The 71,592-nt window shown below is 36.1% G+C and overlaps 5 protein-coding genes and 1 pseudogene across 6 annotated transcripts; 3 read left to right on the top strand and 3 right to left on the bottom strand.

The window, feature by feature from the left end:
- The first annotated feature begins 4,253 nt into the window (after nt 1–4,253).
- On the top strand, nt 4,254–4,910 carry LOC148210251 (uncharacterized). Its single transcript, XM_088126252.1, has 2 exons — nt 4,254–4,421; nt 4,500–4,910. Exons 1-2 carry the CDS (start codon nt 4,254–4,256, stop codon nt 4,908–4,910), a joined length of 579 nt encoding a protein of 192 aa, XP_087982378.1.
- Nucleotides 4,911–29,904: 24,994 nt separating this feature from the next.
- On the bottom strand, nt 29,905–37,015 carry LOC111023802 (Protein kinase superfamily protein). Of its 2 annotated transcripts, none has more exons than XM_022301284.2 (15): nt 36,319–37,015; nt 36,160–36,212; nt 34,700–35,641; nt 34,483–34,543; nt 34,329–34,391; nt 33,610–33,673; nt 33,422–33,515; nt 32,727–32,810; nt 32,536–32,625; nt 32,400–32,427; nt 31,665–32,177; nt 31,524–31,585; nt 31,291–31,400; nt 31,110–31,197; nt 29,905–30,360 (listed from the first exon to the last, which is right to left on the bottom strand). In XM_022301284.2, the coding sequence occupies exons 1-15, from the start codon at nt 36,758–36,760 to the stop codon at nt 30,061–30,063; spliced, it is 2,994 nt and encodes a 997-aa protein (XP_022156976.1). In that variant the 5' UTR covers nt 36,761–37,015; the 3' UTR covers nt 29,905–30,060. The 2 variants fall into 2 exon arrangements, with proteins under 2 accessions (XP_022156976.1, XP_022156975.1); XM_022301283.2 differs by having other exon boundaries at nt 31,659–32,177; nt 36,319–37,014.
- A 3,655-nt stretch (nt 37,016–40,670) lies between these two features.
- Nucleotides 40,671–43,228, bottom strand: LOC148210250 (uncharacterized; annotated as a pseudogene).
- A 6,891-nt stretch (nt 43,229–50,119) lies between these two features.
- LOC111020756 (uncharacterized) lies at nt 50,120–54,946 on the top strand. The gene is made up of 2 exons (XM_088126251.1): nt 50,120–50,222; nt 53,709–54,946. The coding sequence occupies exons 1-2, from the start codon at nt 50,120–50,122 to the stop codon at nt 54,944–54,946; spliced, it is 1,341 nt and encodes a 446-aa protein (XP_087982377.1).
- Nucleotides 54,947–55,150: 204 nt separating this feature from the next.
- On the top strand, nt 55,151–55,621 carry LOC111023804 (uncharacterized). The gene has a single exon (XM_022301285.2). The coding sequence runs from the start codon at nt 55,151–55,153 to the stop codon at nt 55,619–55,621; it is 471 nt and encodes a 156-aa protein (XP_022156977.2).
- A 221-nt stretch (nt 55,622–55,842) lies between these two features.
- Nucleotides 55,843–59,264, bottom strand: LOC148210249 (uncharacterized). The gene is made up of 9 exons (XM_088126680.1): nt 58,450–59,264; nt 58,225–58,371; nt 57,723–58,151; nt 57,348–57,647; nt 57,198–57,278; nt 57,014–57,121; nt 56,648–56,947; nt 56,470–56,565; nt 55,843–56,386 (listed from the first exon to the last, which is right to left on the bottom strand). Exons 1-9 carry the CDS (start codon nt 59,152–59,154, stop codon nt 56,012–56,014), a joined length of 2,541 nt encoding a protein of 846 aa, XP_087982806.1. The 5' UTR covers nt 59,155–59,264; the 3' UTR covers nt 55,843–56,011.
- Nucleotides 59,265–71,592: the final 12,328 nt, after the last annotated feature.

The raw sequence follows: 71,592 nt of genomic DNA, 5'->3' as shown, positions 1-71,592 counted from the left end.
GTTTATCTCACAAGGGTAAGTTCAAGTGCATGAGCACAAGATCTTTTCTTCTACCCCTCGACCCTGAGATTGAGCGGACCCTTCGAAGAACTCGAAAGGAGCAAAGACTTTGAAAACAACTAGAAAAGCAAAAAGAGAGAGAAGGTGAAATCAGTCCTGAAAGTGAGGTAGAGAGTACGAGCACATCAATGGCAGATATTCCACCTCGTGATCCGGTTGATCCACCTGCTGTTAATGGTAATATGAGGGATCACGCAAGAAATAATGAATTCAACCATATCCAGATGGCGGACAACAGAGACGTGGCAATGCGAGAATATGCCGCCACGGGTTTTCAGAACTTTGATTCAGGGATAGTCAACCCTATTCCAGCCCACGCAAACTTTGAGCGTAAACCAATGATGTTCCAAATGTTGCAGACAATTGGACATTTTAGAGGGCAGGAACATGAGGATCCACATGATCATCTGAAATCATTCATTCAAATTGCAAATGCATTTCGATTACCTGGTATAACAGACGATGCTCTTAGACTAACACTTTTTCCATTTTCTTTGAAGGACCAAGCTAGAGCACGGCTCAATGCATTTCCACCGGGATCCATCACCACATGGGGGTCGTTAGTGGAGAAGTTCTTAACAAAATTCTTCCCACCTACTCCCAACCTCTTATCAGAGAGGAGATCATCTTCTTTAGACAGTATGATCGTGAACCTGTTCACGAGGCGTGGAAAAGATTTAAAGAACTAATCAGGAAATGTCCGAACCATGGCTTGCCGGCATGCATCCAGATAGAACATTTCTTTAGAGGTTTAGATCATCCTACTAAGATGATGCTAAACAATGCTGCCAATGGAGCCTTTACAAAGAAGACATTCAACGAGATAGTCGACATCCTAAATGACTTAGCTTCACATAACGAACTATGGTGTTCGAAAAGATCTAGGGCAGCACCAAAGAAGCAAGATCCAGTTGGAGTTTTGGCTCTGGACATTGCGACCTCGATGCAAAAAGAGATGGTTACAATGAACCAGAGGCTGAAAGAGATGACGTTGGGAATAAAAAATCCATTAGCCACGCCGATACAACCTGTGCAGTCGGATTATTGCACTCCTGCCCCAGTTTTCCAAGTCAACGATCTCATTTGTTCATTTTGCAGTGAAAACCATATTTATGATAATTGTCCACATAACCCTGCTTCCGTTTTTTATGTAGGACATGGGAACAATAGGAACTTTAACCCATATTCGAACACCTATAACCCAGGTTCGAGGCACCACCCTAATTTCTCATGGGGAGGTCAAGGAGGTTCGAGCGGTTTTAATCAAGGGCAGAGCCAGCAAAACAAGCAGCCGTATGTTCCACCTACACAGCAATACATCCCGCCACCGCAACAACAGTACAATCAGAGAACATAGACTCCACCAGTTCAAAGTAACAACTCAAATCTTGAGAATATGATGAAGGAGTACATGGCCCGAACTGACGCAGTGATACAATCCCAAGCGGCATCAATGAGGAATTTCGAGACCCAATTGGGACAGCTCGCCAATGAATTGAAGAATACCACAAGATTCTTTTCCAGGCCATACTGAATTACCAAAATGAGAAGGGAAAGAACAGTGCAAAGTTGTCACCCTTAGGAGTGGACTGGCATATGATGGACCAAAAATGCCAACAACAGATGTACAGATTCCATCCACTGAACCAACTGTAAAGATACCAGAGAATCCAACAACACCAGAAAAATAAAATATTAGAAAAGGTAATGATGACACCCCGAGTGTTCCTCCACAGGTACAACCTTCTTTTACCCCTACTCCCCCGTTTCCACAAAGATTAGTTGAGAAAAATAATGATTCCGAGTTTAGAAAATTTTTAGATATTTTAAAACAATTGCATATAGATATACCATTAGTAGATGCTCTAGAACAAATGCCAAATTATGCTAAGTTTTTGAAAGATATAGTTTCTAGGAAGAAAAAGATAGGAGTGCATGAACTGGTAGCCATGACAAAATGTAGTAGTGAAGCTGTAGGCAGCCCGCTACCCATGAAATGTAACGATCCTGGCAGTTTTACCATTCCATGTTCCATAGGAGGGAAAAACTTAGGTAAGGCATTATGTGATCTAGGCGCTAGCAGTAATCTTATGTCATTATCAGTTTTCAAATCTTTAGGCATAGGAGAAGCTAGACCTACTACGATTACCCTCCAACTAGCAGATAGATCTATCATAAGACCTGAGGGAAAGATAGAAGATGTTTTAGTCCAGGTGGACAAATTCATTTTTCCTGCAGACTTTATCATTCTAGATTGCGAGGCAGACTTAGACGTTCCCATTATTTTAGGAAGACCATTTATAGCCACTGAGGATACAGTTTTTAATGTGAGGAAGGGAGAAATTACAATGAGGGTAAATAATGAAGAAGTTAAATTTAACGTTCTAGACGCCATGAAATTACCAGGAGACTTTGAAGAGTGCTCTGCTATAACTAGCTTGAATCCTGTTATGTTTGATGAGTTTTATGACTTGTTAGTTACAGAGATTGAAGAAGAGCTTGATAAGATGGCAGAAGGACCAAGATGTGACTAATCTTGTTGAAAAAATACAAAAAGAAGAATGCAAGTCATTACTCCGTCCATAGTGGAACCACCCACTTTGGAGCAAAAGCCATTGCCGTCGCATTTGAAATATGCGTATCTAGGGGATAACAACACTTAACCAGTTATTATAGCTTCCAATTTATCACCTACTAATGAATATTCTTTATTGCAGATTTTGGAGAAGCACAAAAAGGCCATTGGATGGACGATAGCAGATATCCGAGGGATAAGCCCGGACTTTTGCATGCACAAAATCTTATTGGAAGAAGATGCTAAGAACTCTATTGAGAGTCAAAGGCGGTTGAACCCGAAGATGAAAGAGGTTGTAAGGAAAGAAATTCTTAAATGGCTTGACGCCGGTGTTATATACCCAATATCCGACAGCAGCTGGGTAAGCCCAGTACAGTGTGTACCAAAGAAAGGGGGTATAACCGTGGTGGCCAACGAGGAGAATGAGCTCATCTCAACCCGAACTGTGAGTGGGTGGAGAGTTTGCATTGACTATCGCAAACTGAACAAGGTAACGAAGAAAGACCATTTTCCTCTACTGTTTTTTGACCAGATGCTCAACCGTCTGGCAGGTAAGGATTTCTATTGTTTCTTATTTGGATATTCGGGTTATAATCAAATTACTATTGCTCCAGAAGACCAGGAGAAGACAACATTTACGTGTCTGTATGGTACGTTCGCTTTCAGGCGAATGCCCTTTGGATTATGCAATGCACCCGCGACTTTTCAGAGGTGTATGATGGCCATCTTCTCTGACATGGTAGAAAATATTCTAGAAGTTTTAATGGATGACTTTTCTGTTTTTGGAAATTCTTTTGACGCATGTCTAGTTAATTTGGAGAGAGTATTGGAGAGATGTGAACCAACAAACCTAGTCCTAAATTGGGAGAAGTGTCATTTCGTCGTACAAGAGGGTATTGTTTTGGGTCGCAAAATTTCCAAGCAAGGAATAGAGGTAGACCACGCTAAGATAGACATCATTTCAAAGCTACCTCCTCCCACGAATGTTAAAGGGATTAGAAGTTTTTTAGGGCATGGGGGATTTTACCGCCGCTTTATAAAAGACTTTGCTAAAATTTATAAACCCTTGCGTCAATTGTTAGAACATGATAGACCATTTGTTTTTTATGATGACTGTTTAAAATCATTTGAAATGTTGAAAGTTGCTCTAAGTTCAGCCCCTATAATTATCGAACCTAATTGGGATTTACCTTTCGAGCTCCTGTGTGATGCTAGTGATTATGCAATAGGAGCGATGTTAGGACAACGTAGAAACAAGATCTTGCATCCTGTGTATTATGCTAGTAAGACTCTGACCGGTGTACAACTCAATTACACTACTACTGAAAAGGAACTGTTAGCAGTTGTGTTCGCATTTGATAAGTTTAGGTCTTACTTGATAGGCACAAAAGTCATTGTTTTTACTGACAATTCTGCTTTAAAATATTTATTTGCTAAAAAAGATGCGAAGCCACGTTTGATACGGTGGATTTTGTTACTCCAAGAGTTTGATATTGAAGTTAGGGACAGGAAGGGTACTGAAAACCAAGTTGCTGATCACCTGTCTAGATTGGAATCACCGCTCTGTAATGAGGAACTCAAAAGCTACCTTTGCTCAGCGCCATTGCTTACGAAGCCCATGCCAGGAGACATACTCAATTTATATCTGGCTGTATCAGACGATGCAGTCAGCTCAACCCTGATCAAGCAAGATGGAGTACGGCAGAGTCCTATCTACTACACGAGCAAAGCCATGACAGAGGCCGAAACATGGTATCCCAAGATGGAGAAGCTTGCCCTCACCTTGGTCACCTCGGCATGGAGACTAAGACCATACTTCCAAGCCTATACTGTGACCGTACTTACTAACTTGCCTTTAAAGTAGGTTTTTCACAAACCAGAAACGTCTGGACGATTGATGGAGTGGGCGGTGGAACTTAGCGAGTACGACATCCAATTCGAGCCCCGAACGGCTGTAAAGGGACAAGTCGTCGCGGACTTCATAGTCGAGCTCACTCCTCCACTAGCTCGAACCTTCCCGCCCGACCAGTCGTGGACGATGTACGTGGATGGATCTTCAAATGAGAAAGGGTGCGGAGTATGTGTGCTTCTCCTCACCCCGGATGACATGTGTTTTGAGTACGCCCTGCGCTTCAACTTTCGTACTTCAAACAATGAGGCCGAGTATGAAGCCCTGTTGGTCGGACTACGCATGGCGAGAGGGCTGGGGGCCATCCATCTTCTATTTTTCAGTGATTCACTACTGGTAGTGAATCAGATCAAGGAAGAATATTAGACAAAAGACCATCGGATGGAGAAATATCTGGAAAAGGTCAGGTCGCACCTCGCCTACTTCTAAACCTGTGAAATTAGTCAGATTATGAGATCACAAAACTCCAACGCGGACGCCTTGGCCAAATTAGCGTCAGCATACGAGACCGATCTGGCGAGGTCGGTCCCCGTGGAGATTTTGGACAATCCTTCTTTCTTGGAGCCAGACATGATGGAGGTCGACTCTCACCCCCCGTCGTGGATGGATCCGATAAAGGATTTCCTGGAGGGAAAGGTCTTGACAGACTCAAGAGAGCCAAGAGGATGACAAGGAAAGTAGCTCGGTACTTGCTCCGAGATGGATTTCCAAGTGTATTTCCAAGGAGAACGAAGAGTACGTTCTTAGGGAGGTTAATGAAGGTGTCTGCGGTAACCATTCTGGGGCTAAGTCCTTGTCAACAAAGGTCGTTCGTCAAGGTTACTACTTGCCCACGATGGATTGAGACGCAAAGGGGTTTGTGAAAGCATGTGACAACTATCAGCGCTTTGCAAACCTCGTCCACCAACCTGTCGAACTGCTGACTCCGATCTCGGCACCATGGCCCTTTGTGCAATGGGGAGTTGACCTTATCGAACCTTTTCCGTTGGGCAAGGAACAGACCAAGTACGCAGTCGTTGCAGTGCATTACTTCACCAAATGGGCTGAGGTCGAAGCACTCTCCACAATCACGGAGGCTAGGGTCACAAGCTTTATCTGGACAAACATTGTGTGCCGCTTCAGCATACCTAACGCCATTGTGACGGACAATGGCAAACAATTTGACAACACCAAGTCTAAAGACTTTTGCCGTAAGCTCGGAATTAGTCTCTACTCATCCCCAGCTCATCCCAAGGCCAACGGATAAGTAGAGGCGATCAACAAAATCATCAAGCGTGGTCTTAAGCTGCGATTAGACGCGAGGAAAGGACGGTGGGCGGAGGAGCTACCTGAAGTACTCTGGTCCTACCGAACTACACCTCGGGAGTTAACTGGCGAAACCTCATTCGCTATGGCCTTTGGCTCCGAGGTCGTAGTGCCCGTCGAGATCGGGATACCAACCAAAAGGGTCGAGTACTACGAACAAGTCAGGAATGAAGAGAAGCTACTCTTGAACCTTAACCTCATCGATGAGACAAGGGAAGCAGCCCAACTGCGCTTGGCCGAGTACCAAAATCGAATGGCAAGGCACTATAACTCGAGAGTCTGACCTCGGAGTTTCCAAATCGAACATCTAGTCCTTCGCAAGGTGCAGAAGCACGTCGAGGTGTTGGAGCCTAGCTGGGAGGGGCCATTCGAAGTCAAAGGCATTATCCGACCTGGAACGTACATACTTGCCGATCTCGAAGGAAAGTTGCTATCACATCCGTGGAATGCAGAGCATTTGAAGAGATATTACCCTTGAAATGTAAAATGGTCCAAAGATGAATTGGACTTGTACAAATTTTCAAGGAATAACCCGAGTAAATGGCTTCGCATTATTTAATTTCATGTCTCCTAAGGGTGCGAGTTCGATCTAAAATTAAATGGGGGCCAGAGGTGGGTTAAGACCTAAGAAAAATTCAAAACCTCGAAAGAGCTTACGAGTTCGAGGTAAGGGCCGAACTAGGATGATTCAATGAGACTTTGAACCTCCGTTATTAAGAATTTATCTGTACCTCAAAAGACTTGCAAGCACGGAATGAATAACACAGTCAAAAATTGATTCAAAATAGTGTTGTATTAGCAGAGTGAAGTGTTGGCCGAGGTGTATAGGCCTCGCGACCAAGTACAAAAAGGAAAAAAGTTAAAAATAACACAAGGAAGGCTGTGAAAAAGGCGGAGCTTTAGCTGCTTCCGAGGTGCAATCCGAGCTCTCCCTGGGACCCAAGGATGTCAACCTCCTGGGAGACTATCACCTTAGCTTCTTGGGAGGAGTTTACACTGGCAGCAGAAGGAATAGCCTCGTTAGCATCTTGGGAAGAAGGGTCCTCGTCCTCTTCCTCGTCGAACTCGGCATCGGAATCAAGCTCCTTCAAGCATTGTTCGATGCGGTGCTGGGGGCCAGGGGTCCCATTCGGACCCAAAGCCCACTTCTCTGCATATCACAGTTTGATGGGTGTAAGGTCGAGCTAGGGAGCCACTTTCTGGACTCCCTTCATCAGGAATTTGAAGCCAGAGTCGCTAAAATCCTTGGCGAACCCATCAAAATCAGGATGCTAGCGGAAAGCTTCCTCCAGTAGAACTCTATTGCTAAGCTTGGACTCTGATAGCTCAAGCTTGGCCTTCAGGTCTGCCATCTCAGCATCTTGAGCCTTCAGTTTGCCCTCCAGGTCATCTCGAAGGCGTTCGAGGTTGTCGTTCTGCTTCATCAGCGTGAATTTCTCCTTGTCCAGGCACTTGGCCACGACGTGCGCGCCTCTCAAGTTCTCCAGGTGTCGAGCAGCCTCTGCTTGGGCACTTTTGAGCTCGGCCTTATCGGTATCAGAAGTGGATTTCCACGCCTGAGCCTCAGCACGAGCCTTTTTGAGTTCCCCCTCTACAGCAGCAGCAGCCTCCAAAGCAGCAGAGGAGGCCTCTCGCTCCTTCACACTGAGCAGGTCTTGTCCTTCTAGTTCGGCTTTCACCATGAGCGCTGTCTGGTAAGCTGCAGCGTCAGCCTGCCGGAGTGGGCAAAAAAAAAAGAGAAAGTTAAAAGGATAGCTTCTAGGGTAAGGCCATAAAAGCTTAAAGAAAAGGAAGAGGCAAGTTCGTACCTCGGCAGTGTAATCCAACAATCGTTGGATGGCTGATCCCGGAGCACTTACAAACTTAGAAGCTCTCCTCCAGCAGCGGTCAAAGCACGAGTTAGACCACGAAAGAAAGAAACTGGAAGCAAGTAAAGACTCGACCCCTTACCTAAGTTCCCAGACCTACGAGGGACGTTGTGTAAGGGTAGGTCGAACTCGTTCTTGGCCAACCACGCTCCGGAGGCAAAGAACCATTTCCCGACCCACTTCTTTATTGAGGTCGGCCCTTTCAAAATGCTTCTCGTGCCCTTTCTAGCGCACAAGTAGTACCTCCCTAGCTTCTTAGAGATACGTTTGACCTCAAAACAAGCTAAAAGCTGCTCAACTCCGAGGAGGTCAAGGTCATCCACTTCTTTACACCTAAGCCAAAACAAAACGGCCAGGCTAAAAACAACTCCCCAACCGTTGGGGGCTACTTGAGCAGGAGCCAACCCTGTCGGGACGAGAAACTCTTGCACCAACGGATGAACGGGCAGGCGAAAGGCGTACTCGAACATCTTCAGGTAAAGAGTTACGCATCCTTCGGGTGGATTGTCAGCTCGTTCCCCCTCCCTGGGAAGCCCAAGGGTTATGTCATCCGGTATGCTATATGTCCTACGAAGAGGGTCGAGGTAGTTCTCGGGCATTTGGGAAGGATACTCTAACCCCTGGCTCGAGGTAGATGTGTCACTATCATCCCCATCGTCGTCAGAGAATCTAAAGTTTTCTATCTCTTCCTCCTCGAGTTCGGAATCTAACCTACTTGCGAACTCCTCTACGGAATTGGCTTTCTTAGGCGAAGAGTCTCGACTCCGAGCTATATCACTAGATGAACCACTAAGGGAGGAGGAACTAGAGGACATCGACATGACTCGAAAAGTAAAAGGAGAGAGTAAGAGAAACATAATCAAAAGAACGAGACTGACCTAAAACAATAATTTCGATCTGATCAGGTCGAACTCCAAGATTTCATACAGCGTAAAAAGCAGAAACGGAACCTTGGGGGTATTTATAGCAACCCGAAGTTTAATCTCAACCGCACACGTGTCAAGAAACGGACGTCTCAGATCGAAGAATTCCGAACGTCGTAAGTACTCGAGAAATCTTCAAGTTAAAATTAGGTTAGATTATTGTTAACCCTCTTTTTTGGTGATTGTTGTATCTTTGGGGTGATATCTTGGCATTTTGTTTTTGTAAAGACAAGACCTTTGGTGTTGGGTTAATCTGTCTTTTTGGATGTGCATATATCGGTGATATATGAATAGTAAATCAACTGGTAATTAATTATACATCAATAAGGCATATCAATAAGGTAAATCAATAGTAAATCAATGGTAAATCAATAAGCAGGTATATCATATGTATATCAAAGGTATATTGGATTCGGATAATCATATTGTAAGTATATATCATACATATTTAGTGGTATATTAGCACACAGATATCATCGTTATACCAATATTATAGATCAGAGATAAATCAATAAGGTAGATCAACACATAAATATTTTAGATACATTAGAAAGATATATTGGGCTTCAGGGTATATTTGACATTTTATTATTTAGACTTCATTTAAAAAAAATTGCTATATTTGCAAAACTTAAATGTTAATGTTGAATATGTTTTTTTTTTTTTTTGCCATAATTGTAAGTGCCCATAAATAAAATCCTAAGAACACAACAACTAATACGTCTGAAGGTTTTGTGATTTAACAAGATGTACATAAACATTTAAAAGTTAATTAGAAACCAAAGAAAAGAATAGAATAGCGTACCCGACTCTCAAAATCTGTTGATCCATTGGTAAAATCTCAAGATTCTGTTGCTATTTGTTTACAGATTCAAATCAAACTGACAAAAAAAAATTGATTTTATCTAGTAAGTTAAAAACTTGAACTCATCCGTAAATAAATACAAACTTTTTATTGAATAAGAAAGAAAAAGAAAAAGAAACTTCACAAATTAGTTATATAAAGAGAGAAACGAAATCAGACCTTGAATCTAGAAGATTTAGAATAACGTTAACTGAGTTTCATTTGGAAATTTTTGGGAAGAACCGAGACTTTATTTATAGAGAAAAAAGAATTCATTTCCTAAACAAAAAAGAGATAGGATTATTCTTTAGTTTAGGATTTGGAATTGCATTACGATAATATCTACCGACATTATATTATATTTGCTAAGCTTTTATTTTCCTTTTTTTGGGTGTTGGAATGTTTTTTGTTTCAATCATTCTATCACTTGTATGAGTTTGTGGCTATTGGAATTTTGATGTAGTTTTTTGTCACAAAGTTTTATATTTCTTTGGATTATTCAGGGTCTGTTTGATAACGCAATTCAGATTTTGTTTGTTGTTTTCATATTTAGTAAATCAAATGGATTAAATGAATATCTATTTTACAAATTTTGTTTTTGAAAACTGTTTTCGGATTCTATGATTATAGTTTTAAAAACAACATTTTTATGTTTTCAGTTGTTCACACGAGATTTCAAGAGAAATTTGATTTGTGGACTAAATATAATTCGTATTCATATTTGGGTTTGTACAATCTCTAATATTTATCGTTTGATTCTTTCTCTTAAATTCTTTGGATGATTGCCTTTGAGCTTGTTAATCTTGAACGACCTTCTAAACGTGTTAAGCTTGATCAGCCTTCTGGACTTGTCGATCTTCGGAGAGTCTTCAAACGGTCTTATGGTCCTCTAACCTTTGAGTTTTCGAAATCTTTAATCTTTGAAGTCCTCAATCTTTAGAGTCTTTTGATGAGAGTCTTTTGATGAGAGTCTTCAATTTCTTCTGAATTCTCAACGTCTCCACCTTTAAAATGACAGAGACTTCTCTATTTATATAATTCCCAGAAGCTTAAGTAGGCCTTATGCTTGAGTGATTTTGGACCCAACCTATGGATTTGGGCTCTATCTGGGTCATGGGTCCAATTTAGTTTTTGACGTTGGCTTCCGAGCTTCAATCATACATGATAACAAACTTACTATACTAATGATTTTGGTGTTTCAAATTGTCCATAGTGTAGAGCTTGAAAAGACGAATCCAACGCAATTTGAATTACTCAAGTCGAAGTTCAAATGAAGAAGAATGATCGAAACAAGCCAAAAGAAAAATACTCGAGAGGATGACGTGGGTGAATCATATGCTAACACATGACGAGCTAAATTATTCAAAAAAAAAAGAAAAGAAAAAAAGGGAGAAACAAAAATTGAAAATTAAAAAGAAAGAAAACAAAATAAATTTTAAAAAAAGGAAAGCAAAATTGAAAAAAAAAAAAAGGAAAGTTACTGTTTGAAACAAAAAAAAATGAAAGTAGCCGTTAGTTTTATATATATATATATATATATATATATATATATATTATTATTTTATAATATATTATTATTATATATTATATTATAATATAATATAATGTAATCATTATTTTTAGAATTCAATCTTCGCCCTTCATCTTCAATCATTAAGGTCCAATGGGCCAATTTGATTTTAGTTTCAAATCAATTTTCACCAATTCCCTTTCCTATTTAAACCCCTCTCATCTCCCATTTTAAAATAACAATTTTTTTTTTTATTTTCAAATCTTTCATAATCCATTGTTGCTCTCTCCAAGCTTTTAATTCTATTTCCATTTTTATTCTTATGAGAGATTTTGTTGTTATGTGGATTGAGTTATTTGTGAGCTCAAATTTTTAAATCTACTGTATTTCATAGTTTTAGTATGTGAAAAATTCGTATTTCCACATTTAGTTGGGTTTCGTCTTTTAGCCCGATAAAAAGAACGAAGCGGTGAGTTTTGATCTTTGTCCCGGGAAAAAGGTTGGGTTTAGTTATAGATCCCGTTAAAAGAGTGATTTGTAAGGTTTGGCCTTGATCCCACTAAAGGACTGGGTTTCCGATCTTGAACCCGTAAAAGGATCGTGCTTAGTGGAAAATCTCGAGAGGTGCTCGGGGAGTGAAGTAGGTCGGAGTTTGTCAAACCACTATAAATCTCTTGCATGACGTTTTCTCTATCCCTTACTTTTTATTTATTGCAATTTATCTTTTAAGTATATTTTCTTTTATTTCAAATATATATTGTGCTTATCATGATTATTTGCTTCATGATATTTTGAGTTAGTATAAATTGTTCATAAATTGTTTTTGTTTAAAAAGTTTACTAGGTTATTTGATTTATGCTTAAATTCGAAAAAGTTCAGTAAATTAATCTTCAACACTATTCACCCCCCTCTAGTGTTATCATACCGAGCCAACAATTGGTATCAAAACGGGTTGCTCTTGTTTGAATCAAAAACATATTTCAAAAATTATTTTGTTTAATATCTATTGTTTGAGTTTCTCTCCAACAAGTGATATTGTAGAAAAATTACTTTTCTTTCAAAATTTTATTTCATAAAATATTTTGAAAATTATTTGGGAAATTTTTTAAATTATCTTTGAAAATATTTTTTTGAAAATTTTGAAAAAGTTAATTGTTAGAGCATTATGGCGAACTTGTTGGTAAATTGAATGGTTGAAGGTCAATCCCCCTCTAGATCTCCTTTCTTTAATGGCTGAAATTATGCATATTGGAAAGCTAGAATGAAAATCTATTTACAATCTATTGATTTTAATTTATGGTTAAATGTTGCTAAAGGTTCTTTTATTCACATGAAGAAAATAGATGGTAAAGATGTGCCTAGATTAGAAGATGAATATGATGAAAATGAAATGAAAAAATGTTCTTTTAATTCTAAAGCTATGAATTGTTTATATTGTGCTTTATGTAAGGATTAATTTAATAGAATATCTATGTGTATTTCGGCTAAAGAAATTTGGAATTTTCTTGAAGCTACTTATGAGGGAACAAACTAAGTTAAAGAATCTAAAATTAGCATGCTTGTTCATAATTATGAATTATTTAAGATGGATGCTAATGAGTCAATTACCGATATGTTTACTCGATTTACTAACATTATAAATGCCTTGAAGGGTCTCGGTAAAGAGTATACAACATCGGAAAATGTTAGGAAAATTCTTAGGTCTCTTCCTAAGAATTGGGAAGCAAAAGTGACGGCAATCAAAGAAGCGAAGGATCTCACAAAACTTCCTTTGGAGGAACTTATTGGCTCACTTATAACTCATGAGATTACCATGAAGGAGCACTTGGAGGATTAGCCCAAAAAGAAGAAAATTATTGCTTTAAAGTCCACATCCACCCAAGAAGACTCCAAAGATGAGTTTGAGCTCAACGAAGAAGAACTTGTTTATCTCATGAGAAAATTAAAAATCACTTTAAGAAGAAGCATTTCTCAAGAAGAAATTCCCACCAAGAATCAAGAGGAGAAAAGAGCAATAAACATGAAGATATTATTTGCTATGAGTGTAATAAAGAGGGGCACGTGAAGTATGATTGTCCTCAACTAAAGTTTTCCTCAAATAAATCGAAAAGGAAGGCATTTAAAGCTACTTGGGATGACTCCGACAAGAGTAGTAACGAAGAAGATGAAGAAATTGCAAATATGTGCTTTATGGCTTTTGGTAATGAAGAAGAGAACAAAAATGAGGTAAATCTTGAAAAACCCCCCTTATGTTGAGCTTATATGGATGCATATGAGGAAATTAGAGTTGAATTTGAAAAAGTATGCTCAAAATATTTAGCTCTCAAAAAGAAATATTCTAGCGTGTCTAATGAGATTAAATCTTAAAAAGATGAAATAGATGCTTTGAATATTGAAAATAATTATTTGGTTGAAGAAAATGCATGCTTGAAAAATAATGTCAATGATGTTGTGAAGCATGATGTAATTGAAATTTCATGTGATGAGGAGAAACTTGCTTTATTAGATAAAATTAAATTTCTCGAGTGATATTTTTGATAGAGATGAACTTGTTAAAGCTCTTAGAGAAAAAGAGGCAAATCTTATAAATGAGCTTGAATGTGCTAAAGAAAGTATAAATAAATTGACAATAGGTGCACAAAAATTAGATAACATTATAAACATTGGCAACTCTTGTAATGATAAAAGAGGACTAGGTTATATTGATGAGAGTTCTACTCCATCTACTTCAAAAACAATTTTTGTGAAAGCTTCCTCTATTGTGCACAATGAAAATTTGCTTAATGTTGTGTCAAAATGTGATGTGAGTATGATGTACCTAAATTTGAGCCTAATCATTTTCGTGCTAAGTCTAAATTTGTCAATAACGCTAAATTTGTGCCTATATGCATTATTGTGGAGTTAAAGGTCATATTTGACCGAATTGCTATAAATTGAAAAATACTCATAATTATTATGCAAAAAGAAATTTCTTCCATGGACCAAAATCTTTTCGTACTTATAAAAAGAATTCTTATGTGAAAAAGAATGGACATAAATTTCTTTTAAGAAAAAAATTAATGCATACTATCTCATGTTTTTCTTGTGGCAAATTTGGACATAAATCTTAGGCTTGTTATTTGCTCAACTTGAATGTTATGAAAAATGGAACTAAAACGAAATGGGTTCCAAAAGTAAATTGTACTAACCTACATTGACCCAAGAAAGTATGGGTGCCGAAATTTTATTGAAAATATTTTGTAGGTTGGCTCCAAAATTCAAATTTGAATGGTTGTTTGTGATACGCAACAATCCAATCGTATTGAGCTACTCGAGCCACAAGCCACTTGAATCCAATCGTATAGTTGGTTCAACATGAAAGGCCAAGGTTAGAGGGATTACTTTTTCAGCCGTTACCTTGAGGAGCAGATGACTCACTATGCTCGAGGCCGGAAACACTCCACGAGTTTGATGACCAATCAAACAAGCATGATCCGAGGGGTTCAAACACGAAGGCCTCGGTTCAACCACACAAAGGGATTGGAGATTTGATGGGGGGGGGGGGGAGGGGGTTTGCACGAAGCAATTGAGAGAAACACTCACCCTATTTTTATTCAAATCGAAATTCTAAGGTGTGTTATAATGGAGGGGTACAAGCCTATTTATAGGCCAAGGCCCTTGGCCTTTTAAGGAAAATAACAAAATTAAAAAAAATTAAAATTGATAAATTCCTGAAAAGTCTAAAACTTGCCTAAAAGTGAATTTAAATTTGATAAATAAAACAAAGAAATCAAAGATAAAATCCTAAAACAAATCTCCCAAGAATAAAGCAAAATGTTAAGGAAATATATTCCTTAATTGGGAGGAGTGGGTGGCAAGGAAGGCTGGCGCGCATGGGGGTTGCACAGACAGGCGGGGCACGCGTGCGGGGCTGGGCAGCACATTGGGCATGCGCGCATGGCGTTGGGTAGAGGAGCGCTAGGCTGGCGCTAGCACGGTGGCATGCGCACGGGCGCTGGGGCAAGGCGCTGGCGTGTGCATGGGCGTGGGGCAGGGGCGCTGGCACTTGGTGGGCGGCATGAGCGCTAGGAGGTAGTGTGCTAGCGGCATAGGCGGCAAGGCACTGGCGGGCGTGGGGCACGCATGGGTGCTGGTGGCGATAGGGAGCGCAGGCGCTTGCATGTGCAGAGGGCGTGGGTGCACGGGCGACTGGCATAGGCATGGGGCGCGTTTATGGCAGGGCGGTTATGAGATTAGCTACACGGCGTGCGCGGCAGGGGCGTGCTGTGAGGTTAGCGACACGGCGCGTGCGGCAAGGGTGCGCGTGGGTAGGGGCGTGCACTTGGTGGTGCTTGCATTCGGATGGCTCCCGATAAGCTTGTCCTTGAAATGGGGCCACTTGCTTGACCTCCCTTCTTCTCCACGCTTCCTCTTGACCCTAGTGGTTACTTCATTGGTTCTCAAAATAGTCAAAATTTGTTGGTGTTCCAATAAAGTCTTTTTCGTTTGGGGGGTCTTTCCTCAAGCTCTTCCTTCTTGTTGGTGTAGGTATCATCTTGGAGTGTTGGGCCAAATATGATCACATGAGTTTGGTTCAAAAAGGAAATTATCACAAAGGCAACTCTATGTTTCTCTCTTGGTGCTTCAAGTGGAAAATCGCCTTATTTGGTAACTTTGTTTATTTCTAAATGAGCATTGAGTTTTTTTAATACACTGTGATATTGAAAATATTAGTGTGTTATTTATTTGATGGATATATTGAATATTTTAGTTATTATTGTGCTTAAGTAAAATTTTGAAAATAAATTTGTCTTGTTCTGGAGGGAGTTTGTTTGGTAGTGATTATATGAAGAATTGATTTTTTTGTTTTTTGTGGAATGATTATTTTTGGATTTATAATGATGTACAATCTTGAAGAAATTATTTGATTTGTTTGAAATTTTATGAAATGCTTCTATGCTCGATAATAATTTGATACTTGGAATTAATGGTTGAATTCTTTTTTATAGGAGAAGTTCTAATAGTTTATTTGTTTCTTGAACGCTTATTTGTTGATTGATGAAATTGTTGTTTTCCTTGCTTAAAATTAATACCTCTTTTTATCTAAAAAAAATTTGTTTATTTTTTAAAACAATTGGTATATTTTTTTAACAATTGGTATAATTGGATTGAAATTGATATTCTCTTGAATGGAACAAAATTTGTAACTTGTTTAAAGTCATTTGAGTTTCTAACATTTGTTATGACCTTAGAAATTTTATCTCTTGAAATTGGCATCTTTGGATTATATCATATTTATTATGATTGTTTGAGTTATCGAATAATATTTGCATTTTAGCATTATTATGAAAATTTTGAAACATCTTGATACTTTTTTTTAGTATGCTTAGTTTTAGGGGGAGTTATGTCTTTTGAAAATTTTGTGCATTTATTTTATGATTCTTTTATATAGGGGGAGTCTCATGCTTTATTACTTAATATTGATATATTTATTGATTGCATTTTTATGAAAAGTGAACTTTTGAATTTATATATTTTGACCATTTGTGCATGTTACAATTGGTGTTAAACTCATATATTAAAATATTCATTTATTCTTTTTGATTGATTCTAAAAGGGGAGAAAGTAGGAGAAAAATGAAATTATATTATTGAATATATTTCTTATATCACTTTTTGAAATTATTTTTCTTAAGTGGTTTGTCATCATAAAAAAGGGGGAGATTGTTGGCTTTCCGAACTTCAATCACACCATATGTTTTGATGATAATAAACTTAATATACTAATTATTTTGGTGTTTCAAAGTGTCCATAGTGTAGGGCTTGAAAAGATGAATCCAGCGCAATTTGAATTGCTCAAATCGGAGTTCAAATAAAGAAATATGATCGAAACAAGTGGAAAGAAAAATACCCGAGAGGATGACGTGGGCGCATCATATGCTGACACATGGCGAGCTGAATTATTCGAAAAAAAAAAAGAAAAAAAAAAGAAAAAAAGGGAGAAAAAAGTTAAAAATGAAAAAGAAAGAAAAGAAAAGAAATTGAAAAAAAAAAAAAAAACAAAATTGTAAAAAGGGAAAATTATCGTTTGAAAAAAAAATCCAAGTAGCCCTTGGTTTTATAATTTTATTTTATAATATATTATTATTATATATTATATTATTATATAATGCAATTATTAGATTTTAGAATTGAATCTCCACCCTTCATCTTCTAATATTGAACCCGTAAAAGGATCGTGCTTAGTGTAAAATCTCGAGAGGCGATCGGAGAGTGGAGTAGGCCGAAATTTGTCGAACCACTATAAATCTCTTGCGCGACATTTTCTCTATCACTTACTTTTTATTTATTGCAATTTATCTTTTAAGTATATTTTCTTTTATTGCAAATATATATTGTGCTTATCTTATCATGATATTTTGAGTTAGTATAAATTATGCATAAATTATTTTTGTTTAAAAAGTTTACTTGGTTATTTGATTTATGCTTAAATTCGAAAAAGTTTAGTAAATTAATCTTCAACACTATTCACCCCCTCTAGTGCTGTCATAACGATCCAACATCTGAAGATCTGGGTGATTTTTAGACCCAACCAAGTTTTGTAAGTGGATTTAAAGATATTCAAATTTGGTTAAGTAGATTATCAATCCACTATAATGTTCTTATTGTAATTTTGGCTTTGAGCCAAATTTTCCCCAATGGACTTTTGAATTAATTTAATCAGGGTCCAATTTTCATGTGACCCATGTTGGAACAAACGAGGATTAAATGAAAAAGATCGTTCTACAGTGGACAAAGCCACTGCCTTTAAAGCAATTTCGGCAGGACCATGGTGCTACATCATATGCTCGCCGATTGCTCCTCAAGGTTAACACAACTTCGAACTTAGGCGTACACTTGTCGGAGCCGAATCGAATCGAAAAACACGCTAAAAAAAGTTTCCTTACTCTGTTATAAAACAAAAACAAGTCTTTATTTATATGGAAACAATACAAGTTAAAAATAGCATACTTTAAATTTATCAAGTTTAAAAATTGTTAAAAGACTAAATCTTTTAAGAACAATTTAGTCATTGCCAACAATCTCTACGAATGACTAACTAGTTCTTAAAATATATATTTTCTAAGCAAATGAAGGAAAATAAACTTAAACATTAATATCTTACGATTTGGATTGATTCATAGTGAAGTGAGGCAACAACCAAGTAATGAAAGTGAGTTGTCTCTTGAACTTCCATTAATTATGGTTGAGTCCAGTGGTGAATCCATGATTTCAGGTTAGGGGGACACGAATGAAAATAAACATAATGACAAATTATTCAACTTTAACTTAGTGTTAAATAGTTTGTTGTTGTTCTAATTATATTATCTTATTAGTTTTTTTGTTCTTAGCTTTTGGCCAATCGTGGTCATTATGTAAAAGGATCTGCACTACCACCAAATATTTTTTCCATTGTCAATCCATTGATTATAACCCACCACCAACTCCTACAACAAATGCCACTCAAAACCCACAAATTGTCCACCCTCCCTCCAACCCTATCAACCCTCCTTCACTCCCTCCCTCCCTTCGACCCCCCTTTACACCTCCACCTCATGCCCTTCAACAGTCCCTTATGGTTTTTGCACCATCTTCTCCAGCTTTCTCCACTCCTAAACCATAGTTTGGCTTGTATCAACCACCTGTTTTTGTTGATCAACCACCCACTTCATTTCTCCTTCAAATGTTTCCTAGTGTTTTTCGCTCACTCTCTATTAAACTTACTGACTCCAACTATCTTCTTTGGAAAAATCAATTACTTAACTTCATTTTTGCATATGGCCTCGAGGGTTTCATCAATGGTTCTATTCCACCCCTTCATGAATATTTATGAGGACATTCTCCGGAAAAATCCATTAATTGTGCATGTTATTTTTTGTTGTTCATTGTTGATTACACCCGACACACTTGGCTCTATCTCCTTAAAACCAAATTTCAAGTGTTCCCTATTTTTCTTCAATTTAGGGCAATGGTTAAAACTCAATTTAATCTTGATATTAAAACTCTTCAATCCGATTGAGGAGGAGAATTTCGATCACTTTCTCGTTACCTAGCCTCTAATGGAATAATTCATCATGTTTCATGTCCTTACACTCTGCAGCTAAATGATAGGGTTGAACATAAAAACCGGCATGTTGTTGAAGTTGGTCTCTCCTTGTTAGCTCACTCTTCTCTTCCAAAAAAATTTTTGCCCTTCACTTTCCAAACGGCTGTTTACTTAATTAATCGCTTACCCACACTAGTTTTATCAAATAACTCTCCTTACTTTACATTATACAAAAAACCACCCGATTACAATTTATTACGAGTCTTTGGTTGTTCATACTTTCCCTTTCTTCGCCCATACAATAAGCATAAACTTCAATTTCGATCCACAGAGTGTGTTTTTATTGGATTTAGTTCAAATCTCAAAGGGTATCTATGCTTTGATCACAAAATCGATCGTCTATATATTTCACGGCATATCGTTTTTTACGAGTATAATTTTCCTTTTAAATCCAATGTTATTGAATCTCCACCCATTAAATCTAGTTTTCACAATTATTCCATGGAACTCCCTTTGATTTACCCCACTGTCCCTCAATCAGAAACTCATATACCACCATTTCCTCATTTTTTCAATTCTACCCATGCGCCCTTCCCAAAAACAGTACAGCCCTCCCATCACCTACCTCTACCACATGTCTTAAAACCTACTACCTCCCTACCACCATCACCAGCTATTTCCTCTACACCTCAAATGTCCCATATGCCCATTTTGTTCTCATCTTAATCCAACACATCACCTTTTCTGTCACACCAAATCCCATCACATGTTCCTCAACATTTATCTCCCACACATTTCCCCCTTTCTTCATCTTCTTCTCCACACACTTCCGCTCAATTTTCCCTTTCACCTTCTCATTCGAATCTCTCTGCCCTGTGCTTACTACATCCTCTTCTCCAACTCTTCATGATCAACTTGCACCCAACCATGCACACCCAGTCGTACTTGAACACCCATTCAACTCTACTTCTTGTTTTATTTCTGTTCCTGATGACCTCTCTACTCTATCTTCGTTATCCACGAACACTCATCCCATGCTTACTCGCTCCAAGCTTGGAATTTTCAAACCCAAAGCTTGGGCTTCAACAGTTACCCCCAATCCCTCCCTCAATGAACCCTTCTCATACAAGAGAGCAATGTCATGCCTTGAGTAGAAATCTGCAATGCAAGCCAAAATCGAAACCTTGAATCGAAACCGAACTTGGACCTTTATCCCTCCTCCCATGGGGTGTCGGCCTGTTGGTTGCAAATGGGTTTTTTGACTTAAATTTAAGCCCAGTGGTGATATTGAGCATCACAATGCACATTTGGTTGCAAAGGGATTTACTAAAACACTTGGCCTTGATTATTTCGAGACTTTCAGCCCAATCGTCAAACCTTTCACCATTCGTATAGTTCTTTCGCTTGCAGTAAGCTTTCATTGGCCAATTCAACAGCTCATTGTTAATAATGTATTTCTCAATGGTGATCTTCATGAGCAGGTTTTTATGGAACAACTCTTAGATTTGTTGATGAATCCCACCCGAATTTTGTTTATAAGTTACATAAATCAATCTATGGTCTCAAACAAAGTCCTCGAGCGTGGTTTATGAAATTAAGTTCCAATCCCAAAAATTCATATTTGTTGTTCTCTTTAATTAATCGTTTAAGTAGTCAGTTTTTGTTGGAGGACCTTGGCAGGCTATCTTATTTCCTTGGTGTTCAAGCTTCATTCTCTACTGATGGTTTACACTTATGCCAACAAAAGTATGTTTCAGATTTGCTATGTCGAGCAGGGATGTCCGATTGTAAACCCATCTCCTCACTAATGACCCTTAGTACATCTTTGTCTATTAACGACGGCGAGTCATTACCGAACCCAACAGAGTATAAAAGCATTGTCGGTGCTTTACAATGCTGCAGAATCACACGATCGGACATATCTTTTGCTATCAATAAGGTATGTCAGTTCCTTCATGCTCCTACCTCAGTTCGTTGGCTTGCTGTTAAACGTATTCTATGTTATCTCAAAGGCACAATGCATCTTGGGTTATGGTTTGTCCCTTCTCCTATCTCTATCATGAGCTTTACTGATGCGGATTGGGCAAGTTGTCTGGATGATCATCATAGCAACAGTGGTTATTGTACATTCTTGGGGAACAACATAGTATCTTGGTATTCATCAAAACAGAAAACGGTATTGAGATCTAGTGTCAAATCTTAATATAGGAGGCTAGTTAATGCTGCAACTGAGATTCCTTAGGTTTCTGCCATGCTCAGTAAATTGGGGTACCCACTCTCCTCTCTTCCGCTTCTGCTTTGTGATAATATCAGTGCCACCTATATTGTAGCAAATCCAATATTACATTAAAGAATGAAGCATATATTGACCATCATTTTGTTCAAGAACGTATACTCAACAAGCAACTTCTTGTCAAATATGTTCCATCAGAAGATCAGATTGCAGATGTTCTCACCAAACCATTGTCCACCTCTCGGTTTCAATCTCTTCAAACCATGCTCACTGTCCTCTCCAAGCCCCTCTCGCTTGCGAGGGATGTTAAATAGTTTTTTGTTATTCTAATTATATTTCTTATTAGTTTTTGTTCTCAACTTTTGGCGAATCTTCTTGGGATGTTATTTTTGTTGTATAGGATGATGTCATGTGGTTATGTATAAAAGAGTCTACTTATTTAGCAACCCCTTTCGTGTCTTTTAATCAATTTTGAAAAGTTCAGTGACTTGTCTTTTCTTCCTTTTCTCATTTTAGGGTTTATACATTTTTTACTTAGCAATGTGTATCAATTTGCACCTTACATTTAGATAAGTGTGGTAATTTTCACCCGTGTCGCTACATTTACCATTCGACAGATTTTCATTAGAAAAATTGTTGAAAGTAATATTCTCATTCGTCAAATGAGTTAAAAAAAATAATGAAAAAATTTGATAGGATTCAGAAAAAGATAGCAACAGAGTTTTTTTTTTTTTTTTTTACTTATTTGTAAGTTTTCACATAGTTATTTAATAGTAGATTTTTTATATTACTCAAACTTCATTTTAGAAACTTGATTTTTTTTATTAATTAGTGAGTTTTTATTGAATATAGGAATAAACATTAATACATCAATCTAAGTTTATTGTTATAAATTTATATTTATTAAAAAAATATGTTCCATGATATAAACAAAATTATACATATTTTATTAAAAAAAACTTAATTAGACATAAAAGAAAAAATATTTTATTTTAACTGAAAAATATTTTAAAAAACTAAAATAGGCTGAAATTTAGAATCGATGACAATAAAAATATATTAAAAAACTAAATAGGTTGCAACAATAAAAAATTTATTAAAAAGAAAAATCAATAAAAAAATATATTTAAAAGCATAAAAGAATAAAAATATATTTAAAACCAAAATTCAATAAAAATTATATTTAAAAACAAAAATCAATATAAATATACTTAAAAAATAAAAATCAATAGAAATATATTTAAAAAACAAACAAACAATGCACCTGGATTAAGGACGTGGATGGTGAAAAAACCTGAAGAAAAAAAATACATCCGCTGGGAATCGATCCCAGGATGCAGAGGGAAAAAACAAAGAAAAAAAACAAAGAAAACAAAAATAAAAGAATGAATCTACTGGGAGACAAACCCAGGACGCAGGGCTACGTGCCGTCTAACATGATTTTTTAGTTCATAATGTACTCCGTATTAATATATATCTTAAATCTAGGGGGACACGTGCCCCCCGGTCCCAATGTGCATATGCCCCTGGTTGAGTCGCCCACAACACATTTTATTCTTTTTTTTCAATTCTGCGATATAAATCAAGTGCTATTGATGGCCATGCACATAAGACCTTGGGTCCTCGTGAAAGCTTTAGAACGATATCCTTTAACTCTTTCATACAAAGCGGTCTACCTTCACAACCACGTTATTGCTTTATCAAGTCCATCACATATAAACCACTAAAAAACTGAGCCATGAAGACTTCACATATCATCGATCAAGTCATACAGACCACCCAAATGAATTGCTATGGATTTTCACAGTACATCACACAAATAAGTGTATTATCCATCAAGTATATACAAATCACCCAAATAAAGGGCTATGGATTTTCATAGTACATCATACATATTACAGTTTTAGTCTCGTAGAAACTAAAGACTCAAGAATTGTCCTTCTTGTTAGGCCTTTGGTAGGAGGATCCATTGAGTTTCTCATTCTCCAAGGAAATAACTTCACCTTTCAGTAATTGTTCACAGCTCCATTTCTTAGGTAAGTCTATCAATTTTCACTGTTTTCAACCAAGAAGGTGGTTAAGAGAATTTAATTTCATATGATTATAATCATAATATCTCAAATTAATTATTCTACTAATAACTAATTTAATTTCATATAATCATGTCAATAAACTTCACCAAGAAGATATTTTTTCCACAGTTTCATAAATAATTTAAATAGCAATATTTCATTGTTAATTGACATTGGATGTAATTAACCAATAAATTCACAAATTTCCCCTTCAAGAATAACTCATAAAAGTTTAAAAGGAAATCAAAGCGACAATTATGCACCATATAGTGTACAATTTATTCCTATTGCGATCATAGACATACTCACAAAAAAAAATATTCATAACGAATAATTTTATATATACAATCAAAATAAGACTATATATTCAACTCTAGTCAACCAAGATCTCACAATGCTACTAAATTAAGATAAACTTAAATTGAGGTACTTCATTACCTCAATTTTCTTCATCACAATTTTAAGTTGTATCTCAAAACAATTGTAGCAATTATTTCAATTATCACAAATAATTGCAAATTTTATAAAGAAGAAAACAGAGAAACTTGCTTTAGTTCATGCATAAAATTATCAATAAATATCATGCTTAATCTATGAAATGATATGAGTTGAAAGTCGTTAAAAACCTCGTAAGATCATTAAAAGATTTAAAATTTACGTTCATAATATAGAAAAAAACCAGCCTATATAAAACTTAATTATATAGCGAGAAGAATAACAATCAAAATATTTTCAACTTAATTTTGACATAACTAAACTACATATTTATGTCAAATCATTTATGGATGAAAAATTATATTCTCGCACAAGTCTGAATAATATATAATACGAAATTCACCTGTTCAGCTTCACTTCTTCTTTCTTCATCTTTCAAATTTTTTTGGTAGTCTCCACCACAATTGTGGCATTTGCGCATAATCCATTCCAGAATTCCAAGAGAATTATTTCTCTTCAAACGTGTTGGGCGAATCGACAATTCTAAAAGAAAAATTGAAAGTAGAGAGATCATAAAATTTAAGGAAAATCTCACACATATAAACCACAAAAAGTACTAATGATATGTTAGTCTACTTCACGGGTCAGTTTAGAGCTGGTTCATGTTCAAGTAATATGTGTTTCTCTCTTTTTCGAATAAGACAAAAGAAAGGAACCCTAGCTTTTCTCCTATCTTCTCCCTTTCTTATTTCTTTTTTTCCAGCCACCCCTACGAAACCAACATTTTTGTTTCCTTCTTCTTCTTACAGCCGCCCCTAGGAACCCAACTTCCCATTTTTATAATCGGAAGCCCCTCTCGGGCCAATGAGAGGGTGTGGCCCTTTGTTCAAGTCCTAGAGTCAGCATATAAGGGAACACTCATCTACTTCCATAAAGTCGGGAATGAGTGAATTTCATCTTGTGTAGTTATGTTCTCAGCTCCCCACTCGGTCTCGTCCCCAAAATGGTAGGATTATTGAGTTGGCAACCCGGACCACTTTCACCTATACAAATCAAATGACGATCCCTTATAGGCAGGAGGCTGTAACTCGCTTAGGATTAAGATCGAGTTACCTGGTCATACTATGAGATACCAATCTATTGACTAATGGTGTTAAAGCCAATGATTAATTATTTTGCGATCTGGTCTTATACAAACTCATTGTATAAGATATCCCCACTCGCATGTCTTTCTACATGAATGACTTATATAAACTCGTTTGTAACTATTATAAAGCGGGTCGTATCCATAATGTTACCAAGATATGGTCCAACATTATCCATGTACTATAGATCATTTAGGTTATCACTGGAACATTATCCACTTGTATATCAAATATATATTGTACATATATTGTATATCAAAAATATATACTGTATATTAAATATATATCGTATATCAAATATATACATTGTATATTAAATGTATATTGTATATCTAATATATATTGTTCTAGTTACATTAAATAACATTGGATCTTAGTTTATGGAATGCGAATAATGCAAAGCAATAATAAGATAACTCTTTATTGAATAAATAATTTGTTCATCAATTACAAATACACGAGCTAAGGGCACCAAACCCAACATACATGTTCTCTCATATTTCAGTTCAAGTTCTTTGTGTGTATGTAGCGAATTCCTGTTCCGAGCAGGCTTCTCTATGAGAATCTTTGGCATCTTTTTAAGAGTTGGCGGGTCTTATTGCAAATACTCAAAAGAGCTCGTTTTTCGGGGTGGGTATTCCTGATGTTGAGGTGGAATGGTTGGTGGTCTTCTTAGGCTTTTCAGTGGGATCGCTTCTTGTGCGTTATGTCGGGGTTCCACTTCTTTCTCGCTAGCTTTCTCATCGTGATTGTTAGCCTTTACTTGAGCGGATTGTGTCTCATGTTTGGAGTTGGTCGGCTCGGGTGCTTCCTTTTGTTGGCCTATTGCAGCTTATACGATCGATTCTACAGAGTTTTCAGGTCTATTGGGCCAGTGTGTTTATCCTTCCAAATCAGGTTGTTTATGATGTTAAGCGGATTCTGTGTTCTTTCTTGTGGAAGGGGCGCGAGAGCGAGCAATTAGGGACTAACGTGGCTGGCTTAGTCTGAAGTGTGTATTCCTTTGAGGGAGGGTGGTTTGGGTGTGCGTCACTTGGCCTCTTGGAATTCTACCGCTATAATATAGCTACTATGGCTTCTCTTTACGCGGATCATTCGTGCTTCGCCTCTATTCTCTTTTTGTTGGTCGGGATATTCTTTTTGTCCGGGACGCTTTTCGGCCTCTGGTTCGGTTTGTTATTAGAGGGCATGACGCTTGGCTTCCGGGAGGTTCGATTTATCCGAGGTTTGGTGATCGAATTATCTATGATGTTGCAAGCTCATCCCGGCGAAGGTTGCTTATTTTATGTTTCCCAATGGTTCGTGGCGCTGGCTTGGGGGGTTGGTTGATCTTCGGCAGTTGGTCCCTAAGGTTTCATCTGTGCAGGTTTTAGTTTAGAGGGTTGATGTGCCCATTTGGATTCCGGTGCGTCGGGTCTCTTCTCAGTGTCGAGTGCGTGGGGTGTGTTGCGGTTAGCTCGGCCTTCTATTCTTTGGTTTTCTTGTTGGTTTCGTTTGGTGGTAACATTCTGAAGCATTCTTTCATTGCTTGGTTAGCAAGGCGTGATCGGCTTGCTATGAGGGATCGCTTATGTTGTTGGGACTCTTCTGTTCCTGCTTCCTATGTGTTTTGTGCTAGCATGGAGTCCCGGGATCATCTATTCTTTGAGTGTCCCTTTAGTTGGGAGGACTGGTCTGGCATGATTGTTTGGGCTGGTTCTTCTTACCGAGATTCATATTGGTCTACGAAGCTTATTGTATTTGTCACATTAGTGCCGGGAAGTTTGCTCGTCGTCATGTGTGGTGCTTGGCCTGGACTTCTACTGTTTCTTTTATCTCTAGGGAGCGGAATGCTAGAGTTCATGCAGGTGGGGTGAGTCGGCTGCCTTCTGTCCTCATGCACACCTTGAAAGCTTAGATCTATTATCGTTATACTACCTGGCCTGGGAGCTGTAGTTTAAATTCTGGTCCTATGTTTATCTTGGCCTAGGATTTGTTTTCTTGATTTAATTTTTCTTTCTTCTTGTCTTGTGTTTGCCCTTTGAGTGTTGTGTCTTGATCTCGAGTTGTGAGATCCTACGTTTTTTGTTTAATATATTTACCTTTGAAAAAAAATAAAAAAACCGTACGAAATGCCTGAGTATATGTAGTTCCAATTTTGGCTTTAAACAATGTTTTAATTTTACCTTTAATCTTTAAATTTTTGTTAGATATTTTAACTAAAATTTTATAAATGATAGATAAAGATTTCGTGATACGTTTGAAAATTTAAAAGCTAAAAAAATTAAAACGAATTATATTTTATATGATTTAGCCTTTTATTTTTTACACTTAAAATATATTTGATTGCTAATGTTGGATTGTTTTTCGATCTAGTTTCTATGCTTTAAAAAGTTTAAATTTAATCCTTTATGTTTTAATAATTTTCAATTATATCATATTTTGTTGGATATTAAAATGAGTTGATTATAAACTTAAAATTTAAAATTAGTTTTAAAATATTAAAAATGAAGCAAGAACTATATTGGAAAAAAGACACCCAAACTTTTACCGTTTGTTTGGCGTCAATAAAGTTTAAGAAATTAAATTATGTGATTTGAATTCTAAGAAATGATTTTAAATTCCTTATCTTGTTTGGGAGGGGAATGATTTGAAATGAAATAAATTAAAATTTTTTTGTTTGGATGTTTGCTGAAAATGAAAAGAAAATAAAAATTTTACTGATTTGGACTTTTAATTTAAATTTATTATTTATAAGTTAAAATATGACCGGATTAAATTTGTAATTTACTTTGAAATTATACGAAATCCCTCGAAATCTGGATTATATAATTTACTTTATATAATTTTTTTTACATAAAAACTGGACTTGAAATCTGCCAAAATCATGAGATGTCAAACCGCGGCATTCATTTGAAATCCATAATGATTTTGAAATGTCTCAAAATGTGGGATACCAAAGACAACATTAGGACTATAATTTAAAACATATATTTTACCTATTTTCAAGTGGGGGATGGGAGTTTGGTTGACAAAGCACAAAGAATGTGGAAGAAAGAATTGTTGGGTGAGTGGTGTAGAAGAAAAGGAAGAGAAAAAGTTGTTTAGCTTTTCACAAAATCATCCACATTCAATTAAAGTGGATGGATTGCCCAATTTCATTTCTACCAAGTACTCCCTTCCTTGACACCAGACATACATAAAAAATTGTTTAGATATGCATCGAACTCATGAAATTGTTCCAACGTAGATAAAGATCTTGTTTACCATTCTTGACTCTTGTATTCATGGTGTTGGGGTTATGAAATTCTTTTTTTTTTTATTAAAAATGAAGAAAAGGTAACAAGAAACAAGATTAATTATATTCTAAAAAAATATTTTCAATTTTCAATTTATATTTTCAAACATATTTTCAATTTATATTCTAAAAAAAATAGAAAGTTGTTTTGGAAAAAATCACCTAAGATTAATTAGGTTACAAAGGATTTGTTTTGTTCACATTTCTTGTTTCAACATTATTATTATTATTATTATTATTATTATTATAATATTCGATAACCATTTTGTTTGTTTCTTGTTCTATTTCTTTTAATTGAAAAAAAAAACAGTAATGCATTTCATAATTATTTCTAATTTTTTGTCCTCAGAAATATTAAAAATAAAAGACATATATAAAAAATTACTTTTTAATAAAAATATTAAAAATTGTGTTATATTTATTATTCATTTTATAAGTGAATTGATAAAACAATATTTTTATTTGTGTTTCAAAAACTAAAAATGAAAATTAGGAACTCGTTTTTGTTACAATTTTGAAAACGTTTTTTTAAATACAGGAAACAAGAAATAGGAACAAGTACCAAGTATATTAATTTTTCCAAAGCTGAAAACAAGAAACAAAAACGCTAAAAAACGACCCTAAACTACTCCCACTACATTAGACTAGGGGTGTTCACGAGTTGGATTGGGTCGGGTTATGGGAGTTTTTTGGACCAACCCGAATTTTTGGGTTGGATAGATTTGAGAACCGATAGAGCCGAACTTGACTGGCAACCCAACCCAACCCAACCCTTATAGTTTCGGGTTATATCGGGTTGGGTTGCCAGGTTGAGACGAAATGAGGGGAAGAGTGCCAAACAAAAAATTAGTATCGAAGAAAACCCAACCCAATGCTCAAACTGCACCAGCCATCGAAGGAAGATGGAAAGGGGAAGGTGGGACAGTAGGGATGGGGGCATGAGAGAGTCTCTGTCCCCGTCGAAATCGAGGGTTTAGGGTTCCATCGAGAATAGAGATTGAAGATTTACAGATAAGAGGGGATCAGAACGACGAAGAAAAAATCGTTAGCGAAATCGGAGAAGACGAAATCGTAAGCATGAAGAAGACTTATACATCAGAGATTAGGTTGTGACCAATGTACTCGAATCTTGCGACGGAGTTGTTTGTGCTCGATATATTTCCGATGGTCTACCTCGCCGCCGACGATTGCTTCCGGGGACGATCATAGTCTTAGAAATAGTTCTAGAGAGAAAGGGAGATGAAAGGAGGGGGAGTGAAGGAGACGGGAGAGGGAGATGAGGTGGGGGGGGGGGCCATCTGGAGGAGACAAAGGGGGAAACGAGGGATGAGAGGCGACAGAACTGTGATCCCGTCCCAAACCCTAAATTTTACATATATATATATATATCTTTTCTTATTATTATTATGTAAATGTCAGTCCGATTCGGTTTGGATCGAGAAAAATTTTACTCAACCCGTGAACCGAACTGAGTTTTCGATTCTACCAAAAATCAACCCAACCCGACCCAATTTATTTTTTAACCCAACCCATATGGTTCGGGGTTAGTTCTTCGGATTGTCGGTTTTTTTGAACACCCCTACATTAGACCATAGAGTTTCATTCCATCATGTCATGAATTACAAGCTCTTAACTCAACTCATATAACTACACTTCATAAAAAAATTACATGAGACTTTGCTGCTGAGGGATTAACTCATTCAAAAAGTTTATATACATATTACCTTTTGTAAATATTATCTTCTTTGTTACAATTTAATAACATAATGACATGAAACCATACTATATCCAGGATCATCACAAACAAATTTACAGCTACAAAACAAGGAGCAAATGATACTCATCTTAGAAGCTCAAATGACTGTCCTCGAACGACTTCGCCTGTGCCATTAGCGGAGTTCAAACTAGAGCCTCGCCGAAGCATCCTCTGCTTCCGAAGGCTCTCGTGGCACGAGTTGAAGAACTCGTGCTTCAGAGCTTCCTCTGCAGTAATCCTTAGCCTCGGATTCACTGTCAGACACTTATCCACCAGATCGAAAAGCGATCTCGGGATGAGCTTGAAAAAATCTGGTCGCCTTGTGTGAGCCTTGACCCAGCTTTGCAAATCCATAGCTGGGAAGGACCGTATGTGGAACAACTCCTGCAACATTTTGAAAACTTTCACATTAGTGAACCAAAATAAGCTCACAAGCAATCTATCTCATCAGTAGGCTTCTCAAGAAAATGTCAGAACAGGTGAATGTATAAAGAACCAGACTACTGGTCAACTGGACATCTTCTCGTTTCCACAAAGGATTAGACTCAATGAACGAACGAATCAACCGACCAAAAGATCAGTAGCTTACATACCATCCTATCACCGATATTGCTGTTTGTAATCAACTCATAAACAGATAGATAGAAGGAACGCAACTGGTCAGGATAGCTTGAAAGCTATTTCAAACATAGGTGCAAGGTTGGAAGGTAAAGCTTTTAAGATATTGAACGTAGAAAAAAATAAAGGATGAAGAAAAGGAAATGACGTATTATCATTTGATACCTAACAAAAAGTGGAGCGAAAGAGGAAAAAACTTGTTTATAAGAGAATGAATGATGAAGGGATTTTTTGTTGAAAGAACAAAAAATGCAGATCTCAAGGAGTCTGGACAAGCCTTTTAAAGATACTCAATCACAACAATTACAATCACAATCACAACAATTATAATCATGTTTTTTCATGCTTGAGTGGTTCACAATATGAACACGTTTCGGATGACTTATAAATTCCGAAAAGCCAAAATCTCAATCAATTTATTGCTAGCAAATTAAAAATCAAGACTCTTTTTCCTTCAGAACAATGGAAATTTATAAAAACAGGAACTTCTTGCTTGAGATAAGATGAAGAAATACCCCTGGAAATGCAGATTCACGATCATGTAATTTGGCCACCTCCCATAAATCTTCACTGCCTCTCAATTTAGCAATGTCTTTTATATTCCTACCATGATTTATAGAAGTCAGAAATGCCACTGCACAGGAACAAAACGCCAAAAAAAACAACTTTTGATTCATGTTTGGCATGAAATATTACTGTTCAGGGTCTCCAGTAAAAGGACTTCTTCCAACCATTAGATAGAGAAGGGTAACACCAGCAGACCAGACATCGACCTGAGGCCCTTGATGCAGGGATCTGAATAAGACCTGTATAATTACGTACATTGATGTCAATTCCCCGACAAAATAGTAGTCGTATATGAACCCGAAAACACATAACTACAAAAAAGAATTATGAATTTTGTATCAAGGTAACAGTAAATAAATCACCTCAGGAGCTCGAAACCCCTTTGTCCCAGCACAAGAGCCCTCTCTTTTACGCTTTCCATCTCCTGGAAGTAACTTTACTTGAGAAAGTGAACATAGAATCCAGATACTTGAAAATTAGAGCATTAATCTACAAACCTTTACTTTTTAGTACCCTAGAACCAGCTATAGGAACACCAGAACAATGGACCAGCATTGGGCTTGGCGATATAATTTTGTTGTCTTCCTTGCCTGGAGGAGCGGCTATCCTTTTCCGTCGTAAATCAGAACTATTTTGGGTGACATGGTCAGCACTGCGTAATGCATTTTGCACCAAACTTAGCAGTTCCTTTCTTCCTTGACATGGAAGAGGCTCCCTCTTAGTTTCTGTGGAAGGCGTCCTAGCACTTGTTACATCCTTTGCAGAGGTTATACCAGATCCATCTGCACCCTGGCTTCGAATTGCATTCCCACCACCCATATCTGGATAATTTTTCAAGGGTACGCAACTTCTCCTTTTCAAGTTCTTATCATGTTCGCTAATCTGCTTAGATGTTCCTGTTTCCCCCTTGCTGAGAGATACAAAACTCCTGAAGTTCTTTTTGTCCTTCACTGCTGACACAGCATGAGAGACAGGAACATGATCCAAAGATGCATGATGGCTTGAAGTTGATTTACCTAAACGAAGTAGATTAATTAATCAGATTAAGTGAATTACATTAAAGTGTGTATAGCCTAACAAGATAAAAACCCATCAAAAAGGGATTTACTATCAGTTCGTAAGATTCCTGTAAAAATGTAATACAAATATTGTCTTTAAATCTTCATTTTTTTCATTGGCAAGTGACGAATGACTTCAGGAATTAACCTAAGAACGCAGAGTGTCAAGAAAAAACTTACTGGCCATGGAGTACTTCTGCTGTAAATCCTGCAAAAAAAACATCACAGAATATTAGGATTTTTTAAATTAACGTTCAATCAATGGAGGTAAAAACTTTACTAGATGTTAAATAGCAAAGGAAACGCAGAGACCAACCATGGCAAGGTTAAAATCAATGAGGTAGCCTTTGTTCTGCTTCCTAGAGAACAGGAAGTTACCAGGCTTAACATCTCTGTGCATGACTCCCTAAAATTGTCAATGCGAACTAGTTAGACAAAATACTCTGTAAAGAACTGCATTGCACTTCCATTCAGGCACAACTACTTACAGTTACAGCAACACCTCACCTGCTTATGTAAACATTCTAAGGCCTTAAACAAGCAGTAACCGTACCACTGTAGCTGAACTAAATCAATTTCTTTCTTCAAAACCTACATATTAACATAGGACAATAAAAACAATTTGATTAAATACTAAAAACTAAGTAAAAATTTAAAGAGAATTTAGATACGGCTAACTACTTTCAGGTACCAATTCTCTATCCTCTAGAACTAAATTTTAGCTTAAAATACTATTTTGGTCCCTATACTTTGGTACTTATTCTATTTTAGTCCATGTACTTTCAAATGTCTAAATTTAGTATCTATACCATCAATAAACCTTAAAATTAGTCTGAGTTCACAGTTAACTTTTCCTAAAGAAAATATAGTCTCCAATTGCCTCCCCGCATCCTTTCTTGAATGAAAATTTATTTTATAAGGTTAGATCAAACTTAACTTCAAATTAACGATGAGGACTAATTTTAAGATCTATTGAAAGTAGAAAATACTAAGACTAAATTTGGACTTTTAAAAGTACAAAAACTAAAATGGAATGAGTCTTAAAGACAGGGATGAAAATGGTTTTTTAACCTAAATTTTATCGCATGAAACTACTATCCATAATTTGTGTTCACTTTCCATATTACTAACCAACTAAATAATTCAAAATAGTAACATAAAAATGATTGCCACATATTATATTTGAATTTCAAACAAATTACCTCGGGTCGGTCATGTTCAACATGTTCTAGAATAAAGCACTCGCTGTTGCCACTACTAAAGGACCCTTCATACTTGATTATGAAGTTCCTTCCTCTGCATGAAAAAAAACATCAATATGACATTGCGATTTATAAAAGCTTATGTTAATCAAAGATAGTGTTGTAATGTTTCTTCTCTATATACATACCCAAACCGTTCAAGCATTTTTAGCTCATTGTTAACATTGTGCTTGTGAGCATTGACATGGGGACCTGAAAATGCAAGTATACAACATTGGTCATATATTTTCATTTTTCAGTAAAGAAAAATATTTCTTCCAAAGAATAAGAGTTATAATTTATTAAATACGAATCTAACTTGAGAATAAAATATAGAACTATTATTGAAATAATTAAAAATGGACCGAAAGACATGGGACAAAATCAAAAACGAGTTTTATCTAACACGATACAGTCACATTCCCCCTTGGACCAGCTCCTAGTAGTTTGATCCAGTAGAAACTATAGAGGATTCATCCTTTTGACTTGCAGACTTGTAAACAACTACACTTCCTGAATCCTAACTACTTCTAGACAGCACCAAATTAGAGAGCAAAATTGAGCAGTAGACTACAATTTAACTAATTATTAGGTCCAAAAGCACCTGAGTTCTGGTTCAACTTAAATCTATGCACTCATTTTTTAGGTGCATGCATGTAGTTAAATTTTCTGAAAATAATTGAAGAAAATCTTCCTTTTGCCCCCATGTTCCCAACTTCTCATCGAGATTTGAGCCTAACATGCATTTCCAACCATCCAAGGAGTTATTATTAAAATAACCAATAGTTCATGAATGTAATAACCAAAGAAAAAAAAAAGGACGAAGACAATAATAACTAAACATATTTCGACAAACTTGGCAGCTTACATTTGATAGCTATCCGTTTCCCGTCACTTGTTCTTCGAGCCCTGTAAACAGTTCCATAGCCACCTGAATACGTTGTGGACAATATTAGGAACGGTGGAAATAAGAAGAAATAGGAATCTGCCGTCAGAAAGATAAGCAAAGGATAGTAGCATACCAGAACCTTCTTCTTCCTCAATGATGAAAGACTCAAACTGAGGAAATGATGTTTTCTCCAACTGCTTCAACAGAGCAATCATTAGAGATTTTTTTTCTACTACAACCGTACATAGCCAATAGCACATTTTAGCTCAAGCCTCAATTCTCGTTCAAGGAGCTATCAATTAAAAGTAGATAACTAAGGTTGTGTAAAACGAGTGTTAGAGAAATATTACCTTCAGAGATGCAGTGGTAGAATCCAAAGGATTCTCCTTAATACGCACATTCTCATTTGAATTCTTCTTAAACTTATGCACCTTGGACTGCTTATGGACACTGTTGTAACGGTTTTGCTGTTCAGGAGGGGGGTAAAAACCCTCCTTATTGATTGCTGGCGCCATGAGAACTTCCTCTTGAGATAGAGTGCATTTTTGTGATCCTTTAAGTTCCCCAAAGGTCTTTACAGGTGGCTTCTGATTAAACGATTGGTCAGGTAACGAATTGGGAATTTGAATTTCGTCTTTCCTGGATATGTCATCTCCATTCATGTATGATATAGTTACTGGGTTTCTCAAGTCTAGAAAGTTTCTTTCTGCTTCATCAGTAACTGCATGCCCTTCCAAGTGAACAATATGGTTCTCTGTTGTTCTAGTATACTCGGAACAATTTTTTGTCTCGCACATCTTGTTTTTGTCATCTTCTGGCTTCCATCCCAAAAGATCATAAGGCTGCATATCATCTCCAAAGCACAACGCAGAGGTGTTTCCTGATTTATAGGCCAATATATTGTTTTTATCAAGAACTTTGTCATGAGGAAGTGTGTAAGTGGAGCTACATGGTGGACCCAAAGAAAGATCGAGGTTACATGAAAATCCTCTCTCTGTGTGCCTTGAATTTGGTATACTCGAGTTTTTTTGGACTTTTTGCATGTCACAATCATGTCCATTTTCACTTGCAGGCCCGGCATCATCTTGGTTCGTAGCTCCATTTGTTTGAACAACATCATCAGCTCCCATTCGTCCAGCATAATTTATCAAAAGGTTCGGAAAATCAGCATAATCAAGAAACAAGGGAACTTCATCAATTTTAACATCCGAATGTCCAATTCCGAGTTTCCCAACAGGCAAATCAACTGTCAGTGAACTTGAACTGGTGAGAGTTACATAGTCAGCAGGTACCTTTATGCAGGGAATAAAGTCAGTTGTATTCTGCACTTAATAAACTGTAAGTTCCAAACTGAAGTCAAGCATGAAAAAGTCATTATCTTGTAGAACATCGCGCAAAATCAAAACAAATTAAAGACCAAAATTGTCGCAAAATTATGAAATTCCTATAATTCCTGGTTTACCATGCTTCTATTAGAAAAATGAAACCATCAAGCGATTCAAAGATAAGGAGTCCAATATAAATAATATTCACAGTTGTTTCACTGAGTCACCATTAACTCAATCAACGTATGAATGTCCATAACTAGAATAAACATATACATATATATATACATATACATAAAAGAAATGCCGAAGGGATAAATGGTCAGCAACCAGATTGAACTATTTGAATTTGTAACACTAAGAAGTCATTTTTGTCACTGCTGATAAGAATTTAACAGTTTCAAACTAAAGAGAAGCATCTGGGTCCTTCAAATACATCTAAAGAATATGTGAAGAGGAATTGAAAGAGCAAAATTGAAAAGTACCTCAGCCAAACTATGCGGAATCCTTCTCATTAATGACAAGCAACTTCCATTCCCTGCAACAATGCCGTCAATCATCTCTACTCGGACTATGAATGAAGTAACTAAGAAGATGAATCGAAAGCAAATAAAGAAAACAAAAAACAAACCCTAAACTCGTACCATTTCCAGGAGCTGAAGTTAACATCCGTTTAGCAGCAACAGACACTCCACAATCAAACACTGATCTTTTCCGTTTCCTAAAGTAGGTTTTAACATCGCTACCCCACAACCTATTTGGCTCCAGAAGTCCGAAATCCCGTCTCAAAAAGTCGCACCCAGTCACTGCCTTCGAAAAGTACCGCCCCACAGCTGCGATTGCAACCATGGAGATCAAAACAAGAGCATTATCGGCTAGACAGACAGGAGAACTGGGAATGGAGCATAGATATCGAACAAAATCCGGTGTAGCACTGAACAATTCGCATCTCGCAGCGAGTTCTTCTACAGAAGCAGGGCGACCAATATCCAGTAGTATCGTACATAGATGCCAAGCTTTCTGCAGTTCTACAGTGCTGCGGAGACCGAACTCAGCCGCAGGATTAAGAGGAAAGTAATCAGCCATAATTTGCAAACGATGAAATCAATTACACAACAAATTGAAGCTCCCAGATTCCATATCTACTCCACACTGCTCAACCTGAAGCCGAACTCCTCAGATCTGCGTTGGAGTTGAAGAAACCGATCGAAGATTTGGAGAAACGTGAGAGGCAAAGATTTGGAGGAGAATTGAAGGAAACTGTGGGCAGAGGATTAGGGCCAGAGAGAAGAAGCGGGAAACGAAGAATCCGAAGAAAGTTGTATATTTTTTTTTTTGAGGGATTGGACTTTGGGGGAATTCCCGCCCTTTTTTCTGTTTGTCTACTTGAATTACCAATAACCATGGATAAAATAAAACCGGACAAGAATAATAATAATAATAATTAATAATTAAAGGTAATATTGCACCAACTTTTCTAATCTACAACCGTGGAGGTTCAGTACAAACGTAGAAGAAGGGAGTCTAACTCAAAAGTAACTGGTATGTGCCTCCAATCGTATTATACCCAATTATGAAGTATATTAACGATAATATACATATAATAAAGTATATCAATTAGTATATTTAGTGTAGTTGATATACTTCATATTAAATGTATTAGTTATTCATTAATTTTAGATATATTAGTTATGTCAATTATATACTTTGTTGGCACGGGGGCGTGCATTGAATCCACAGGGGTTCCAGCCCCCTCTCCTAAAGTTAAAATTCTATATTTATTATATAAATTTACTTTTGGGTCAGTGACACTTGCACGTGCCAACCCCCTTAAAGTTAGTTGCATGCCTACGTTTGTGCCCTCTTTCCGAGCTTGAGTTTGGGTGTTTTTAATTCCTTTTCATTTATATATAGTCCTCATTTTTATTTCTTATATAATTTGGGATTTTTGAATGTGTAATTTGCATTTTTATTTATTTTTTCATAATTCGTGATTTTCGCATGTGTAATTCGCATTTTGTGTTAGCCGCACGTGTTTGAGCTCGCGTTTGGGCGCTTTAACTTTTTTCTTACGTAATTCGCATTTTTTTTCATAAGGTGTGATTTTTCCATATGTAATTTGTATTTTTATTTATTTTTTCATAATTCATGGTTTTTCCATATTTTTTTCAATTCAATTTTTTTCGTGAGTTTTATAAAAGAGAAAAATTTCGTCAATTTTATTTTTAAAGAAGGAAAAGAACTCATAGATTAGGTCAATTTTTAAAAAATGAAACAAAAAAAATAGAAATGACAAATTTTCTGGAAAAATGTATCTTTTTTTTTTTTTACAATCCAATATGTAGATTTAAAAAAATGAAAAAGAATAAAATATACCTCTTGGTTGGAGACATATGTCAATTACCGCTGAACTATGTTCACTTTGGCAATACAATATATAAGTTGCTAGGACATTTATGGGATAATTGTTGCCTGCAATTTCTTGACTTATTTTTGTTTTCAATTTATACGTTATCGTTACATATAGGTAATTTTTTTTTAATTATTATACTGATATTTTTTTTTCTTTCTTTAAATTATCATTTTCATATTCAATTGTTCTTATTTTATATAATTTTTTCATTTCAATTTTGCACTATTAAAGAAGTCGAAATTTTCGAAGATTCATTGTCAAAGTACATTTTATTAACTTTACATCTTATATAATATTAATTTTACTATTTGACGTTATTTTAAATATAATAGTTAGTAAAAGCTTGGACTATAATATAAAATTGTCATGTTTCAACTGCTTTTTTACATATAATTATTGTCATTCATATTTTATGTGTTTAAATTTTTATATTATTTTTATTAATATTCTTGTAGATTTAATTTGAAATTTAAATAGAGAGATATTATAAAAGAAAATCGATGAAGTCATCATCTTGAAAAATAATACTAATTCTGATAGATATTTTACATAAGTTAATTTAGAAAAACTACCGTCAGATCCCAGTCTAAAAACTAGAATTGTTTATTACAATTGTAATATTTACAAAAAAATGAAATTGACAGCCTCAGAATGAACCGGTAGAAGTACTTATTTGTAAATTAGTATGAAGCTCCTTCTCAACAAACTTTCTTGACAATTCACTGCTTAAATATTTAATGTATTAGTCATGTGACTGATATACTTCATATAAGTTATTTTAATGATATACTAAGTATTTGGTATATCAATTATATAGTTGATATTAGACATGTACATTGATCAATCAGGGTCGATTTGGCATGGGAATCGATACCGAAATTGACCTAGTCAGTTTCCAAAAGTAGAGAAGCCAACCGTCCTTTTTAGATAATGAAAGAAATTTGAAAATAATAAATGAAATCAATCATGAAAACCGACGCATTTAAAACCAACGCACAATAAATGTGTTGGTTTTCCAAATGCCACTGCACGGTGGTTGTTTGCAGTGACCTTTCTTTTTTTCGGGGTGCAGGCTATTGCACATTTAAAACCTCTCTTTAACTTTTTTTTTTATATATATAAGTCGATCAATCATTCGTTTTCCATAAGACCGACTGACCGACAGCGGACTGACATATGCTAACGAACCCCTTTCGATTCGATCGGTTTTAATTGATCAGCTCGTTGGGCAGGTATACTTGTACATCTCTAACTGATATACCTAATATCACGTACATTAGTGAAATATTTCATATTAGGTATATCAATTTTTGAAAATAATAAAGGCAAAATCAGAATAAAAAATGAAAATAACTAACCTTTGTTATATATGTAAATATGACAAATGTTTTTGCTACCCATTAAGAACTTTTTTTAATGTATAATATTTTACGGCATTTAAAATTTAGTATCTATTGTCTAAAAGTGCATGCAAATGCATGTGCATGCACACACACAGATGTGTGCATAGGCGCATGAACACATCTAATTATGAAATAAAATCATTAACATTTTTATTTATTATATTTTATTTAAAATGTAAAAATAATAAACATTTTTTTTCTTCTCCTATCAACAAGTTCTTAACATTTATGACTTTTCATTTTTTCACATTTTTTTGTAACACCCGTAGTTTTCGTTAATTTTTATACATAGGATAATTGGCCGTTTAATTTTTTTTTTTTTGAATTAGACATAAAACTTTTTATTAATTAAATTAATATATTCTAAAATGAAATTATTATTTTAAGATTTAGTTTAAAAGATAATTAAAATATCTATTAAGACATTTCCTAAATCAAAAAGGAAAAATATAATAGAAACTATTTTAGAATTTGAATTGAATATTATTTGTATAAATAAGATCATACCATTCTCTCTCGCCAAGCCTTTCTCTCTGAATTTTGCAGCCACTATCTTCCCTCTTATTTAAATTCCATAAGGCAATAGTATCAACTCCTAATTAATTTTGGACCACTATTGAGGTAAGTGGTTTTGCTTTCAAAATGACTAGGTTGTAAAATTTGTGTGATATTTTATTTTAAATTATTTATTTGTTTATAATGTATATGTATGTAATGGTCACGTCATTATTGACAAAATTATATTTTATTAAATTTGAGGGACAATTATAAATTATCCCTAAATTAAAATTAAAGACAAAAAATGACAATTCTCAAATAATGTCAAATGTCTTTCATTGGGTCCTTTGAATTGGATTTGATTGGTAGAATTGGGTCATACAAAGTTGGGCTCACAATCAATTTAGTTTTCAAATCCATTTGATGATATTTTTGCCCGAAACCCAAATTACCATAAGAGCATTATGTGGATTGATATTTAAATTTGAATAAGTCTAAATTCACTTACAGAACGTGGTTGTGTCCAAAATCATCTAAGCCCAAATATTTTGAAATTAAATTGGGTTCATAACCCAAATAGAGTCAAAATTCATGGGTTGGATTCAAAATCACCCAAGCCCAATTCCTACTAAAGTCTATGGGAAACTTTATAAATAGAGGAGTCTCAATCATTTTAAAGAGTTCAGAAGTTGAGAATTTGAGAGAATTCAAACATCAAATTGAAGACTCTCTCTAAAGACTTGGAGATTCGAAGATCAACGTGAAAACTTTGAAAACTTGAAGACTTTTGAAGTGTATAGAACTTGGATCCAAGTTCAAGAACAAGCATCTCAATCTTCACATCAAGTTCGAGAGGAAGAATTAGATGATAAAGACTAGATATTGAATCAACTATACAAACATACAACAACATAAAAATTCAACTCCACGAAAATAAATTTCTCCCAAAATCTCGTGTGAGCAAATTGCACGCCTAGTGGGACAATCTCTACCTCTCATCTCTTTCTCAAGACTCAAAGTATTCTAAGAAAAGTAATGGAATTTAAAGAGGCTTCTATAACGACTGTTATCATGAGTAACCTTCATATGAGTCATATCACCCATGGTTGCTCTTATGAATTCCAACTACGGAAAAATCAAACTCCTCCTATTGTTGCTAGCAAACTAACGATGCTGCTAGAATTATCTATTGAAGATGAGTTTCTTGTTAATCATAACCTCTAATTTGATCCTAATCCTAACATAGTCTCTGTTATGATGACAGATGCAAGCACCATGGATAGAAAAATGGCAGAAATAGAGAGGAAAATTAGAAACCTAATGAAGGCAATCGAAAAAAAAATTCTCAAATCGCCTCTCTATAGAATGGGTTGAGAGCCAAGATACTGCTGAATCAAGTTAGACCCCAGTTGTCAAAGATAACAGCAAAGGGAAGACCATCTTGCTAGACGATCAACCACAAAACTTAGTTTCAATCCTTCACTCTCTGTTCAACAACTCCAGGATATGATAACAAACTCTATCAAAGCTCCATATGGCGGATCCTTTCAAAATACTCTCTTGTATTCAAAATCATATTCGAAGAGAATTAACAACTTGAGAATGCCCATTGGGTATCAGTCTCCTAAGTTTCAGCATTTCGCAGGAAGGGCAATCCAAAACAACACATTGCTCACTTCCTTGAAACCTGTGAGAATGTTGGTACTAGAGGTGATTAATTGGTCAAGCAGTTCGTACGTACATTGAAAGACAACGCCTTTGATTGATATACTGATTTAGAGCCTGAGACGATCGAGAGTTGGGAACAACTTGAAAAAGAATTCCTAAATCGCTTCTACAGTACGAGGTAGATTGTCAGCATGATGAAGCTCACTAATACTAGACAATGAAAACGTAAACCCGTTGTTTAATTGAGAGTTTTGAGTCTTGATTGCAAAAATTGGCTTACTGAACTATCTGCTATCGAGGTGCGTACTCAAGGTATGCATCTGTTACAACTAGTAAGATTAATGTCAAGGTGAGTAACTAATAAATTAATGGGTGGACTTTATCTTTTGTTATTGTCATGACTATTTTTAATGCAAGATTACTTATACTTGTTAGTTCAACAAGCATTGTATATGAACGCTTATCAATGATGTAATTTTGAACCTGATCCTCAAGAATAATAAGTTTAGTAGTTGAAAAATCTTTAGGATAAAATTGGGTGAGATGAATAAGTTTTTATCTTTCAAAAGCAGTAGATGAGTCGCTCGTATTCAGGCATGTTACACAAAGAAGTAGTTCAATACTTGTTTTAGTAAATCGATTATTCAACTCTTGAAGTTTCATATCAATGACCTTGTAAAAACTCAACACGATAATGATGCATATTTGTGATTGTATGAGATTTTCGTCTTTTCCTCCCTTGAATAAAAAACATATAATCTATTTCAAGCATTTGAAAATATCATGCTTATCACAAAAATTAGAAACTTGATCTAACAATGAATCACAACCTAATTCTCTCATTGTTTGTAATCTTTCTTTACAAAACCTAACCAAATTCATTGCATTAACTATATCTTGATCTTTTCTCTATAGTGGCTGAGACAATTTATTTGTGATTCCCAAAATAACTTTCATAAGATGCATATGAAAACGAAAACAAATTACTGAATCAAATTTGTTAGAACATTCTCTTCATATATTTGTTTAGAATTTGACTCATCCTCTATAATTGTCTCGAGTACATCACCAATTGATGAAAACATTGTACTATAATGTGATTTGCATCATGTATCATTGTTTCTTGATTTAGTTCTCATCTACTTGATAACTCATCATTATCCAAAGCTTTAAGAGTTATAGCACTATGTTTTTCTCTTAGAATATCTCGACGTGTTTCTGATGCCCCATTAATATTTACCATAAACTAAAATAAAAAGACCATTGATTTTTACATGATTTTTTGTAATAGCTACCAAAGCTAGTTGGAGTTGATGAGAAAAATAATTAAGGTAAAATGCATATTCATTTTCTCTCAAAATTAGTGCTTTCAATCCATTGAATTCACCCTGCATATTACTTGTTCCATCATATCCTAGTCCTCACAAACTAGCAATGCTTAGCCCATGTTTAGAAAATAATCCATCAATAGCATCCTTAAACGACAAGAGAATATGCATTCGTAACATGTATAATACTTGCAAACCTTTCAATCACGTGTCCTTTATCTATATATCTCAACACAATTGCCATTTGCATTTTTTTATGATAGATCCTTCAATTCATCAATCAAAATTGAAAACAACTTATCACCAATATCTCGTATGTTTTCATTAAAAACTCCTACTACAATACAATTCACAACATCTTTTTTGTTATCTGGTTCAATCAATTTCAATTTTTCAAGAGCATTTCTCAAAGCAACAGTTTTAATGTCCTTACTATGGTGGCATAACAAACATAGGAGTTCAAGAAAATAACCTAATTTTTTTAATCTTCATTTTCACGAAATAGAAGCCCTTGTCGTAACAAAAATTGAGCACAATTAATTGTTGCAACTAATCGAGTTTGATAATCAATTTTTATTTGATCAGACATCTTACTAATTAATGTATTGATATGTCGTTTTTGCTTCAAAGGAGCTTCACATTTACTCCAAGCTTTGTAATGTCCACTATTTGGTCCACCAATATGAGTTTGTAGTTTCTCTTTTTTCTTCCAATTTGAAAATCCTTGACCAAAAAAATGACCACCTTCTTATTTCTCTCCAACTTCTAGTTTGAATAAATAACAACATAAACAAAAAGGCATCATCTTTTGAAATACTATATATTCTAATCAATTAGGATATTCAGTTAACCGTCTTGGCTGTAACCCAAATTTCTTCAATAGAAAAGTATATTTTTGAGGCTGGCAAGGTCTTTTTTGTAAATATGCTCTGCGAATTTGGTCTCAAATATTAAAATTGTAATCAACAATTCTAGTTCTTAGACTAGGATTTGTCGCTAATTCTTCTAAATCTATTTCTGTAGAATATCTATTAGGACTACTGATGTACTCAACCCTACCACAAGTGACTTAGGCAACCCTTGTAAGAGCAAGCACCTCCTAAACACACACAAGAACATCTAGTACACACACAAAGAATCACCCAAGGGAAAGAAGAAGGGACTTACCTTGAAGGTCAAGGCTTTGGATAGAGAGAACTTATTCTAGATCCAAAGTGAAACACTCCACAAGTTTGATGACGAACCTAAACTTGCATGTTTCAAAGGGTTTTGTGCAACTAGATCAAGATGCACCAATGCTCACAATTTTGGGAGTAGAGAAGAAAGCTCAATGACTATTTTCATTCATCAATAATCTAACCTCTCAAATGTATATAGGCAACTTGGATTTCTATAAAATAAAAGAAAAAAGACTTTAACTAAACCTAGACTAAATTAGTTACAATGGGGCATAACTATGTTGGGATTAGTACATTGATAGACCTTTTTAGAGATGATAATTACACAAATGGATTCATACTACAAAATTTACACTTTTGTCTTAAGATGGAACCCATATGCATTTTACCAATATAATATTTTTTATATAGATGTAATTATTATTAAGATATGAAAATTTAAAATGGAAAAATGGTTGATTTGGGGTTTACATTTTAAATCCCTAAATTTATGCACCTTTCCACTTCCCTAATTTTTAGTTATTTCTTCACCTTCTCCATTTGTCTTCTTTTTCTCTCGTTTTTCACCATTGTTTCCGGCAGGCAGTCTCCTTGTCTTCTTAACGTTCTCCGTCTTCGGCAGTCCGGTTCCAATTCACTCGCTTTTCACCATTGTTTCCGGTAGCCAGTTTTCTGCCATTTACGTTTTAAATATTCTAGGTTTGTTGTTTATTTCTGATTTTGGGTGTTTGATTTTTCGGGTATTTAAAAAGTATTCGATGGTAACGTCGTATATATTTGATTAGGTAGGTTATTTGCTTTGTTTGTTAATTGTAGAGGGATATAGTCGTATATACTTTATAGCTAGATATAGGTTATATCTCCATATAAGTTTATTTATAATGACTATAGTGTATTTCACTATTGTTAAGTGTATGTTGCTTAAGTTTATAGCCGGACATAGTTTATATTTTCATATAAATGAAAAGTTAGCCGGATATAGTTTATAAATATATATATCTTCATATAAGTATATGTTATAATGGCTAAAGTATTGAAATTGAGCCAAAAATTGGAATGAAATAAAAAAATATTTTGTAATAAATTTCATTCTTTAGTAGAATATATTAAGGAGTAAATTTGAGGATTATGAGAATAATTGAATATTTTGTAATAAATTTCATTCTTTGGTCGAATATATTAAGGAGCAAATTATGAGATTATGATAATTGATTTAGATCCCATAATAATTTAATGTTTACAAAATCAAATTTGGAACATTAATCTTTTGCATTTAAATAAAAGACTAATTATAATAAATATAAATGCCATAAATTAGGACAAATTTGGCATTTGGAAAAAGTTTTAAATCTAGAAATCTAAGACTGTAAAATTTGTAAACATTGGACATTTATGAAAATAAGTTTCCAAAACAACTCATCCAAGACATTATCTCAACTATGTTACACAAATTGAGGGGAGTTTCTCTAAATGGGTCTCTAAAGTGCATAAAACTCCATTCTTGGGCTTAGGACCTATTAAATAAATTATATATGAAGTCCAAAAGAAGATTACAAAACTAATTACATGAAAACACTACTTTAAGACTCAAACCCTAAATAACCCCTAAATTGGAGCTCTCATGTTTGGTGTCTTCATGTTCCCTTGAAGTTCTTTTCTCCACTTGTTCTCCATATTTATGAAGCTTGATAGATCTCATCATGTTGAAGTGGAAATTCTCTTCTTCATTTGTTGACCTTAATGTCATGATGTGCATTGCTTAAAGCATATCAACTACGATTACTTTTCTTCAATGGAGATGATGACTCGATCGATTTTATTTTATAATATATCTTATTCCAAATTAAATCTACAAGAATATTAATAAAAATAAAATAAAAGCTAAAACATAAAATAAGAATGATAATAATTATACGTATAAAAGCAGTTAAAACATGATAATTTTATATTCTATTCCAAGTTTTTACTAACCATTATATTTAAAATAACCTCAGCTAGTCAAATTCATAGTATATAATATCGTGTAAAGTTAATGAAAGTTTACCTTAAATAATTAATCTCTAAATTATCGACTTCTTTAGATTCTGAAAAATTCAAATTAAAAATTAAAGCATAATCGAATCTCGAAAATGATGATTTAAAGAAAAGAAAAAAGATATCAGTACAATAATTTATAGAGAAAATATTACCTATATGTAACAATAACGTATAAATTGAAAACAAAAATAAGCCTTGAAATTTCCAGCAACAAATCGACCAAAGACGACAAATGATCTATTAATTGAAAAGAATTTCTATAGGTTCAAAAGAGTAGGTGATGACTACACAATTTAAAGTTAGAGTTTTAAAAATCATGGATTTTTTTCCTTTTATAGAACTCAAGGAAAAACTGAATAGGAAAAATTACAGATAAATAAAAAAATCACATGAAAAATAAATTAACGTGTTAAAGGAATTTTATATTTTAATTATCAATATTCAAAAGTTCAAGGTGGTTCGAGCTCCCCTGAGCCTGCAGTATTGCCCTTGATCGTAAGTAAAACTTAGGTCAAGCTTTTAATTGCTACTAAACCCTTTTTTCCATAACGTCTATTATTCAATGAATATATACATTCGAATCCAACAAGCGTGTTATTCGAAATCATGTGACTCAACAAAAGGAGATTGATTGGGGGACATAATTATGGCTAGTGTCGTTTTTAGCTTGTTAGCAATCACTTGGCAATCTTATAAACTACATTACACAGACTTATTGGTCGTTAGTTGACCATTTTCCTTGGCTCCTTAATCTTAGGGATCAAAACTATGTGTGCTTTGTTGATATTTATATTGGATCCTCATTGTTGAGAATGTTGAGGCAAATTATGCTTGTATCATCTCCCACTATCTCCTAGTATTTTTTTTGATAAAAAAGAGCATTGACCCCATCCAAGCATGGAGCTTTAGTAGGGTGCAATACTCTTTAGTGCAAACTCGATCTTTGTTCTAGTGAACTCTTTCTTCAAAATCCTATTTTGTTCATCACTAACGTTATGTGGAATTCAATCCTAGATACTTTGGGTTGCTTCCATATTGGGATTAGAAGTGAAGAACAGTGATGCTATTTTACTTATCTTTTCATCCGAGCTAATTCTCCACCTCCCAAGATTGTCACACAAACCATTAATAAAATTTGTTTCTTTTCTTTTTTTTTTTGTCGCTCTCAGATGGAACCACTCAGTGTTCTTATCCCATGTTTTAACCACTTCTCATTGGATCGTTGTTTCGAGTATATCTCCTTCCTCCCCGAGCAGATTTTCCAGCTCTCTTCTTGCCTTTGTCCAATCATTGATCTAGTTATGGCCCTTCCTCTTTTCAAGATTATTTATCTCGTCCTTTTCCCAGTCTTCTTGTCCAAGCAAACTATTATCAATCTGCACTCCTCTAACTTTATCCAATTCTCCTCAAATCTCTGTGATATGCATTTTCTTTGTTTCGTCAATTCATAACTCTTTATATCCTTCTATGTTAGAATCAATCTATGGCCCGAGGCAATACGATTTATATAGGTCACCTTGAAATCCTAGTACCTGCAAAACATTCCAAAATTTAGTAAATATTTGTCTAGTCTACACCAAATAAGATTATTTGTGAAATGTTTATTAGTTCGCGTAAAGTCATCTCCTATATAACCCGAATCGATCAATTTACAATATCAATAGCATTTTTAAAGCCTCCATTTTGTTAGGGTTTTTTTAAACTGCCACTACTTTTTTTGAGTCCACCACAATTTCTGTGACGCCCGTGTAGAGAGGAGAGATACATGGATGAACTGGTACCACATCTAGATAAGAGGGATCGAAACATGGTTAAGAAAGGCTTAAAAGAAATTGATAGTTACTACCTATATACTAACAAGGTGTACCTTCCTTTTCGGTGGCTCAACCATAAAACTCCAAAGTTAAGTGTGCTTAGCTTGGAGCAATCTTGGCTCGGGTGACCTCCTAAGAGATTTTCTTAGGAAGCAATTCAACACTACAAGAAAATTAAGTATTTTCAAAGGTCACAACATTTGAAAAAAAATATAAAATAAACCTTCGATAAATCTTTTTTCGAAGGTTTACTCAACCATCAAAAAGTGTCAAAATAGGTCCCGTCGAAAATTCTTTTTCGAAAGTTTTGTTAACCTTCAAAAATTCATATTTTTCAAATGTTCAATTAACCTTCAAAAATTCATATTTTTCAAAAGTTATAAGCCTTCAATAATTGTTAAATTAGTTGTCAATAAATAGTTAGTTTCAATTACTTTTTTTGAAGGTTTTTATTATTTTCCAATGATCGTAATCTTATCCTCAACCATTTTTAAACCTTCAAAAAAAATTTTTTTATTGACATTTGTAAATCCTTCGAAAAAAATCAAGTAGAATAATAGCATTTTAAATTAATATTAATTTAATATTATTTGTTTAGAAAATTTAAATTACTTTTCCTGGTTAAAATTTATAATTTCAAAACTATATACATTACAAGCAAAATATTATTTACTATGACCAATAGTTACTGCAAAAACAATCAACAAGTAAACACGGTATTTCTAAAACTAATTCAAATAATAAAAATAATTCAAATCCCTAAAACAAATAAATTTTCTGACCTCTGCTTTAGAATTTTTTTCTGCATCATCTCAACCATCATTGCTTGAAATCAATGCTCAAAATGATTTTCTAATTCAATAATTTGATCTTTGAGTATACTTGTACCTCAACTTTTCTTTGTCGTTCCGATTCTTGAAGGCTTTGTTCTGACTCGTTAAGGTGTCGCTCAAAATCATGAACTTTGGAAGATGATCCAAACACACCGGCTCCATAACCTCGAACACACCCATGTTTCTCTGATCCAAAAACTTACACAAAAATCTCGTCGTCTTTCATGTCAAGTGTACCATCAATCACTTGAGAGGCATATGATTTGAGTTCCGACTAAAGACGTAAATAAAAAGTTTAAAGACAAAAATAAGATATTTTCTAGTAAGATGATAATAATATAGAGTAAAAATTGCAAGACAAATATCAAAGAAGATCATCTCAAATATTGCTTAATTAAGATTAGAAGTTCAGGGCATACTAATACAATTGGCAGAAACAGAGGATCGATGCAACATTTCATTATGAAAATCTTATTGGGTAGTGCTCAAAAATAAAACCTAAGATAATTTGTATATACTAAGGCTAGCTTAAGTCATATCAAGGAGGGCCCCCTTAAAACGATTTTCAACCTCTGTTTAGGCCTCTATTCATAAAGGACAAACTATTGTATATAATTTCAGGTCACATGGAAAAATACATGCAATCATTTGGAGAAAAAAAAATTGGGGGCATTATGCATTGTTTGCATCTTGAATTCTTCTTGTGTAGAAGAAAATTAAGCAAAATTTCCACCAAAAGGCAGTGTACTACTTTGTCCTAGGAGTAAATAAATCACTTCGGGAGCATTTGGTTCACAGATTTAAGAAAAGTCAAAGAAACTTCGTATTATAATCAACGATACTTCCCACTTGATACATAGCTACCAAATGGAAGAAAATAACAAAATATTGTTCTATTAATGTCGATGAATAACTTTACGGCTTTTAATTTAGAAATCAATTCATTTTCCAGTTTACATGTGCAATCAAACTCAAATGCTCCACTACAGCTGGGAACTGCGGAGAAATTGTTTCCTATATTATATGGTATTCAAATTGTATGCAAAACTTTTCCATTTGTAAAGAAAGTAACACAAGTAGAATTATAAATTTTAAAGTACAAAAAATACATAAACCTGTTTGTTTCATATTAGGATTTTAGATTTCAATTAGTAAATAAAATTTGCTAATTTAGGTCGTAGACTTTACCTTTGAGAATGAAATTGAATCGCCGACGATTTCGACTACAACGACCTCCTAACTCACGTTTTTGGACAGATCTTGAAATACCGCAATGGCCGCGTCACTACTGTGGCGATACCTTAGCTCCATCACGGATGACAGCGGAGTCTGCAGAGGCGTAGGATTCGTGAAGGCGATATTGCAGCGGCAAAGAGGTAACTCGAGTTGGATTTCAACCTAGCAGTAACTCGATGAACGTTTTTTCGAAAGGTATTCCTTTTTTTTTTTAATTTTTTTAGAAACTAAAGTAAATGAAATTACTTTTAATAATAATATAATATTATATTTCTTTCAACGGGTTTAATAAGCTTCGATTAAAAGTAAAATAATACTTATAAAAAGTTTTTTAACATTTTTCAAAGGGTTTTTAATCTTCTTCGATAAAAAGAAGTTGGTATTTTTTTTTAAATAAAACCTTTTTCAAAGGTTTCAAGCCACCTTTAGTGGAAGAAGTTAATAATTTCATAGCTTTTTCGAAGGTTTTCTCAAAACCTTCGATAAAATATCATATATTTTTTTTAAAAGCTTCAAATATTTGTCTGTGTTGTTTTTTTTTTAAGGTTTTCAATAACCTTCGATAAACGATAATACAATTTTCAAAGTTTTGATAAATTTGGATCTTTTTCAAAGGTTTTTTATAACCTTTGGAAAAAAATGCATAATTTTCAAAGATTTTCTAAAAACCTTCGATAAAATATCATATATTTTTCAAAGGTTTAAAATATTTGTTGATAAATGTATTGTTTTTCAAAGGTTTTCATTGACCTTTATAAAATAGTGGATAATTTTTGAAGGTCTTCATAATACCTTCAATAAAGGTTAACCTTTTTTGAAGCTTTTTAATAACCTTTGAAAAATGTACATAATTTTCGAAGGTTTTCTATAAACCTACGATAAAATATCATATATTTTTCAAAGGCTTTAAATATTTGTCGATAAATATATTGTTTTTCAAAGGTTTTCAATAACCTTTGATAAAAGGTGGTCGAAAGAGCTCAATCTTCTTGTAGTGTAAGTAGCTCAAATAAAGACGGTGATACAGCCTGGTTGCTGGAGATGCAGGGGAATTCCAGGACAATTAGGGCCAAATTCGGATTCCAAATTCTAGTATGAATCTTGGGCCTGGGGTGTTACAATTCCATTAAAATCGCCTCTTATAATCCACGACAAATTAGCTACTCAATCGAGACGTTCCATCAACTTCCAGGAATCTGTCGAACGATTTATGTTTCCTTTGTGCAAGTGTACACAACCGTTGTAGCAAGTAATAAAAGATCGAACCCACAAGGATTGATAACTAAACACTTCAACTATTACTTAAGAGAACAAAACAAAATTAACAAATATTTTTTGGATAAGAAAAACCAAAGGAACTCAAACAAAATAATGCATACATGATTTGCTTGGTAAAAATAAGGCAGAACCAAGCAGAACTAAATCGATTAAAGAAAAGTGTGAAATTAAGAGGTTAACTATTAATATTTAAAAGGGTAGGGGGAAGAGTTTATGTGACCTTTTCTGGCTACGTATACAATGCTACAACATTAATGATGTTGATATACACTGGCCAAACAGACATGGAGTCTTCCTAGAAATTCCCAGATTTTCTGCTATTAAGGTTTTATACAAACTCGACCGCATATTAGTTCAGTTTATAACCTTACTAGGTGAGCCCTATTCCTAAGTACCCCCATTCTAACTCAAATAGATATAGCATGAGTTGAAGCCAAACACTCCCTATTACAATTTTCCAAGAGTTAATAAAAAGATATCCCAACATGTTGATCAAGCACATTGAAAATAGACTATTAAGAGCAACTTCAACTCAATACTCTTCATCATTAACATAAGTAGCACAGTTTACAGCCCAAGAAAAGAATTCACAACATATTCCCTCTCACAATGGGGTTTAGCTACGCATTGCCATAAAAAGAAAGAAGAAGATCAACAAGAGTGAACACAATACAAACTGGAACAAAAGAAGAGAGGAGCTGAAGGATTCAGCTCCAAATGGATTATCTGCTCTTTGTCCGTCGAAGCTTCAGTGAATCTCCGTCTTCTCTTGTCCTCTTCGAGCACCTTGGGAGTTTTCTTGAAGTGAGAGTGAAGTGATTGGCAAAAAGTGTCTTGGAGGCTTCCTTAAATGTGAGTATTTATACCCCCTTTGTTTTTAGGGCAACAAACAGATAAAGTGGACCCCCAGCTCTCACTTCGAGGCGATTCTCCGAATTACGGGAAATTTGAATTTGTGACCCCTTCAATAACTGAAACTGGATAAATGACCCCATTTTTAAAAAACCTAATTTGTGACCCCTCCACCCCTTATTTATGATCCCTTAAATATTTTATTCATGGGAAAAGACCAATTTACCCTCATGGTTAATAAATGTGCATTTATGATTTCCACCTAACCATTTCACCAAACTGTAAACCCATATTTTACATATGTTTGAACTTGTTAATATTATAGATTATGTATAACTCATAGATCACGTTTTCAAAATCTGCTCAACTACGTACGTGTTTGATCTTTCTTTGTCCCCACACTATCCAAAATCATTGTCCCCACAATTTCACTTGAGGTATGTTACCTTTACACAAACTTTTGTACTCTATAATTGTTGAACTTTTTTGAAATATTTTCCCATTAATAGGTTCAACTACTAGATTTGGCTGTTGACAAAAAAAAAATTAGATTGTTGCAATTACTTCAATCCCGGATCTATACCTGGTCCGGGATTGAATGTAAACAATCCCGGTGCATCACGTATCGGGACTGTCTCGGATCTATCTCGGACCAGTCTTGGTCCGAGACATGTCCTGGACTAATCTCGAAGCATATTTAGTCCGGGACATGTCTTGGACCAGTCTTGCTTCGAGATTTGTCCGGGACATGTCTCGGACCAAGACTGGTCCAAGATTCATCCGGACTTTTTTTTTCTTAATTTTTAATATTTTATTTTTGAATGATCGATTTTCCTATCTCACTTAGTTTTATCTATTTGCAGGATGCCTCGTGTTTTCATAACATTCGGTGGAGAATGGAATGATAGTGAAAAAGATTATGTCGGCGGTCGTACGAGGGGATTGACAGTGGATAGTACAATCACGTACAGAGAATTTCTAGGTCACGTGTATAGATTGAGTAACATTAACCCCCTACAGTTTGATATTATAATTAGATGCGTGTATCATTTTAAAACCAAAGTTTGTGTGATGGAAATAACTGATGACGATGACTTGCATTTTTTTTTTTACTGGTGAGGATGTATCTGAATTGCCTATATATATATCTAATGTGCTGAAGCAGGTACATGGGAATGAAACGTACATGCCTTCTTTCCCATATTATTTAGGCCTAAACGTGTCCTCGATTCCTATGTCCGCAGCTTGTATTCCCCCATTCCAGAGACCTACATATCCTATACCCTCATTTCCTTCCTCATCATCGAACCCCTCTTCTTCCCGACAGCCACACCCCTCCTACGGGCATATAGGTCATGATGTAGAGGGTTTAACACCATTGGGATCAGATGTTGTTTCATGTAATCTAGGAGATGATAGGGTGTGTGATTGGGATGTGCCGGGAGTATGAAATGATAACGAAGATGAAAGTGGTGAATCATATGACCCGTTGGCAGAGTCTGAAGAAGGACACTCTCAAACAGAATATGGGAACGAAGAGCATGACGATGCGCTTGATGATGAGCTTGAGCCTGATGTCGAACAAGTGCACACTGAGATTCGCAGGGATGAAGAAGCGGTCCGACCACCGAGATGTAATGGTCTCACCGGAGACCCTAATGATGAGAAATTGGAACTCATAGTACAGTCTTCTGGGACAAATGATGTTAATGAGGGCGATGTATTTGATAATAAGAAGGAGTTGAGTTTGAAAATGCATTTAGTTGCAATGTGGAAGAATTTTCAGTTTAAAGTAAAGAAGTCGACGCCGGAGCTATATATACTGCGGTGCGTTCATGTTGATTGCACGTGGAGACTTCGAGCTACCAAGCTAAAGGAATGCACTTTGTTCAAGATAAAAAAATATTGTGCTGCCCATACGTGCTATGGTGGAGCTTTAAAACATGATCATAGGCAAGCCAAAAGTTGGGTGGTAGGACATCTTGTGCAAGAGAAGTTCACAGATGTCTCCCGCACGTATAGACCGAAGGACATTATACAAGACATGAGGAAGGAGTATGGTGTCAATTTAAGTTATGATAGAGCATGGCATATTAGTGAAGAAGCACTCCGGCTTATTAGAGGTGATCCAACATCGTCATATGGTCTACTTCCAGCTTATGGTGAAGCTTTGAAAATCATGAACCCAGGTACTATTTTCGAATTAGAACTAGAAGGTGTCAAATATTTCAAATATGTATTTATGACATTGGGTCAATCGATTCGAGGTTTTGTGGGTTGTATTAGACCAGTGTTGGTTGTTGACAGGGCCCACCTAAAGGGGAAGTTCAGAGGGGTATTGTTATCAGCTTCTGGTGTCGATGCGAATAACCAGATTTACCCGGTAGCATTTGTGATTGTCGACGGTGAGACGGTAGCATCATGGGTGTGGTTTATGACTCAAATAAAACGTGCGCTCGCTGGAGTTGATAATTTGGTTTTCGTTTCTGATAGACATCAAACCATTTGCAAGGCAATCGACAAGGTATTTCCTACTGCATTTCATTGCTTTTGTATACAGCATATCAAGGTTAACTTGATAGCAAAATTTAAAAACGATGCGAAGGCAGTCGAGGAACTATTTTTAAAGGCTGCAAAGGCGTATCGCGAGTCATATTTCAACTCGATCTGGGCCCAACTTCGTGCATACCCCGGTGTACGGGAATATCTAGACGATATTGAGAAGGAGCGTTGAGCTCGTTGTTTCCAAACTCAATTGAGGTACACACAGATGACTACAAATATCGCAGAGTCTGTAAATGCCCTCTTCAGGCACGCCCGTAAGTTGCCGGTTACCGCCTTACTTGACCACATTAGAGGTAAGTTACAGAATTGGTTCCATGATCGACGGACGCTTGCAGCTTCCTGATCAACCACATTGTCCGACTACGCAGAAAACATGTATGCCGAATATTCAGATAGTGCGCGGAGACACATTGTAGACAACATTGACCAGTTCCATTTCCAGGTACGGGATGACAACCTTGACGGGATTGTTGATTTGAACGCTATGACGTGTAGTTGTTGGGAGTTTGATTACTTTAAGATTCCGTGCTCTCATGCTATTGCGGCGGCGACGATGCGAAATATAAATCCATACAGTCTGTGCGACGAGGCATATACGACGAACTCCTGGATATTGGCTTATGCAGAACCCATATTTCCAGTCGGACACGTCTCGACATGGAACAGTTCGCCAGAGTTTGTCAACATACCGGTGGAACCACCGAAGACTGTTCCAAGAGTTGGGAGGAGGAAGACAACTAGGATTCCTTCCACGGGCGAGGTACGACAAACACGTAAGTGTGGTCGCTGTGGTGCGTGGGGACACAATCGCAAAATATGTAGCGAACCCTTTACCACATTGTGAATGTATGCTTCTGTTGTTCATTTACTTTTAAACATGTATGAAGTGGATTTTAAAGAAATTGGCAAGGTAACTTGTATCTCAAGAAACCAACCATGCATGCATGCATTTGCAACTCTATGTGTTCTACTACTACTATTATTATTATGGGAATTGGATTGTATTATTATTGTGTGTTTCATGTATCATGCTTCGAGAATGAAATACGAATTAGAAAAGACAATATCGAAATTCCATAAATATTCAAAAAATGGGACGGCGCGCCTACATCTGTACAGCGTACTGACGCCTAAAAAATACAATATTATCTTGGGTCAAAGTGTCCAGCTTTGACCCGGTAACATCGTACTCGAAGAAGCGTACACAGAAAATTCTGCAATCTGTGGCGTTACTCTATTGGGGTGTGCGAACCCGACGCACCCTCAATGGCACCACTGGCAGGTCCGGTGGTGATGCAAATATCCCGCCATGATGTAGTACCGCAGGTAGGATCGTACAAATGGGCTTCAGCTCCTTCTCGAGTGAATCTAGTGGAGTGGTCGATTGGAGTGAATCCCATACAGTTAAGTCACCTTCCACAAGATCAATTCCGAGCATCACCCAGTGGTTTCCACCTATGTTGATCGGGGTGTACACATTCTGGTCCGACTGCCTACCGAACACATACCGAAATATTGTAGTCTCTTGGCTCCAGGGGTATTCGATTCTCGTGGACAGGACCCCTGGTTTCATGGCCGCATATGGACCGTCTGTTCGGTTCAGCAGAGTCTGTACAAGAAGTACAAAATGATATTACTTACACAGATAATTAAAATAGTATTTTTTAGTTCAAAATAGTAAAAAGTCTGTACCGAAAGTAGCACGTCGCCTATCGCAAACTTTTTGCGACACAGATGTACACACTTCTCCAACTTTTTGGCCGTAAATAGGACGAGAGCATCAACTACCTATTGCATTTAAGAAATACAAGTTGATATTGGAATATTATTGACAAATGTAGTACTAGATAGTGGAATAAGAGGTACTTACCTCGTCCTTCAATTGGACAGTAGGGTCTAGTAGATCGCGATACCATTCCTTCCCTTGTAAGCCAGCTGCAGTAGACCGAGTTCGTCTATCGGTGTCTGGGTCATCCATCCATGTCTGGAACTGACCGTCCAGCTGTGGAGGAATGGGACATGCTGGGTCATATGCGTCCACGGTGATCCTACGCCGGCCGGTTGGTGTGTATATACCCTTCAGTTTCCATGAATAATGGCGCTTGCGTGGCCCCCGGCCAGTTGGGGCATGCTGAAGGTCAGTTTTGTCCTGATCAAGGTACGGTTCAACCTAAACCACAATAAACACGTAAGGTGGAGTAATGACAATTGACGAAATGCATGACATTAAGTTTACCTTAACGATCGCGTCGGGTGCCCAGTCTTTATATGGACGCCTAACTCGTCGTCTCGTGTGCTGTGTATCTGGCTGAGCATCCGGCTCTTGCCTGCCAACGGTGAGATCCTAATGCACAAGAAATATTAATCACATTACAATAGGTGAATCAGGGATGTATACTAGCATTACAGAAGGTGGTTACCTGAATTACGGCCACCTGAGGTACATGGTCATCTGTATGATCCACTTCCGAGCCATCAGACGGTCTCCCGATCGTAATGTCCTGAAATTCCATAACATGATGTAAGACAAGGTCATAAATAATCCGACGAGGAAAATAAGTACGAGTTACCTGATTTGGATCCTCGTCCCCATCCGTTATCATACCATCATCCTCCTCCATTATCATAGGATCATCGTCCCTTCTCTTCAGATCCTCGTCGACACTATTCGGACCATGTCCCGACGTCGATTCCTTTTCAGTCTCCAGGTCTTCATCCGTCCTCTGGTTCTCATCAGGCCTCTGGTCCTCGTCCATACTCTTCCGACCTCTATCTGGCTTCGGGGACTCATCAGACCTTTGATCCGATGGACCGTCATCATCGGGCCCACCCCCACCTCCGAAATACTTGCTCGAATCAGGGAATTTACCCTGCACCCAAAACACTGGCCCATGAGCATTATTGTAATAATTAAAAACAAATTTGTATACATATTAAATTAGTACCTTCGCCAGTTTCTTTAGGTATCTCTGAATACCTTTCAGGGCGACTTCAAAGTCACCCAGTTTGTCCTCGATAGCACCGACACGGTTATCCAGCCTCTTCAACCGTCTGCTGATCCTCTTCTTGAATTTATTCTTCTTCGACCTCTTCTCTAACCCTTCACCGTCGTTTGCACTGGGTCTAGCCTCGTCTACCGCATGTGCATCTACTACCGGATCCTCTAGAGGACCCATTTCCACATCAGCGGGCGGATCAGGTACTGCCCGTTCAGGTGAGGCAGGCGGGTCAGGTACAATAGCCCGATCAGGTACAACAGCCCGACCAGGTACAGCAGGCGGATCAGGTATAACACGAACTTCTGGTGGAAGAATGACACGAACCATGTGTTGTTCCTCAGCATCCATCGCCAACAAGTGTTCCTTAACCTTGGACTGCAAAAAACCTATGATTAGATCGAAATGAAAAACCAAATATAAATCATACGGCCAAAAGAGAATTACTTACCCGCGTGTTATCGAAAACCTCACTCGCCAGCACACGTAACCCGCGCGAATAAGTGCACGACCACCTGAGAAGTCGAGGAATGGCGTCATCGCTCAACCTTGTGGCTACTCGCAGGCTCAACGTCGAGATCGTCTCATACGACCATACCTGGAATCCATGAAAGGCAAATAAATGATGCAGTTGAATAATGTATAAAATTATACAATTGACTTAAACCTCGCTAACCTGAAATGCGTACGGAAACCCGTATAGACTATAACTCTCAACGTGTGAGGGGTCCGCTGTTGCCTTCTGTTGGTACGCTGTCAGTTTATCCTTCAGGGTGTTTTTGAGACTCCAAATCGTCCTATCAAAAATCATCGAACTCCAGTCATAGTTGCAGAACACCTCCCACCGATCCACAACACCTAACAGGGCCGTATCTATGAACTGCTTCCTCTCCTTCCCCATCATGGCAAGTTCTATGAAGTAAACTATGCCAACCTTCACAACATCCTCGTCGTCGTAAAAAACGTCGTCCAAAAAAATCTTCTCCAGCTCACTACACTTAACCCTAACACTGTCTTTAAAGTAACGTGCTCTAAGTCTTCGTCCAGGAATATGATTATCTACCCTATTCATCCTATGACTGAGCCCGGTGATTAGGTCGAACTCTCGCTTACCAAAAGACACCCTCTTCCCAAACAAGTCAAAGCTAATGACGTCCTGTCTAGGCTTTTCAACCTCTCTCAACAACAGGTGATGGATCAATGGACCGTTGAAAACAACGTCCATGTCCAAAATAGGACCGAAACATGTTTGCCTAAACATGTCTAACTGGGTTGGGGTTAGCCTGGCCTTAATCCTAGTACTGGTTTTATCAACATGGGCAAGGTTCGTCAACGTGGCCGGAAACCAGTCATTACGATCTATGATGAGTCTCAAATCCATTCCAGGTTCATAACAAAGTTGAAATAAAACATATTAGATACAGACTAAGCTAAAGTGACAAGGAACTTAAAAAAAACTAAACAAAACAGCATTCTGACCTTCATCTCGGACTTGTCTCGGTCCGGTTCGGTCCGGGATGAAGGTCGATCCCGGACACGTCTTGGTCCTGTTCGGGTCAGAGATGAGAGGCAGATTAAATCTTGGATTCAATCTGCATCTCATCTCGAATCCGAACAAGACCGGGACGTGTACGGGATCGACCTTCATCCCGGACCGGGACAAGTCCGAGATGAAAGTCAGTCCCGGACCTCGAAGGCTTCAATCTTGGATGCGATCAGTATTCAATCCCGGACCACTGAGGTCCGGGATTGAATACGAGATAGAGTCCGAGATTGAAGCCTTCGAGGGATTTTTTTTCTCTTACGATGACAACGTCAAACTAAACCTAAATCTATACGGTCGCTTCAGATAGCGCCGGTCATGCTAATACAACAAAGAACAACAACTTTCTTACATTGTAAAAGATATAAACTAACCTTGCAGCCTCCGAGATGAATCCGACGCTTACAGATGAGTGCGAAAGAATGATCTTCAGAAAAAATGGATGAGTGCGAAATGGATTCTCCGAGACGGGGATTCTCCGAGATGGGGGTTTAGGGTTTTACTTGGGATGAGATGGGAGTGCCACGAAACGTCCAAGACGAAGGATGGGGAGGGGGGATGAATTTTTTTAAAACAGGGGTACAATGGTAATTTCATTTTGTCATATTTTGAAAGGGGTCATAAATAAGGGGTGGAGGGGTCACAAATTAGGTTTTTTAAAAATGGGGTCATTTATCTAGTTTCAGTTATTGGAGGGGTCACAAATTCAAATTTCCCCCGAATTACTGTGGTAACTCCCAGGGTAAAGGCCTGTCATTATCAGATTTATCGTTTTCTGCTTCTTTTTTATTCCAATGTTGTAGCACCAACAATGCTGCAACAAAATACCCAAAATTAGGCAAATTTTCCATAACTTTCAACATTATCAACAAAATTTGGAGAAGATAACCAAATCATGCAAGCTTTGTACAAAATCAGTGTAGAATGCATGCTAGAGAGGCTTTCCTTAGCTAATTTTCATGAGATTTTAACCCCAAATAACTCTCCTTTGGAGAGTTATTAGAATCCACCATCTAACTAGCATTCAGATTGCCATAAAAACTCGTGAATCTCCAAGTTTCGTTCTCTTCATTAATTGTTGGAGTCTATATGGCTAGAAGAAAAGGAAGTAATGTTTACATCCAAATATTTTTTCCAAATTAGCATCAACTAGTGTTTTAAAAGTCAACCGAAAAGTCGACTTGTCGAAATGGGGGAAAATCGTTTTCCCACATATCGACAATATAACAAAATATCACCAAAATGTTGCGGAAATGTTGAGATTTCGGTGATATTTTCCGACATATCGTAAAAAAAAAAGCTCAAAAGGCGGGGGCCTATAAACATGAGCCCGCCGATCTACAAAGTTGATGAGGAAAGAAAGAGTGGGGGAGGAATAACATTCTCGATGTAGGACTGGGATGGGATTAGGCGTTGCCTTTTTTTTCATAATAATAATAATAATAATAACAATAATATTATTATTATTTGAATTTATTCATTTATTTAAAATTTTACTTTTTTTTCTTTTTAAATATACATTTATATCTTGAACAATAATTGTTGTTCCAAGGGTTTTCAAATATGTACCTTCTTATTTTCTCCGAATTAACTTTTTAGACACCACTTCTTTTGATATTTGCAACAATGCCACTGTCTCATTGAGATTATTTTTGTAACAATAATATTAACGCTTCGTGTTTTTTATTCCTGTTGATTTTTTTAACCTAACTTTACCTATTTTTATTTTCAAATTTAATTACAAAATTTCCAATCTATCCTCCAATTTCTAATAACTCAATTTAATCATGATCATATGTATATGTGTGTGTGTATATATATATATCAATAATTTATATCTTGTTCATTTATGTAACTAAAGACTAGATTTGGTTATAAACTATCAATAAAACATAATTAAGCAACATTTAACTTCAATTTACTAATTCAAATAATTCTATTAATCTTCATTATCTTGTTCCGATATTTCTATCGACATCGGCATTTTCATAAGTAAATTACTTATATTTTTACATATGATGGTTAAACGTGATAAATTATAGTTTAATTACAGTTTTATTTACTAATTAAAACAATTTCTATTAATTTTCACAATTTCCATGATTTTTCTCCAAATATTCGTCGACATCGACATGTTCGTAAAATCAGAATCTTGACATTTCCATTGACATCGATATTTCGAACCTTGACATCAACTCACCACTCTTTCCTCTATTGGGCACAGAAAAACAATAATCAAACATTGTTTCTGACAGGACAACTAATTAGGGATTTAAACTACGAATTAAGCTACGTAGTTCTTGGAATGTCAATAGATGGACCCCAACCCTGAACATTCCAACATAAAGTTTCATTACTCTCGGTAGAGCTGCCTTGCAGCCTCCACCATTGAACTTGGTTATGCTAAATAAAGCACTGTTAGTGTGTTTTCCAACCTTTGACGTTTATCCATATCTTTGGCTATTGAGACTTGGGCTCAATCTTTTCCTTCCAAGCAAATCCCTCTCACTCATCTTACTCTCTCTTGTGCAATCAAAGTTGCGTCTCTGGTCTCCCTTTTGCATTTTTGAATTTTATCAGCGTGGGTTGGAATTGGATGTAATTGAGTTTGTAATTGAGAAGGAGGCTGCTGTTCGCCCCGATTTTCTTCTTTGGTTTGATCTAAACCTTATGCATTGTACCTTTTTTATTGCCTTATTTACTTCTTGAGCTTCCATCTTTGTCTTTCCCCTTGATGTGTCACTCAAATGGTGGTATAGGGTACATCCAGATGTCCATTTGGTTTATCATTCGCCATTAAGATATACCTAAAATCTTTCTTCATTGATTGTTGCTTTTCCAAATTTGTTTTCTAACTTCCTTTTCCTTGGCCTTTATTTTCGGAATCTTCCTTTAATTCCATCATTTTTTCTTGCCCCCGATATGCGCTTTCCTTTTCTATAATATCTTCAATCTTGTCTAATATCGACTCCGGCAATAATTTTCTGTCATCATTCGTTTCTTCAAGCGACTCTAAATCATCCCAATCTAGTGCGCTTGTTGGTTGATCTCTATGGGGAGTATTTCAACCTCTACCTTTCGCTATCCCACTTCCTCTACCATACTCTCCTAACTGTCTTCCATCTTGACCTCTTTGTTGTTGCACCATTTCTATCATACAATTGTCATATGTAGGTCTTCTTTGTACCTTCCAAGTACTGTTCACAGTCCTGTAAAATATGCCATACCTTTCCACAACTATAACATAAGTCTGGCTTGTCATAAGTAATTGGTATCCACATTTCATCAACCATTGATCCCATATTCAGTTTGGTGCCTCTCATCAATGATTTGTGTTGGGTAATATACGTTGTATATATAAATTGTATAGCACTGACAAATAGATTACAATGTAGCTGGCTACAAACAATATAGTCGAGGCACACTTCAATAACGCTTGACCCGAAGACAATTATTCGCTCTGCACAAATTGCTAGCAGACTACAACGATCGTCATAGCAGAATACAGCGACTAACTTTAGTAGAACAGCAACCTCGAACTACTCGGATCTGGAAAAACTCTTAGATATTTGCTCTCAACATAAACAAGAACAACAACTCAAAAGAAGAGATAATTCTTGTGAGAGGAGGGGAAACTAAAATAAGAAAACTTTATCTCAAATTAGGAAATCAACAACTATGTATAGTTGTACTAACATGTAACCCCTCGCACAAAATTTAGTAACTTAACACATATGTAACCTTTTTACATATGTAACTTTTACAGAGATTAAGAAGCAACTCTTTATTTAAACAAATAACTTCAATTTTAATAAAATGAAGAAGCATAACAACTAAATAGATAAATATAGAATTTGTTACCAAATATAAAATAAGTTTCAAATTCTTGATATACGAATTTAATTTCCGATGTTAAATTCGTATACTCAATGGTTTTTCCACTTTCTTTCACATATTAAAAATCCAACAATCTCCCACATGAAAGAAAGTGAGACAGGCAAAATAAAACCAAGACTTTGAGAACAAACAGATAAGTTATGCATAAGGGGAGGTGTCTTTTGGACTTGAACCTTCTTTAGTGAATATCTATCGAATTTATAGAAGAAATAGTAAGAACTAGCTCTAGAACTATCATTCTCATGATAAATTGAGATAACGAATATCACACATAACTTATCTTGTATTTTTTAGTTCTATACGATCGTGTCTATTTCGGTCTTGGACAAGATCCTGAATTCATGAGAGCTTTAGAAAACATAAGCCATTAGAAAAGTTATCATAAAACCGACTTAATTCTACTCTCACATAGGTGATGTCGATTAAAAGTATTTTGCCGCTACCTCTCTCGTAATGAAGATATCAATATGACCTTAACATTAATAGATTACACACTTAATCACATAACATCATAAAAATGGGAAGAAACTATAAGTTTCTAATGTGTCAACTATGTTATCCAACCAGTTTGCCTATTGAACCTAGATCTTGGGATCTTTAGTCAATTAGGTTAGGTTACCTCCAGATACTTCATTTTATAGGCTTCATCCCCATTTGAAACTTGCTCTTTTGACAATCATTTCATCAAAGGATTTGCAACATAAGATTTGCAACATTCTCTTTTGAGTTCACATAATCAGTGGAAATTATTTCATTAGAGAGCAATTGCCTGATAGAATTATGCATGGGTCTTATGTGTTGTGGCTTCCCATTATAGAAATTATTCTTCGCTTTCATTGAGGCTGCTAAGCTGTCACAATAAATACATATGACACTTACAGGCTTTGCCACAATGGAATATCTTCAAGAAAGTTTCAAAGTCATTCTGCTTCTTCTCCAGCTTTATCAAGAGCTCTAAACTCTGATTCCATAGTAGATCATGCTATACATGTCTGTTTTGAAGATTTCCATGACACAGTTGCTCCAGCTAAGGTAAATTATATACCACTGGTTGACTTAGTCTTCATGCTGTCAAATATCCTGTTAGAATCACTGAATCCTTCTAGTATAGATGGATATTTCATATGATGCAATTCAAAGTCATTCTGCTTCTTCTCCAGCTTTATCAAGAGCTATAAACTCTGATTCCATAGTAGATCATGCTATACATGTCTGTTTTGAAGATTTCCATGACACAGTTGCTCCAGCTAAGGTAAATTATAAACCACTGGTTGACTTAGTCTTCATGCTGTCAGATATCCAGTTAGAATCACTAAATCCTTCTAGTATAGATGAATATTTCATATAATGCAATCAATTGTCTAAAATATACTTCAGGTACTTCAAAACTCTGGCTAACACATTCTAATGATCATCCAGGATTACTAGTGTATCTTGTCAATCTTCCTACCGAATATGCAATATTAGGTCTTGTACAATTCATTATGTACATTATGTTAAGGACAACGGTAACCCGAGTATTCCACGTATCTCCACAATGGTATGATATTGTTCGCTTTGGGCATATCCCTCACGGCTTTGCTTTTGGTTCCACCCAAAAGGTCTCATACCAATGGAGATAATTGTCCTTCCTTATATACCCATGATCACCTCCTTCCCTAGCCAATGTGAGACTTTGTTTGCATCCACCTTACAAACCCAACACATTAAACTACTTATAACTCTAGAGTATTCTAGAGATGATACACATTCATCGTTATTCTTTTTCAAATTACAATTTGGATCAAATAGAGTAACTATCGACTTACTATCAAAATGACCAAATTTTCTCAACACTTTCTCTATGTAATGAGATTGAGAAAGTATATATCCACTTAGATTTCTTGTTATTTTAATTCCAATGATAACATTAGCAAAACCAAGGTCTTACATATCAAATTTGGAATTCAACATCCTTTTAGTGGAATCAATGATACTTTTAGTTGTGGTTATTATCAACATATCATCAACATATAAGCAAACAATGACGCAATTTTGATCTATGATTTTAACATAGACACATTTATCACACTCATTTATCTTAAATCCATTAGATAACATAGTCTGATCAAACTTCTCATGTCATTGTTTAGGGGCTTGTTTCAATCGATAAAAATATTTGACAAGTTTACAAACTTTATTTTCAAGTCATTTTACAACAAATCCTTCAGGTTGTTTCATATATATTTCTTTATCTAAATCTCCATTAAAAACGCAGTTTTTACATCCATTTGGTGTATTTCCAAATTTCGTAAAGCTGTTGTAGCCATTAACATCCTTATAGATATAATCCTCGTCACTCGAGAATAGGTATGAAATAAATCCAGCCCTTCTTTCTGACGATAGCCTTTAGCTACTAAACGGGCTTTATATTTATCAGCAGTGCTATCAGCTTTTAGCTTTTAGCTTTCTTTTGAAAATTCATTTACTTCCAATTAGTTTACTTCCAGGAGATAAATCAACCAATACCCAGGTATTGTTATGCAAATAGGATTCTATCTTACTATTGATAGCTTCTCTCCAATAAGGTGTATCTGGAGATGACACATCTTCTTGAAAATTTTAAAGCTCCTCATCTATCATATAAGTTATGAAATCAAGTCCAAAGGAAGTAGCTTTCTTAGCTCTTTTGCTTCTTCTAGATTTAATCTTAGTTTCCTAATTGTTTTAACTTGTCGAAGAGTTACCCTCATGATTTCTTTTGGTACCATTACCTTTTGGTCTTTATTCTTTAAAAGGAAATATATCCTCAAAGAATTCATCTTCAATAGATTTCATAATAGTATTATGATTAATATCAGGTCTTTCTGATTTAATCACCAGTAATCTATAAGCAGCACTATGCATAACATAGCCTATAAAGACACAATCAACTATCTTAGGTCCAAGTTTTGTCCTTTTTGGTAAAGGAACATGTGTTGGCTTTTTGGCCTTAATATCAAATTAATTAATTAATTAATTAATATTTTGATGATAACAAACTTAATTTTATTTATTGACATTTTTTGTATTTTAAAGTATCCACAGTGTAGAGCTCGTTACAACGATTCCAACGACTGTTAGATCATCCAAATCGGAGCTGAAACGGAGATGTTACGATCGAAACAAATTGGAAGGAAAAATATGCGAGAAGATGACGTTGACAGTTCGTAAGCTGACAAGTAACAAGCTTTTTTCTAAAAATATATATATTGAAAAAGAAAAGAAAAAGATTAAAAAAAGCAAAAAAAAAAAAAATTATGTCACTGTCACATTAAATGCTAGCATGTGTCAGCTTAAAAAAAAGTTTTTGAAAATTTTACCATTTCCTCACATATATATATATATATATATAAAACCCTTCATTTTTTTTATAATTAAAATCTAATGCTTCAAAAGTAAACTTGATTTTTTTTTACCATTTTCTTCCCTCTATTTAAACTAAACTTCTCATTCAAAATCAAACAACAATTCTCTTATTCTCAATCCTCCATAACTTCAAAATTCTCATTTGCTAATCTCTCCAAGTTCTCAATTTTTCTTTCCATCTTATTTGTGAGAGAAATTTATTGTTGTGAGGATTGAAATTTTTGTCAGCTCAAATTTGTATATTTACTCTATTTGAGAGTTTGTAAGTGTGTGTTTCAAAATCTTCAACTCATTGTAACGGTGTGATCCTTACTGTGGAGAGGATCGTCTTTGCTCTGGTGAAGAGCAATATACCGGTTTGACTCATACCGTGGAAAGAGTCAAAATTTCAATTTACAACCCAAGAGGTGCTTAGGAAGTGAAGTAGGACAGTTGTGCTGAACCACTATTAAAATTTCCGGTGTCAAATTTCTCTAACCCTCTCTCTTATTTATTTTGCAATTAATCTTAGAATTTTATTGTTTGCTTTAAATTTCTCTTGTTTGCCTTAGAATTTATTTTATCTTACTTTGTTAAAATTGCATATCTTAAAAAGTGTATTATTTTTGTTTAAATTGGGCTCATCCATTAAAAAATTTATATTTTGTTAATTAAACCCTATTCACCCCCCTCTAGGGTTGCCATACCGATCCAACAACATGTACCTTTGCCAAGCACCCCCACACTTTCAATATTTTATATGAGGGTAACTTCCTTTTCCACACATCACAAGGTGACTTATTAGTCTTCTTATGTGGAATTTTATTTAAGATAAAATTTGCTGTAAGCAACACTTCTCCCCACAAATTATGGGGTAAACCAGAAGTATTTAACATGCAATTGGCTATTTCTGTCAAAGTTTAATTCTTTCTTTAAGCTACGCCATTTTGTTGTGGTGTATAAGGTGCTGTAGTTTGATAGATTATACCATTAACTTTACAAAATTCAGAAAATGATGATGATTCATATTCACCACCTCTATCTGATCTAAGAAATTTTATTTTATTCTCAAGTTTATTTTCAACTTCTGCCTTATATGTTTTGAAAACATCTAAGGTCATATCTTTACTATGTAATAAATATACACAACAATATTTAGTACCATCATCAATTAATTAGACAAAATATCTCTTACCATCTCTTGTGGGAGTGCTTTTCAAGTCACATGCATCACTGTGGATTAAATCAAGTAAACAATTACTTCTTTCCACAAATGAAAATGACTTTCTATAAAACTTTGATTCAATACAAACTTCGCAGTTGTGTCTATTATCAATGTTAAAATTAAGCAATAGTCATAAACTTACCATTCTTTGTAAAGAATGATAATTGACATGCCCCAACCTAGAATGTCATACAACACACAACTCAACAATATAAGCAGAAAAGTTGTTGTTATTATTCTTCTTGGGCACTTGCGCCAGTACATTTAATTTGAATATGTCATCATTTAGAAAGCTCTTTTCCACGTACATACCTCCTTTAGTCATAATAAACTTATTGACTCAAATATAAGTTTGAACCCATTTTTGTTAAGTATGATTCCTGTCACAAGATTCTTTCAAATCTCTGGCAAATGTCACACATCGGTGAAGGTAAGTATCTTTCCAAAAGTCCATTTCAGCAAGATTTTTCCTATGCCTTCCACTGAGTCTGTTGAAGCATTATCGCTTGCATCTAGCTTCTCATAAGTGGTGAACAATGATTTGTCCCCACAAACGTACCTCATAGCATTAGTATCAATCCACCAACCTTTAGTGTCAAAGGCCATATTTACCTCAGAGATGACAACAATTAAATTGTCATCTTCCACAATGTTGGCTTGGTTGTTAGAGCTTTATCCCATCTTGTGTCTACAGTTTACAGCTATATGGCCACTCTGTTGGGTGTGTTGCCCTAAACTCATAGTTTGTATTTATATAAAAACAAATGTATATTCAATAAAGTTTTGTTCAATAAATTTGTTGTTGAATTCATAACATTGCATTGTCTAAAATCCAATAAACTAAACATCCAAGGTTATTATCATGTAACCGGGACAGTATATATATTAGGTATATATTTAATATACTGGGTGTATATATTGGGTATATATTCGATATACTGGGTATATAATTGATATACCCCTGATATACGAGGTATATATTTGATATACCCTCCCGTGAATAACCTAAAGGGTCTATAATATATGGATAAGACTGGGTACCTTATCCTGGCAACACTATGGATACGGCCCACTCTGTAAATGTTACAGATGACTCGATGCAGGTCGTTCGTGTGGAGACATGCGAGTGGGGGTATCATATACAATGAGTTTTTATAAGACCGGACTGCTAAATAGCCAATCTTTAGATGTAATGCCGTTGACTAACGGATTGCTATTTCATAGGATGACCAGACAACTCATTCTCAATCCTGAGTGAGTTATGGACTCCTGCCCGTGAGGGCTCGTCCTTTGATCTCTATGGGTGAGAGTGGCCCGAGTTGCCGACTCAATATTCCTACCATTTTGGGGACGAAACTGAGTGGGGAGCTGAGAACATAACTTCACAAGATGGAATTCACTCATCCCCGACTTTAGGAGAGTAGATGAGTGTTCTCTTAATTACTGACTCCGGGACTTGAACAAGGGCCTCACCTTCTCACTGGCCCGAGAGGGACTTCCGGTTATTCGTCAGACCATAACCGGGTTGTTCATTACAGGAGCCGCGGTATTTAAGGAAGATGTAACTCAGGGGTAAAACGATAATTTGACCCAGCATGAGTTACAAGCACTCGTGAATGATTGACTTGTCATTAATGGTCGTATATCCGTGGATACGAAAACATTCTGCAGTGAGAAGAGTGCAACTGCTGGTCTTTAGTGGAGTGACCCGTAGTTAACGTGTAACGACCCAGAATTTCCGCACACCTCTAGGTCACATTAACTACCCAACTAATCGAATTTAACCTCGGCTACATCCTACCAACTTCCTATGCACATAAACTTATAAAATCAAGTTCCAAACCTCATCAAATTAACGATAAACCAATCTCATGGAATAACATTCAACAACATTCGTGAAACACTTCACGAGGCAAGTTTATTATTCAATCTATATGAATCTAAACAAATGAAATAAAACTCAAATAGGCACCTAACCCGAAGCAAAACTAACAACAAGGAAAAATCTCTCAATTATTCAAATGCAAATAAACCGTTTATTGGCCACAACATAAGGCCCTAACCAATGAATTAAACTAAACAGGAAAACTAAGCAGCCTATGGTCCTCGCTCGTCAGGTCTCCTCCGTCCCATCACCATGGTCACCCACGAGTCCTTCACCTGAAACCGTCATTGTAGAGGGGGGTGAGTATATATGTAACGCCCCGAGTCCCTCAGGTTAGTTAGTCTCGAATCGAGAGATTTTTTCTTTTAATTTTCGAAGTGAACGTTAATTGAATTTATTTATATTTATCGGGCTCTAAAATCCAATTAAATTAATATTTACCAGATCCCGTGTGGTGGGTCTTGTTTAGGAGGGGGTAGATTTCTTATCTTTGGGCTTGGATTTATTGGGTCTCCTTTGGGTTATTTTGTTTTTAAAACAAAGGGAAAAAGAAAGAAAACAAAAAGCAAAACCCTAGCCCATCCCTTCTTTTCTCTTTTCTTCTTCTTCTTCTTCTTCTTCTCCCTAGCCACCCCCCCCCCCCCCCCGCGTTCTTCTTCGTTTCCAATTCCTGCCGCCCCTCCCTTCGTTTTCCGACAGCCCCTCCGACGCCGACGCAGCACCGGTGCTGCTAACCACTCCGACTGAGACGTCGACTTGTAGCAGCGGCGGACGAAGGACCACTCGCGGCGGCCGGCGAGCACCAGCAGGCGGCGCGACCTCGACGTTCCGGCACCTGCAGCAGTGGCGGCGCGTTTCCCCCGGTGTCGGCAACGGACCAGCGCAGCTCCTCTCCGCGGCGGCACACGGTGGCAATCCAGATCTGCGGCGGCGCACGGTGAACGGGTGTACAGCGGCGAACCAGCGGCGGTCGGCTGCTTCGATCCGACGGACAGCGACTTCAGCGGCGGGATTTGTACGTGACAGTAGCATTTAGGACGTTTGGCGGCGACCCACACCCGTTCGAAGCTCGATTTAGGCTACCCACACCTTGGCAAGCTAGATCTAGGTGACCCACATCCAGACGAAGTCGGTTTGGTGGTAATGTGTCATTCGAATCCTTTTAGAGTTGAATTTCGGAGGCCAAATAGGTTGTTTAATGTGCTGTATTTTCTGTTTCGGTGTGCTTAGGTGTGGAGTCGGCGCAACATTTAAGGGCACGATTGTGTGTAAGTAGCACGGAGGCGGGTGCGTGTGTTGGTGTTTATTATTTGGTTGCCGATGTACTATTTATGATGTTTGATAATGGTTCTGATACGATGTTGTGCGGTGTAACCCTTGTTTATGTTAGTTTGTATGCATAGGTAGTGTTGAATGTCCGTTGGTGATAATAGTAGAAATTTTGTATTGTTGAGCTGCTGAGATCTGTTGTGGAATGACGTGTGGTTGCAGGGAATATTAGTTAAAAATGAATTTATTGTGGGGATGTTTGTTGTCTGAAATATGTATGAGGTGTTTGCCATGTCTTATGAGTTTAATTATATCTAGTAATGCTTATTGATTACGGATGTTGGATAATGAGTGCTTGGGTAAATTGTGTTGAGTTCCAATCGTGTAAAAATTGTTGACTATGCTCTGTTGTGACTGAACTCACTGTGGCACTGTTGTTAAGAACTGATATGTCGTGAAAGTATGTTTGGTTTATTGTTTTGCTATTAGAATGATGTTGATGTTGTGGAAGCATGCTAAATTGTGTTGGTGAGCTGAGAGATGCATTGAAATCATACTAGTGGTGGTGTTGTTGATGGGCGTTGTGGTGGTTGGTGTTATTAGGGAATTAGTACTGGGATCTTGGTTGGAGGCT

The sequence above is a fragment of the Momordica charantia genome, assembly GCF_013281855.1.
Source record: "Momordica charantia cultivar OHB3-1 chromosome 7 unlocalized genomic scaffold, Mcharantia_2.0 BLBB01000007.1, whole genome shotgun sequence".
In the NCBI taxonomy this organism is placed as follows: Eukaryota; Viridiplantae; Streptophyta; class Magnoliopsida; order Cucurbitales; family Cucurbitaceae; genus Momordica; species Momordica charantia.
Note: the sequence above shows the minus strand (reverse complement) of the source record. Positions and strands in the feature narration are given on the sequence as shown.

Bases quoted from the DNA above. Each gene is read 5' to 3' on its own strand.
- LOC148210251 (XM_088126252.1), top strand. From the start codon at position 4,254: ATGCCAGGAGACATACTCAATTTATATCTGGCTGTATCAGACGATGCA. The intron at 4,422-4,499 runs GTCACCTCGGCA...CCTTTAAAGTAG, and splicing joins AGAAGCTTGCCCTCACCTTG to GTTTTTCACAAACCAGAAAC.
- LOC111023802 (XM_022301283.2), bottom strand. From the start codon at position 36,760: ATGGCTGATTACTTTCCTCTTAATCCTGCGGCTGAGTTCGGTCTCCGC. The intron at 31,586-31,658 runs GTTTGTAGATTA...AGTTACTTCCAG, and splicing joins TAGGGTACTAAAAAGTAAAG to GAGATGGAAAGCGTAAAAGA. The intron at 31,401-31,523 runs GTGATTTATTTA...GTAATTATACAG, and splicing joins AGGGGTTTCGAGCTCCTGAG to GTCTTATTCAGATCCCTGCA.
- LOC111020756 (XM_088126251.1), top strand. From the start codon at position 50,120: ATGGCCGCGTCACTACTGTGGCGATACCTTAGCTCCATCACGGATGAC. The intron at 50,223-53,708 runs GTAACTCGAGTT...ACCCGTTGGCAG, and splicing joins GATATTGCAGCGGCAAAGAG to AGTCTGAAGAAGGACACTCT.
- LOC111023804 (XM_022301285.2), top strand. From the start codon at position 55,151: ATGTATGCCGAATATTCAGATAGTGCGCGGAGACACATTGTAGACAAC.
- LOC148210249 (XM_088126680.1), bottom strand. From the start codon at position 59,154: ATGGATTTGAGACTCATCATAGATCGTAATGACTGGTTTCCGGCCACG. The intron at 58,152-58,224 runs GTAAGTAATTCT...GGTTTTTTGCAG, and splicing joins AGGTTTTCGATAACACGCGG to TCCAAGGTTAAGGAACACTT. The intron at 57,648-57,722 runs GTACTAATTTAA...TTTTGGGTGCAG, and splicing joins ACCTAAAGAAACTGGCGAAG to GGTAAATTCCCTGATTCGAG.